This window comes from Pholis gunnellus, assembly GCF_910591455.1.
Source record: "Pholis gunnellus genome assembly, chromosome: 2".
NCBI classification, from domain to species: Eukaryota; Metazoa; Chordata; class Actinopteri; order Perciformes; family Pholidae; genus Pholis; species Pholis gunnellus.
Window position 1 is genome coordinate 17,949,396 of NC_136536.1, and position 72,089 is coordinate 18,021,484.

Sequence of the window (72,089 nt, forward strand, 5' to 3'; positions counted from 1 at the left end):
GACAGCTGTTCCCAAATGTTAGACTTCCATTTGAACTGATTAATAAAAAGCATATTGGCTCTAAATCTATTTTCATAGCAACACAGCTTTCATCAAATGCTTCCCAGCAATACTTAAACGTATCCATCGATGGAAGAAGATGACTTTAACTATTGCCATGAAAAACACATCTTAGCAGCCAAAATGTTTCCTCATCATTTTGTATCTCTACATTTTCAACAGCTTCACAGTGATGACAAAGTCTTGAATATGATTCATGTTTTGTGTAAAACCACAAAGCCCAGCACTCAACTGTTTTGCATTGTTGAGTCCTCTTGAGGCTTATCATTTACAATCACATGAACAAATCTGTGTTATAACATGGAGAGACAGCGTGCTCTTGTAATCAGACTCTTCCACCACTTTAAATAGTAAAGACTTCTAAATATATAAATATGCCAATACATTAAGATTTAATTAGAGTACATAATATACTTTATTAAAGATGAACATCGGTATCGAAACGTGCAATGTAATTTGGCAATATGTAATGCAAAAGCTTCAACGCTGAATGTATTTTCTTTATCAGCTATGGTGATGTGTGTATAAAAGGTAACACAATACTTGTTTTTGTTGTATGCTCAGACACCCATGCTAAAGAAAGTGCAACCTTGTGTTACAGGGCAAAAGTCAAATTAACTGGGACTGTTGCAATGAAAAGATGTCAAATCTGATCAGACTTTGTTTGCTCACATTCAGCGGGAATTTACTCAGAAATGGGAACAAGAAGAAGTTTTTTTTTCTAAACCCTGTTGTGGTTTTCTTTATTTAATCTGGTAATGCAAACCCCACAACAAGCATCCATCGACTGTAAGTCACCTACATACAATTACTCCAGTCTTTTAATCTTTTTCCCAAACTGTGTGGGCTGGCTCAAAGTCAAAATAGTATCATTCTTCTAGGATATAATCACTCGTTTTCCTTAGAAATCCTTTTCTTTCAGAGTTGTTGATGATTGCAGGTGTTTTTGTAAACGTTGAGCAACATGCGACTTTAAAACATAGTGGATGAACGCGTTATACCCTTCAGATATAAAACGCTTTAGAAGAGTAAACCAGTGTCATTTTCGCTTTTAGAACTTCATTGTAAGACACTGGGGGGGTTTTAACACATCGTATATAAAGTACCAGTGTCATTCAAAGTGCACTCCTCATCAAAGCATCCTTAATTTTACCAAAATTAAAGAACAAGCTTCAAACTAAACATGCTGACTCTACCTGTCGTATGCTGAACAGATTGTAAAGCCCCTTGCTGAAGATCTGTGGTATTGGGCTACATCAATAAAACTGACTTGACTCATCAATATTTTTATGTGTACCAAAACGAAACTGGTTCCTTTTTTAAAATGAAGAGTTTCATGCTTACTCCACTTAATCAAAGTTACTGTGAGGAACTTTTATCTGGTTATGAAACAGTCTAAATGTAACACTGGTGCCACTGTATGACATAGGCTACATCAGTAATAGATGCCAAGGACCCAGACTGATGTATTTACCTTCTCCCCCTGTGCCTGATCCTGACCATCATTTATACAGCGATGAGTCACCACAGGCGTCAGCCCGTTTTTGCTTGCGTCAGATGATCCACTGGCTGTTGTGCGTCGTCACCGTAAATAGGACGAGGCCTGTCATCAGGAACCGCAACTGGTGATGTTTGGGCCTAATCATTTCCTGGCATTAGCAAGATCCTTTACAACCAATACAAGAACATTATTTAAGTCGTGAGCAGATGTTTCTTGCAACGAAGAGGATAACATGTGTTTTCATGTTGTGTTGCTGAGAGAGTCATCCATTAGGTATTAGGAAGTGATGGCGAGAGAGACAAAGTGGTGCTGTTTTTACCCAGAGCGGAATAAACAACTGAGAGGAGCACGGACACCTGGTTATTCAAAGGTGGAAGTAAAGGATACAGCAACACACAATTACATGCTAAATGTTGAGTGCTGCTGGGAAGTCGGGTGGATAACTTGCATACCACAAGTTGTTTACCATTACACACACTTATGTTTCACTTCCTTTTCCTGTTTAGGAACAACTCTAAAGCTGGATTTAGTCCTTTCCCAGACTGCCTTTATTTTTTCAGAGGTAATGACCTGTGTGTGTGTGTGTGTGTGTGTGTGTGTGTTCGTGTTCAACTAATCAAATTAAAAGAGAAACAAGCTTTAAAGAACAAGTAGATGTTGAAACTTGTTTCATATGAGACCATATTTACCATATAAAGGTCACTATAAAGCAAGGAATTTCTGTCTGCATGTAAATGTGTTCTTCACATATCTTGAGAGCACACATTTCTTTTCCTATTATTGATCAATACGATTATTCACTAGTTTCACCAAAGCTGGCCCTAAAAAACATCTCCGGAACGCTTTTTGTTATTGCACCACAGTTGTTGTATGTAGATATGATGTGTGAGTGACCATGACAAATTTGATGCCGTTATGCCAAAGGATGGCAGCAGCAGCAGCATCGTCTCACTATAAAGCAAGGAACCGTTCATCCGATATACTTCACACACACGGCACTTTAGTTTGGGGAATATCAACAATTCATATTTATTTACAATATAAGACAATGTATTATACAATAATATGATAGGATATATAATACAATGAAATATAGTATAATATACCATAATGTAATATGGTACATGGCTGGCCCTCGCCGGGCGCATATCCTCAGTGGCGGTGCGCCGCGACCGGCTCTAGGCCGGCTTGGGGCGAAGGTGCTTTTCAGCGCTCACTGCCAGGACCTCGCCGCTTCCCGGGGCCGTGGACTAAGTGCTCGCTGTGCCCTTTCTCCCTGCGGGGAGGGACGGGGGCCCTTGCGCGACTGTCGACCGGGACAGACTGTCCTCAGTGCGCCCCAACCGCATCGCCAGGGCGGGGATAGGCTCAAGTAAAAGGCGTCAGGGATCTGCGGCGATGTCGGCAACCCACCTGACCCGTCTTGAAACACGGACCAAGGAGTCTAACGCACATGCGAGTCAAAGGGTGAAGCAAACCCTGTGGCGCAATCAAAGTGAGGGCCAGCGTGCCGGGTGAGGTAGGACTCCGGCCCTGTGGAGTCGGGCACACCACCGGCCCGTCTCGCCCGCACCATCGGAGAGGTGGTGCATGACTTTGTGCGATAGGACCCAAAAGATGGTGAACTATGCCTGGGCAGGGCGAAGCCAGAGGAAAGTCTGGTGAAAGCTCACACCATGATCCACCTTCACTTGTGTCCTCTTTTTGTCACACTGGTTGAGTCTCCATTGGTGTAAGTGGAGCATCTTGACTTGGGCTCCTCTTGGGGGCAGCCATCTTGTTTTGGGCCTCAGGTGGAATCATCAGTGGCTGCGGGATGGATCCACTTACACTAAGTCTGGACATGGCCTCTGTGATTGAAATCGGAATACAAGAACATGGAACCTTCAGAACAACCTGCTGACATCAGCTGTGTGACTCTCATTATATAAGTTGTACAACTTTGCACACTTATCTGATTCAGTTGGAACAAAACCACTAAAACAAACCAAAAAATCCACATACAACCTTCAAAGACACAAATGTATTACTGTTTCAACTGGATGCTAATGTTAGCTTAATAGATATGGCTAAATTATTATGCTGTAATTTTAAGCTATTGCTAGATTTCAGTCTTTACATGTGCTTTTGAGAGGAATATATGTGAGAAAATGTTTGGTTAATGCCCACATGTATAGTTTGATGTAATGTAATGAATGTTTATACTCGTAAGAGCTCATTTATGTTTTATCTGTTTCGTAGCTCTTACGGTGTTTTCTGGAGATTGGTTACCCTGGTGTTCTCATGTTTCCTTACCTCCTCATCCCTCACTCACTAACTGCAGAATCTCCGCCAAACATCTCCTCTTAAACGGGTCTTGGAGGAGCAGTGCTCGCGCTGGCGCTCATGCTCGCCTGTAGAGACTTCTCCTGACGAGAACGCGCAGCTTGGGGCCAAATCGTTTATGCCCCCCTCTGAATCTATTTGAGGACGCTGATTGGCTAAATTGTATGTCACTCATTTATATTTTTAATCAGCAATTGGCTAAACTGCTTCATAGACCCGCCTCGGTGGGGCCCACCAGTTGCGGGTTCTGAGACACGAAGCGGAGATGATGAGCAGACAGGCTGCAGACAAAATCTCCTTCAAAATAAAAGCACAGGATTTTTTTTTCTTGAATTTATTTTTATTTTATTTTGGAGAGCGACAGGGAAAGTCTCCTGTCGATCGCGATCGACGGGTTGGCGACCACTGCCTTAGATCTATATGAGATGGCATGAAACTCTCATATGAGTCATTTAACAGTCGCATGGACTGATTCGGGAGGCACTCACAAACGACCTACAGTATTTTGTCATTTAGGCATGAGGCATGAACTCCTCAACTCACCCTAACTTTTCAGTGTAAAGAGGAGATTGAATGAGGTGTGATTCAGGGACACAGCAGCCACTTCACTTGCACAGATGATTAAATAACCTGATTTTGCTCAGGGGACATCTCACTTTAGCAGAGCACGTATATTAGCAGTCCATACACCTTATATTAAACAGAGCTCAATAACAGTCTGATATTCAAACTGCCTGCTCTCTACTTGCACACAGTATGTGCCGACACCTGACATAACAGAGACAGGGAGGCGCTGGTAGTTCACGAACCAATGCATTACCCTCGTTGTCTTTGTAGTACAACGCTTAATAACCTCTAATGAAATGACTTGGCTGGTGGTAGGTGGTAATTGGAGATCATCCATGTATGTTTATGTATGAAAAGGATAAACTATCCAATACTGTTTTTTTTTCTTTTCTTATTTGCATCTGAGCTATTTGTTTTTCTATAGAAATTAGCTGGGGGAGTGTTTGGGTTTTCAAGCTGGTAGGGCTCCATCAGCTCAAATCAAGCTGTGGTCAAAAGTCTGTGTGTGTGTGGGTGTGTGTGTGTGTGTGTGTGTGAATGAGTGACCATGGTTAGTTAGTTAGGGAGCTCTGTCTCCTTTGTGTCAACAGGCTTTCTGGCTTGCTGAGGCTAATCACTGAGGTAATTACTGTTAATTAGGATCATCAATCATTAGACCTGTCGGCCTGTTTGACTGCCTGGTAGCTGGTATGTGTACATGTGTATTCTATTGGCAAAAGACAGGCAAGATAGGGTTGATCTATATTTTGCTTTATAAGAGTAAAGACTACGTAAATATATTTTTCATAGCTCAACTTAACATAATATTTCACTACCTCACTGTTACCAAGTCAGAAAAAAGAAACCAGACACAAGCATGTCAAGCAACCAAAAACATACGATTATCAACAATAGTATTCCAGTTTTGCATGATGCATTTTTACATGTATATAGATTTTTTTTATGTCTGCATTCGTACAGAAGCAGAGTGAATTCATATTAAAACAGTAACTGCTCTGAGAATGAAATAAAGTTTGCCCATTGTTTTACATATATTACACCAAATTAAAAAGCCTTCAATCCAATATTTTCACATAAGAGAGGAATATTCAGAATTGATCTACACATGCTACAACTCATCAATGAGTTCAATATAGTGCTGCAATATAATCAGTGGCATGGTAGCAGTCATGTATTTTAAATGGTTCATTGAAACTGTTTTACATTTACCATACAACGTGTTTATTGTACAAGACAGTGATGCAATCACAGGGATACACATTCTCCTGTTTCCCATTTACAACTCAACGTAAACAATCCAGCATGCAGTGGAGGACACAGTGTTTATTCATTCAGCAAATGCAGTTGAAACCTCTGTGCAGCTTTGACTCTAAACACTGGGTGATGTATGGTCACAGTTTGAATTTAAAATATTGGATATCATCTCTTTCTTTGTCTCTAGTCTTTTTGCCTCATTTACTCTGTCATCAGATTTTGAAGTAAACGTTTATTGGATGGGTTTTATTTTGAGACAAGAAGAACACAATTTGAATTGTGGTTATTTCATTGGTGGAGATCTATATAATTGTGTACCATGGTACTGTAGTTGATTTGACGACCAAGCTGTATACGAGTTTTCGGGGGCTTATGTCCAACAATGTCAAGGTGTCATTTCTAAAATGAATGGCTACTACAGAGGTTGGCCACTCCCTAAAGCAGTTAAAGAGTTAATAGTTTCACTAAACACTTATAATAGAGAGGCCTTTTCTCTAAAGAAGCCTTTTTTTGTGAAGGAAGCATATTTTACAGTCGCTGCTGAAAGGAAAACAAAGATGGGGCCAAAAGACTGTGTCGAGTTTTTAACTAGTAGCTCTATGGAACAACGCACATTTAACTTATACATTCCTGTAAGCACATTTGATACTCGTCAGTCTCAGTGCACTGAAGCTCCTACCACTTTCAAACTCAAATATTCTAACAGAAAACAGAGCTGTGTCTTATATTTATATGTCAAAATAATACCATTGTAATCTAAATAATTTCATGAGCTCACTGACAACTGTATTCGTCCGGCTCCATATATGTATATGTTTAACATTAAAATGAAAGGCATGGGAATGCCTTGAATAAGCCTTTTCTATTCTCATCTGGTGCGTCAAAATATATGTAAACATGCCAGTGTAAATAAAAGGCATTAGAGTGTGCGTGTGTTGAGGTCTCGGTGATATCATGTTTCATACAGATGCCACTGTGTGCCAAAGTTATGATACACTCAACTATATATGAAAATATGTTCGCTTTTCTGGGCAGGAGAGAGAGAGACACCTGCCACACACACACACACACAATCACACACACACACACGCACACATACACCTACCTGGATAAGGACACATACAGAGGAAGATTGAGTTACATATGAAATACTTACCTCCATACTTGTAAGGACCCTCTCTGACTATGAGACATACAGAGTCTCATGAATAAAATGTATTGTGGTGTGAGCAGTTCTGACTGTCATGTTGATGTGGAAACGCAAAAACTGCACAACTGATGTGGGACAAGGTGTCCTGATTACTACATTATGGAGAATGTGCTAAAAGTCACTGTGTGTGTGTGTGTGTGTGTGTGTGTGTGTGTGTGTGTGTGTGTGTGTGTGTGTGTGTGTGTGTGTGTGTGTGTGTGTCTGTGTTCCAGTACCATTGTCCTTCTGTCCCCTGTATCCTGTTGTGTTCTCTCTGGATATACAAATCTCAAAAACGTGCTCCGACTACAAGCATCATTTTAGTTTACCTTTTTCTAACTTTAACTCTAAAACAAGTCTTAACCATTAAACAGAATTTTGTACAAGAACACGAACACAGACATTAATGGCAAGTGGTAGTAAAATCAGAATACGGAAATGAGCCCTGAATTGGGACCCCACAGACCATTGCAGTACCATTTTAACACACACACTCTCTCTCTCACACTCACTCACTCACACACACACACACACACACACACACACACACACACACACACACTGTATATACAGAAAACTGAGGGCCACTAAAAACATTGGGGGACTAATGGGTTGCCACTTGCCAGTTTGAGTTATAAGGACCCAATTAAATTCTGTGTTTATGACTGGTGACCACATGCTGCATTAGAGAGTGTGTGTGTGTGTGTGTGTGTGTGTGTGTGTGTGTGTGTGTGTGTGTGTGTGTGTGTGTGTGTGTGTGTGTGTGTGTTTGTGAGTCACTGAATACTTAAACATATGTGAATGTTTTTCATGTGTAAAGGAATGTAAGTGGTCTCACTTGTGTGTGTGTGTGTGTGTGTGTTTGTGTCGCTCTGCATTGCCAGCATTGTTTTTTTACTGTCTTAAAGAACTTGTTTAGTTTCTTTAACAATGTTCTTTAACAACTCACCTCTGCATGACTTTGAGAAACCTTTGATCGAGAAAGTTCACCATGTAACAGGGAAGACAAATGTATTGAAGAAACAACTAGAAACATTTTGCTTTGTTTGTTAATGTGTTTTCTGTGAATGTTTTAGCGCGTCCTGTAGCAGGTGGTGTATTCCAGACATGACCGGTCAGTCACTGGCCTCTGTTGTCTGAGCTGTCTTGTTGAACTTTAAGGATTTTCCTGGCGTGTTTTTTTTTTTTTTAGATTAATAAAATCTACTTTTTTGCATAAACCTCCAACAATTTACATATAACATTATGTAGTGGAGAAAGTTCAATACATAAGTACTTCATCGAGATTTCATCGTCTATAATACATCACAACTCTCTCAATGAGAAGTCACACGAAGGCACCATAGTGCAACTGCCACCATGTGGTGAAAACACGTATGACATAATTCAGAATCCAGAGCTGGGAAAAGTAGAATAAACTTTAATCAGACTAAACTAAATTGAATTAAAGGATCTAAATCAATCAATCTCTGTCACAACACTCTGGTAATCGTCTATCCAGTTATTCATTTATTAATTCATGAAATTAAAACTGGCTTATGAAACTGGCAGAAATTAAAAACAGAAAATCATTACATCGTGACCATCTTTAACTTTTAATAAAAACCTTCAGAATATGACTATTATTGAGTTAATATGCTGATATGATTTTTTTTTCACGGCTCCCCTCCCCCACTATGTTACAAAACAGATCAGGAATTTCATTTTTAAGTAACTGCATATTTTTATTGTGTTAATCAAAAACAATCTGACATGACATTTCACAAAGACCTCTGGGAGTATTACAGTGCACCACATCAACTTTGGCCTTCGACCTTTCAACTTTCAACTTCAGACCTCTCTACACACATACACACACCACTGTTCCCTTTGCCATTATATACAGAGCTCTGCTTTCCCCCAAAACTCACACACATAAAAACCACTAGCACACATTTCTCTCTTGCTCACACACACACACACACACACACACACACGCTTCTCCTTGTGAGCTATCGTACAGGGGTGCGTCACATGACATGGGATACAACAGGAGTGTTGAGTAAAGGGCTGTGTGAACAACAAAGACTCTAATTGGACACTGTTCAGGATTTTTTTTTTTTTCTTTTTTCACCATTGGCTGTAATGTCCCAAGAAATGTTGAGGATGAGTCCTTTTCAGCAGACACAAACAACACATGTAAATCTATAGGAAAAATAAAAATCCACCACAACATATCAGCTTATCTTTGCACATATACAAAGGAATGATAATAATATTCAACATTGTGCTTTCTTTCTCTCGCTCTTTCTTGCCACCGCACCATTGTCAAACGCGTTAGCCACTAACATTGGTCATGCAATTTCAAAAGAGCACAAAACAGCTGGCTGAAAAGAGAGACTCAAGCAGATTTGACATCACAACCATTGTAAATAATCTCTCATTGAAGAAAAGGAAGTACACAACTAATAATCTAATTTTAGTGAATTAGTAGTATAACCTTAATTAGTTCTATGGTTTGAATGCTGAGAGGCAGCATCTTCCTAGATTTTTTTTTTTTTTCATGTCGTCATTTTGCAGTAAATCCTGGATGTGGTGTCAAAGTGCAGAGTGTCCCCTTTACAGGAGTCAGTCAGTTTAGTTCAGTTCAGTTTAAAGAGTTAATTACATCTCTATAAAAAAGGTACATAAATAACAACGACAATGATTCCATACATCTAAAATCCACTCACAGACCTAGTTTGTGATGCCTGCTGTTGTCAGGGACTGTGTGAATTAATGAACACAGCCAAGTTTAGCCAATTAGAGTATACTGAACACTTTAAACCACGATACTTCTGAGGAATTTGTGGCAAAAACACAAATTAGACCATAAATTCATCATAAAAATCATCTTGTGTCATTAATGCAAAAACACAAATTCATGTTTTATCTAACATGGCCAGTTGTTTTCTTTCATGTGGATAGACTATGATATAATAAAGTATGGTACCATAGGTGGGCTCCTCATCCGAGCCTGTACACACAATGAACACTAAGGAGGCAGGCTACACACAACATGTTAGCACAGACGAGCAACAAACAGCTTTCTTTACAGATAATACACAGAGAGAGATCGGACTAAAGACGGAGAGAAGGAAGACCTCATCGCACTAATTGTCCATAAGGAAGAGATGACATCATTAAGCAGCAAAAGGCAATGATATTAATGACTGTTAAACTATGTTGAGGAGTGACTCTAACAGTGTATGAAATCGGATGAAAGTTTTGTTTTTGGACAGTGAAATGCATTGTGGGTAGCGCAGAACAGCTTTCTGCGCATTTTGCGGTGTTGAATGAGGAGTTTGCGGGTGGCTCATCTCATATAATTTGCATATATCTATTTTTCACAAACGTATGCAAGAACAGTGTAAAAGAGCAAGGAGTACCGCTTAGAATACAAAACAAAATCATAGTTTCACTCATAAATATCATGCTAATATATTTATATATATTTACTGTACCGTAGCCCAGAAACATGGGTCGTCATACTAGAGTCCACTTCCCTCTATCTCCTCATTGTATCAATGTTTCCCCCCCCAAACCACCACGTTCATGATTTATCCTGTTTGTTAATGTACAAAACATTAAACACACCCAAAACAAAACCAATAAATAGCACATTTTAGAGTGAGGTGTTGATCATGTCAACACTCTTGTATATGTGAAAGATGTGACAAGGTGTATAGATGTAATCCAGGTATTGTTTGGTCTTTTATTTGCTTTTACAGATTGAATTCTGTTTGTGCTTCAACTTTGTCTGTTTCCTGTACACATCTCATCTTTCTCTCACATCGTGGAATGCCAGTAGTTTTTCCACCCCTCACTCGCTAGTGGTTTGGACCAGTAAAGCACTATAATTATATCTCGCCAGATTCGACTGCTCGCTAACCATAACTGCATTGTATTGTGGGATTTATTTTGCTGCAACATGCCTCAATGTGCCAAAGGAAACCATAAAAAAAAACTACTATATAATATAACCAGTTTTGCAACATGCTGATCTGTTCCACAGGCTGCCCCACACTGCTGACATCTCTACCTCTTCTGACTGCTTTATGCACACAAACATGTGAAACGTGAGGTTACTGGAAAAGTGGATCAATTTACATGTTTGTGTAGTAACAATTTGTTAAAGTGTTTATTTGTCTGAATGCTTTTGCATTTGCACATAAATAATTGCATTCAAATGTGTTTCCAGTTGGAGACCATTACTTTCCAGTTAATTCCAGTTTCTCCTCTCCCTCCCATTATGCGCAGCACTGACGTCCACCATTTCTCTACATTGTTGTGAAATCTTCAGGTAAGAAAAGCCGTGAGCAGAGGTCATCCAAAACTTTGGGGGCTGTTTTTCTGAGTGGTGCAGTCCAGAGTTTAGAGCTACTATCCACATATAACATTGTGTTGTTGGCATGAAGGAGGCAACAAAAGATGTGGGATTTCTTTGTCGTCAACACCACCTTCCATATACAGTCAGTGGCAACAGGAATGACAGGAGAGTGTAAGTTTTTTTGCCCACAGGTAAAGGTGGGTTCACTCCCGTGTGTCTGCATGTAACCTCGACTACGCTAGTGGAACAGTGTAAAGGGATCGTGCAGAATCAATTTGGGCTGTAAGGCAGCACATGCAGGGGCTGACCAGCGGGACGAGGACTCGGAGATTGGGGTACCGTATAGTGGGGGCATCCATGGATAAATATACACAATAGAGGAGGTGCTGTGTGTGTGTGTGTGTGTCTGCATGTGTTTTTATGTACGTGGTTGTGTCTGTATTTGTGAACACCTCCAGGAGTTCTTGGTCTCTCAATCTCTTTCTATCATTTTCCTCCTTCCTTTCTTGTATTAGTCATTCTTTTCACCCTCCATGTCTTTCTCGACGTTGTTACTCCCCTGCACTGCGAGGCGCCCGAGGATTCGGCTTCCCGTCGTGGGTCCGGCGGTTTCTCCCCTTCCTTATCTCCTGAAGATGCTTCCACTTCTTGTTAGCTGGGCGGACAGCGGGGCCCGGAGGAGGGGCGTCCTTCCCCGGAGCAGGAAAGGTCTTATCCCCTTGGTCACTGCCGGCATTCTTTCGTGCCCAAACTTGCTCACAAATCTGGTCAACAGTGCTCAGGTTAGGGTGGTCCACCAGCTGCATGAAGTCCCGATACCAAAGCTTTTGATTGGTCTGTGGGGGCCCACCTCCGCTGCGGGGTTCTAATCGGACAGGGGCATCGGAGGGTAGATTGGAGACTGAGGAGGATGTTGAAGGTACAACTTCCAAAGTGATGCCTAGTAAGGTTTGGGTGAAGCCGTGTTCCATGGCATGACACTGGTAGATGCCGACGTCTCTCTTCAGGACACGGCGAATCAGAAGGCCTCTGTCTGTCTGGAGAATGCGGTCATCTAGACGCACCTGGAAAACAGAAATACCTTCAGCAAAATGTTGGAGCTCAACTTTGTGCCATTTTGTCTTTTTGTACAAGTGTGTATCTTAGCACCAATGTCATCCAGCAAAGTCTCATGCACATGTGTAAAGATGATTCTGACCCTGATTAATAGAAGAGCTAAGAGAACAGAAATGTTGTGGATCTGGCAGTGGCTCTAAACAGCCCTGCACATATAGTAGTGAATAAACAAGTACAGAATAAAGCCAACAACTGCAAGAGCAGCTTTCATTTAAAACCTGATCTGTGAAGGTTGGCAGCTTTGCACCCAGTATACTGTAGGTGGAATGCTCTTTAATCTGACTTTGGCGATAATAATCGTCACCAAGGACTCAGGAAAAAAGCTAAAATGATGTTCAGTACCAATTGCAGTTCATTGTCAGAATATACTAACTTGAGTGACACTGCTTAACAACAATGTCATGTGGGAAAACATTTTTTTTAAACCTGGATAAAGATTTTGAGCAAGAATCATAGTAAATGTTAACACTAACTGCACATTGCACTATAAGATAGATTGGCTTACAGTCATGTAAAACCTCTTTTGAGTTTGGTCAATGTTCCCCTTAGCTCTTTTAGTTAAAGCCTCTCTCCACCATCCCTCTCACCTCTTCACGTGGGTTCTGTGGATGTTTCTGGAAGGTCCAGGTGACTCTGGCCTGAAGGGATTTTGGGATACACTCCAAGAAAGTGCTGCTTCCCTCAACTCCATACAGCTTCCTCTCTGCAACACGGTGCTTATGGTGGTCTGCAGGGGGCAGCAGAGACAAGGACATTATGGGATCTACTGTAACCAAGGGATCCTCTCACTAACAACAATCCAGGACCAGTGAAGAATTGAAAAGCCAAAAGAGGGCAGGACAGGACCAAGAAAGGGGCTGAAAAAATGGACAAGACAGGGAAGGAAAGACCTGCGCAGGTCACACTAAGGAAAGACAGGATGATATGGGACAGAAACAACTTGAGCTAATAATGTGAAACCAAAGCTCTCAAAGAGTATCTCTGTTCTATAAAAAACACATTTTAGAAATAGTTATAGGGTCTTTTAGTCTTGTGAGCAACAGTATTTATGTATTGGTGGCACACAAGGAAAATATGTAAATCATAGTAGTCCTTAGGTGTTATAACAATAATCTTAACACTGATTAATGAAAGCCTCAGTTGGCTGTTGATGGGAAAGTTCACTACAATCATGACATGACTGCATCCTGCAGAATAATGGTGAATATTTGAACACTTTGTTACATGTTTGATGTGTGACACCAAACAAGGACTCTTCTGGTCCTGGCAGTGCTTATTCATACATGTTGTCAATATGAATGATGAGGTTTAGCAATGACAAAGGATCAGTGTCTGTGCCCCAAATCTTAACCTTAGCCATAAGTCAGAGTATATGTGCTCAAATTTCTAAGACAATTTCTAGGATTTACAAAAATGTATCCGAACATTAAGACCGTGATTTGGTCAGAATAAGAACAATTTTGTTTCTAACCACCTGCACAACACAAATTGTTGGGAAAACAATGTGGGTGCTGCTAAACTGACCTCTGACCAGCGCTTTGGGGCAATTACTCTGACCTTCATTAGTTTTTCACGACCCGGCTTGCATGCTGCATGATGTAATCGTATTACCCAGGAGCTCCTAAAGTTTGAGCGATTAGCCCGATTACGTTATGTGGCAGAAAGACAGATAGCAGCAGAATGCTGATATTGTGGTCTGGGAGGACAGAGGTCACTCGGGGCAAAGGGTGGAAGGATTTGGGATTTTTTGGCACACGGACAGTGAGATGTCAGATTCCAGAAGAGTCTCTGAGTCACACCAGGATCAGAGTAAAGCTTTATTTTCTGAATACCCTCAGTAAGCTTAAAAGACTGGTCACAGCTGCAGAGCTTTCATTTATGTTTTCATTTTAACAACCAGAAAAAACAATAGTTTTTGAAGAATACCTCCAGAGCACAGGGTGTTGGGGTCTCCGTTCCTTACATCCTGGCGACGGAAACGTCTGTAAAAAAGAGTTAATTACAATTTACTACAACATTAGGAATTTATACTTTTGAGATTACAACAGTTTGTATTGTTTTTCCTGCTCAATTTAATGAATGGTCATCTGGTGTGTGTGTGTCGTTAGTGCTTGTGTCACAGACCTCTTGGTGTTTGGCAGGTAGCGAGTACAGGATGTTCCATCCCAGGCGCAGTACGGGTCTCTGGCCAGGCAGCACTCAGCGCAGGCCTTCCCATACACACTGCAGCGGTGAAGGGGAACCTGGGCAATGCCTGTGTCTGAGCCCAGATACAGCTGTTGCTGTGGAGGACACAGAGTGGAGGGACACGTTTGAATAGAGAGTTTCAGGACTTAAAAGTACACACTGATTTTAACTCCTTTTTAAGGCACGATCACAAATGCACAAAATTAAAGCTTGCCTCCCGTTCTTGTGGCATTGGTATTGTTGATAATTAAGTATAAATCTACTGGGCCCCATTACAGGCAACACCATTCTCTAGTCCTGACTTAACTTAACTTTAAGCGGTCTTTTAGCTTCTACTCTCTCCAAAGCAAAGGACAGAAGCTTACTCAGTGGCTGCTGCTAAACACTTCAGCCCTTGCTTAAATCTCCAAGTGTATCGGCTTTGAGACAGGTTTGTTTTACACCCTGATAGAATATGCTGAAGGGAAGCTGTTCCTGAGTATCTTTTTCCACACCTTCCCAACTCATCCACTCAACCCGCTTTGCCTACAAGACCGCTCTTGCACATCTATCAGCTTCTTCTTGCTTCTGAATCTCCTCTACAACCAGCTTTCTCCTGCTAACTGCTGAAGGCTGTGCTATGCTATGCTATGCTTAGCCCATTCCGTACGGGCTCTACAACATCCCTACTTCTAAGTGCTGCCTGAGATGGTAAAACTGCCTTACTTGGTTTCCACCTTTAGTGATACACAGACCAATATTCTTTCAGGCAAAAGGAGCCACAATGTCCCATATTTTTGTCAATGATTTTAAGTTGAAAGCAAACATACCCGTTTTGAGGAGATCTGCATGTCGATGATAGCTGAGGCATCCTTTAGAGCAGACAACACATCAAATAAATTAAACTTTTGCATTATTAAAAAAAGGCATTTAAGATGCATCAGCATTGTTTCTCAATATACAACCATAAGTGTTTGTATCTACAATAAATTAGCTTTATCATAGTTTTCTCACTTTGAAGACCTCCAGCTCTTCCAGTAGGAGCTCTTCCATGTTGTTCCAGCTCTCCTTGGGGACATTGATCACCTTTAGTACTGTCCCTTTGTCTGAAATGAGAGATGCCGTCCATCAGGTCACACATCATAACACATCATGTCTTTATTTTCATGTTCAAATATAAAGCTAAGTTAGAACTGAAAACAAGAAATTCACCTGTGCCAATAAACATGACATCATATTGTCCATCGGCAGCGTTGACTCTGTCCACAGCAATCTGTGTGAAGCTGTAGTCCACGTTAGTTCTGACGAAGACGGGCCGTCTGCTCATAGGGTAGACCGGATTGTACATCAGAGGGTGGTGACGCGCAAACTGGATCACATCATCTGGGAAACCCTTTGTGGACTCAAAACTGCCGAATGTCTTGCTGGGACACTATTGGAGGGCAATAAAAGAAAGTTGGAATAATTGCAGACAAACACAAATGAGATACAGCACAAACATATGTAAAATTATTTTTTTCAGTTATTTTGCAAGTGTATTTTTGGTTCCATTGTGGTACACCGTTTTCTGAACTTCAAAAGGAATGCAAAATGGTGCAAGTACATTTGAAATATTAAAAAACTAACTGTAAATACTGAAAATCATCAAAACTGACCATTTTGCTTTCAAATATTATCCAGGGAATGTATGAACATGCACATTTTGTATTCATAAATGGATTATACTCAAATTCAAAGTATTCCAATAATACAGCCAATCCACTTCTACTGTAAGGGATTTATTATAGCTCTGCAGAATAGGACTTACTGTGGGTGCTCAGAAACGTTTTGCCTTATTTGGATTCAAACGTTCCACACTGACTCATACAATGTTTGATCTGTTTTGTGATTGTTCTGCATTTAAACTGGTATAAATGTCTGACTTCTCAAAGTTACCGTCGACCAGGTCACAGTGAGGTGTGAGAGATGTTCTCCAGCTCAGAGTCCAGCCTCCCTCTCTCATTAAAATTCCTGTCTTAGAGTTTAATTCCAGATACCTAAGCTTTACGACCCTATACTGTAGCATCATGCAGGAGATGCAATTGGTGAATAAAGTGGAAAATGCTTTGATCTAATTCATAAACTCTGAATCTACTTTCTATGCAGTTTTGATTAATTTTCTTGAAAGGTGGCCTGTTTCTTTTAATTTGATTCTTTCTGCTAATTGTACAACCCAGTGAGGTTGATGATGGCGTGATGGAGGGTTTAATGAAGGCCCAATACAATTACTATTCTGCAGCCATACAATGGGGATTGTTCTGCTGTGGCATTAACAGCTGAGGCATTGCATAACAAATCCTGCTGACGCTATGTTGGCGTGCTTAGATGAATGTAAGAGCCCTAATAAGCACATATTAATTGAGAGGACTCTGAAGAGCTTTTGGATGAAATTAGGTCTTCATTTAGGAAGTGCCGCTAGGACTTACATCACATGAGATTAATGAATTCATATAGATACGACTTTGTATCTTTACAGTTCAGTGCCCTAAATGGAAATATTAGAAACCAGGGAGAAGTTATTGGCATACCATTCCTGGGCGTGGATAGGGGACTTTTCCCTGGAAGGGGACCCACTGGTAGTTGGGCCCCTCTTTGTGAGCGAAGGGCCCCAGGAAGGCCCTCCGGATGTCATTCATGGAGTAGAGACACACAGCTGAGCCTTTAAATACACTGCTACTGGGGAACAGGGGGAGCTGGGTTAGAAACATCCAAACACACACAAGGGTTTTCATGATTTTTGGGGACATTACATTGAATTCATTCAATAACTGGAGACTTACCCTAACCGCTACCAGCCTAATCCTAACCATTAATCTTGCTTTAACCTAAACCTAACCTTGCCTTGCCTTAACCTACCCTTAAACCAATTCTTCACCCTAAAATTCAATGATTCACGTTACTCGGACATAGATTTTGTCCCCATGGCGAGTCCCCACAATGTGACTGTGTAAACAGACTTATGTCCCCACAAATCTTGCAAACACACACACACACATTTGTCTTCTTCTCCTTTTTCTCTCTTTTGCACAAACACACCCAATATGAATGGACTCTGACCTGGAAGTAGAGAAGACTGTGTAGACCAGAGGGTTCTTTCTGTCCCTTGTCTGCAGCAGGAACACGTCACCTGAGGACACACACACACACACACACACACTCAGGTCAGGTGGTGGTAGTCTAGAGGTCAAAGGTTGAGAGAAAGATAAGCAAAGCCCTATGGCAATTACTTTAAAGAGACGTTTCACCAATATCTCAGTCATAACATGGACCGAAATTCACTACAGCCTCGAGCAGTGTTTTTAACATTATTTTATCAAGATTGAGTCTGATTAAAACATTATTTTACAGGTTGAGTCATGAAATACTGCTGTTAAAAAAAAGGTCTACTGCTCCAACTAGTATTGTGCCATTACAATTTCAACAGGTTCAGCTATTTCTACAGGGAGGTCCTTTCTTAATATTTGGCCTCAGGTATGGTCAAAACACTCTTGGTCAAGAGATAAGGGACTCATTGTTCACATGAGGGAATGTGATGGACGGACTTAGACTTAAGGGTTAGGAGAAATTCTTCCACTTATTTCACCTTTCACTGCGTCACGAGATAAGCACAAAGACGTATCATATTATGGCCCACAGATATGTTCAGAGAGAAAACTCTAAAACACCTTGAGAGCTGAAACTGCTGCAGCTGCTTTGGAAACCACATGACTGGAGGTTTGGTGTTTGTCTTTATGAGATGTTTTACATCATTCTCTAGCTTCCCATCGGCGTTCCTTATATATTCAAATACAAACTTTCACATTTTAGTCAAAGTATGTTTTGTTTTGGTGTCAAAATGCTATTTTAACCAAGCCCTGCAGAAAAAAACGACCTGATTTAAGTTTCAAATATGACTTCACTACATATATTCTTATCCATTGTGTGTATTACCTACAGTAATGATGGCAATGGCACGCTCCCAGTTTGAAAATATTTTAAATATAGCTTCCACTTAAACTGAGAATTTTTTAGATTGGCCTTCTTTTAGGTGGTTAATATTTCCGATGGGGAACTGAAGCAGTTATATTGCTCCCTTCAAAGCCTCAAAACAAACACAAAGGTCGACAAATCCAGAGTTTGATGAGCCTGACCGGCCGATTACAGTTGCTAAGCTATGATTGGACAATTGCTTGTCGGGTTTAGCGAAGGGACAACTGTTGCAGATAAACCAACATCATTTCAACTTCATCTTGATGTCCAGGGATTACTCTTAGATTTAACCACTTTTATTTTGTCATATTTTAAAAAATTATAAATGAAGCTTAAAGCTGTTTTATTTATTAGATTGTTACACAAATGTCTGGTTCCATTTGTACTCAACATTGTACTCATAAGTACACAAGTGAATGAGTTTAGAGTGAAACAATCTATGTTTCAGAAATACAGCCTGGCTTCTGGATCTTGTCTAATGAAAACATATTATTTGCCGTTCGTCACACGAAGACTCAACAGAGATGAGCCTGCGACTCTCTCTGAACTCAGAGCAAAAACATTGGCTTTGGGTCAGGCCAGCATCTATTACCAATGAATCTCGAACTCATGCTTTCTCCAAGTCTGCAGGAATGTGGGGCAGAATGATAATCCACAATTGAGGTCAGAAATCCTGTTTAATTTATTATGCTTTCTTCGACTTTCCCTCCCTTTGCACACACAGAATATGCCTCTGGGTAAAAACTCAACAGAGAGCAAGGTTGGAAAATCAGCCCAAATTTCAACTCTTTGTTTGGCTTTTTCTAACTTATGAAAACTACATCTTTATCTTAATGGATAATGTTTTGGGTGGATAATGGGGACACAAAATAGAAACGCAGATAGGTTCAACCACTTTGTTACTGGAGTTGATGTGAGTTCATACTAAAAGGTGTACTTTCTTCAATCCCCAAAAAGACACTTATGATGACTTTTACTTGAGCATGCAGGACCTTCACTTCAAACATCAATTACCATGACACCATGCTTTGTTCAACGTCATTGCAGTCGTAAACAAGTTGATACGGTAGAAAGTCCGTCTGTGTGAACTTACGCAGCTCATCAAAGTATGTGTCGCTGCCGTCGGCTCCTGGCACCGAGCAGATCAGACGGGTCTTGAGGAATGTCGTCCACTTGTTCACCAGACTTCGCTGACCGCCCATGTCATTCTGATTTCAAGACAAAACAATCAAAATGTCTTTAACAGGATATGGTAATAATTTTTTTCTATCACACCCGCTTTAATTAGAATACTGGACTTGGTTGATGAAACAATCTCTCACCCTGCAGAGCTGTCCGATGCGGGAGTAGGTGGACTTTCCCAACCCCTGGGCCTCAACCGCCGTCTCGCGGAATAAGAAAAATACCTTGTCATCATCAGGGTTTTCACTTTCTGGGACCCAAAAGGATCCAATAAACTTTGGTTCTGGTAGAGCGAAAAACAGAGATAAACAATGTCAGTTTCTCAAACACGTTGTACCCAGACTGAAGTTAGTTATGATGTAAAATGAACTAAACTGAAAAAAAGAAGTGATGTCTAAGCTGACACAGACCATTGAGCCAGCGTGAGTCATGCTGTTCAGTGCGGATGGAGGGGCGTTTCCCCAGGCTTCTAAAGATGGTGAAGTCCCGGCCCATTAAGTCTGTGGCCACGCCTGCATAGAGCTCATCACCTAGGAGACGGGATGAATCATAAATCAAAATCAGCAAAAAGTATGGCATGAAAATGTTAGAAAATGATCACAACTATTACACATTTCAAACCAATTCAAGTAAAAACGTGTTCTAGTAAATGGATAATCGGCTCATATTAACGTGCATGGGTTTAGTTACCGACGAGAACGGATGCAGCATTGTGCCGAGGATCATACGGACTCTTCCCTTTCCCGTCCTCCACCTTGGAGGGGTCAATCCTGAACACGTGGTCCTGATGGAGAGAGAGGACAGGGAGGATTGGCTTTAAAGTGTGATCACGCATACATTTTACTTCCATTTGTCAGAATCGTTTTGGGGTTGAGATATCAGGTTTGAGATTTTGGCAGTTTGAGGGACTCGAAACAAATTTGAAACCGGGAACATGAGTTATAAACTTGATGGATTCGTCCGCACTCTTCGCCATGATTCACCTTTTCTATACCGTCAGTCCAGATTGCAGCTCGCTAGAGTAAATGTTGCTATGCTATGCTTTCCAAGCATGAGCAACTCCCAGATATCGGATGTCAACATTCATCTCTTTACACAGTTGAATTTGGATTATGTTCTCACTCATAGTAAAGGTTGGCTGAGGCGATTTAGGCAAAGCAAAGGATGTTTGAGATATTGTCTCTGTTGACTCGATCTTATGATGTACAAAGAACAATAAGAACTGGAATACTGTTCAGCAGTTTGGTTCTGTTGGTTTTGTTTTGTGTATTCCTCACCTCCATCCTGTGTCCCACCTCCACAAAGGCGCAGGTGGGGTGGAAGGCCCCCGTGCCACAGGCGTACAGGTGGGTGCGGTTAAAGTGGTGCACAATCTTCACATAGTTCACACAGTCGGACTGAAACACACACAGAAACACAGTTTTAGTTTAAGCTGCTTTGGGGCTTTAAACACTTGCAGGAATTAAATTCTGGGAAGGAAATACTGGATCTTGTTGACATAAATGTATTCATGCGCAATGTCACATTAGGTCCCTAAAAGAAAACAAAAAAAGACATTTCCGGGAAAATACCAAGAAAGTGTAACTTCGTTATCTGCAGCTCAATTTAAAAGTCTAAAAACAAGTCACCACGACAACACAAGAAAAGCAAAAACACTGAAAATGCAAAATCAACTAACAAACCTCGGGACTCTCTTTTATTAGGTTTAGTGATGTACATTCCTCACATAGCTCCTCTCACCCTGTCTGCCTGTGACAACACTCTCCAGTCCCCAGCTCCGCCTCCAACACACTGTTGTGACAGCCTTTGTGTCCGAGCTGTACACACACACACACACATGCCTACAATGTGTGTGTGTGTGTCTACTCATACGAACCTCCATATGAACACACACACAAAGTATAATACGTGCCTGAAACTGTGAGCTACTCAATATATATGTTGCTGGTTAACTTACACAGTATGGATTTCATGAAACACATGGACATTTTGTGCATCACAGTGGGTGTGAAACACTGAGCAGAAGATTGCTTTCATGACCACCAGATGGGACAAGAAGACAAACCGAAAGAGGAAAGCTTCCTGTTTAGCTCCAGTGGCTTGTAGAATAGATTCTACTATTATAGTCTATATAGGCGAATGAATCAAACACCTTTATGACGTAAAAATCCAAATCTTGTTAGTTATGATTTCAAATGTGTATATCAGTGGATAATCTAGGATGTGACCAGCATTTGATGAAATTCTTGATAGGTTGGTTAAAATAGCATGGAAAGTGGCCTGTTGTAAAAAGCGGATAATAAATCAAAAGATACTCTTGTACTTTACCATATATATATATATATATATATATATATATATACTGTGTATATGTTTTATTTTGTTTTATTCCTCAGAAAGTGAAGACGAATAATCAAAGAAAAACGTTCAGCTGGTATGTTGTAATGAAAGAACTAGTGTTAGATTTGTGGGTGATGCACTTTCTAGTCAGGAGTTAGATGTGAGGATCCAAAATACTCTTACAGCTGCATACTACATGCTACAGCCACCAGCTGATTAGCTTAGCTCAAAATGTGTGAAATAAATGTCAAGCATGATACACAACTCAAGGTTTTCCTGTAAACTGAAATGGAAAACTTAATATTTGACTTTGAATACATCCTGTTGTTGCATAGTTTTATTTCCTCCTCTATTCCTCTTCTTATCTAGCCAGCAGGTTATTGACCCACAGTCACATCTGTCCATCTGGGAGTCAGGTTACAGTAAGCTGGATCTCAGGAGACAGCTGGAGAAATAGATTTACTGTACACTAACATACTGGATGGTAACATTCCTTTTCTGGCCATAGCACTGATCCTTACACAAGGGAAAGAGGAGATCGGCCTGTTTTTCAACTGCCCTTTACGAGAAGAGAAGATGCATATACTATGATTATCAGTGGTCTTCAGTCCCAGGGCTCGGTAACACATGATGAGCTAATATGATGCTTTCAAACAGCTGCGTTGGAATTGCAAAACAAGTTCATTTCCTTAGTCTACTAAATAATATTTTGCTGTAAACACTTGCTGGCTTTCACGTCTAATCCCTCCTTTTCTCTTCTGTCCACTATTCTCCAGACAGGCCATTGTAACATCTGTCTGCAGATCAAGTTACAGACACTGTTGGACCCCGGGGACCCACTGGAGAAGAGGTTTATAAAGACATGAATCTGACCGTCAACAATCGCCCTGTGTACAAAGTCTGCAGATTCTTCCATTGTTTGTTGATCTTCATGTTTATTTATTTTTAATCCAAGTACATTTGGGAGATGCAAGATTGGAGAACTGTTTTGGCTTCTCTACATTTTTTCTTAATATTTGCATTTGTATAATATATAGCGATTTTGCATTATAGAAGTTTTTGTCATCATTGGTGTGTGTTTGTGATCTGTGTATTTAATGCCTATAGTTGTAAAACCAAATTTCCCTCAAGATAACATTTACTATGAATGAATGGAGGTTGATTGAGTGTTTCTCCATCTCTCTGTTATCTACACATTTACTCTCCTCTTTAATCAAACGTCTTTCTTTAGCCGTCTGTTCAGTCTCTAATGTCACCCGAGGGTGACAGACAGACAGGCCAGGTTGTGAAAGCAGGGGCAAGCGGAACTGTGGCTCATTAGGCCTGGAAAAAAAAAAAAACACACACACACACACACACTCACCTCAGTGGTTTAGAACAAAGGCCTGCTTTTCAGCCTTTGAAAACCAGTAGGGGGTGAGAGTCTGAGTGGTGGTGTGTGATTGCATGCATGCTTCCGTGTGTGTGCACATGTGAAGGTGTTCAACCAATCGAAAGGCCGATTAAGCTGTTGACAAACACAGGAGACCTCTGTTTCCTATGAAAGAAAGAGGCGCGCACACACACACTCAACTTTTGCCTCTGCCCTTAGGCTGACATGGATATCAACACAATGGATGAACATACACACACCTCCTCCTTGCTTAATCTAACTCCCGTTGTATTTCAAGCCCTTAGCGAGTTTGTGTGTGTGTGTGTGTGTGTGTGTGTGTGTGTGTGTGTGTGTGTCAGAGGGCCGAGGAAGGTGAAGGAGTCAGCGGAGCAGTATGTTTGACAAAGTCGATTCTTTGATGTGACAAAAGAGAAGGAGAGCAGGAGGCGGAAAAAAGGTAAGAATAGAGAAGACGCTTGAAAGACCTTGAAAAGATCAGAAAGGAAGGAGGAGGACAAGGGAGGTGAATTATGCCAGCCATCACATTTCCTCAGTGTGTGTGTGGGTGTGAAAGGGTTCACTAGCTAACCTTTGACCCATCACTGACTCATTAGTTAAAACTGTGAGCAAAATGCAGGCTGTGACCTCACTGTGGCCAGAGCTTTATGTCTTTGCCTTCATGTATTGTAAAGCTGTATTGTTCCTCACTGGATGTCTTTTTTTCCTTTTCTCTCTTTACCCTCTCCATTCTAGAAATGATTAACCCGATCTATCTCTTTATTATTTCGGCCGTTATCTGCTTCCTCTCTTCACCTCTGTCTGTCTCACACTAACTAGGTTTTCATTCAAGCATTACGTAGCCTATTGATTTATAAAGTCAAAAGAAAACTACAGTTTATTTCAATATTGCAATGATTTTTCTTGACCCTTAAAATTGGATGTCGGAGGCATTTTTTTTCCACCACACTAATATCACAAGTGTTGTTTCTTTAATATATTAGCATCTAATTAGTTATATTGTTAGATATTATTCGTCATAATCTTTACACAGCTAATTTGGGTAAAATCTGCGGATATTTAAAAACAACGTCCCTCATATTTTCCCGGCACTGATCTTTTTTCAACCCATCCAACGCTTATTTTCAGCTGTTTCAGTGCATTATTATGAAATATTTGATAGAAACAAAGCTACAGGTTTCTTCCTCTGTTTTGATAGTGTCTGAGAGCAAAGAGTGCCAGTGGTGGAGCAAACTTTAATAAAGTTAATGGCTCAGAGCCTTTGACTGAACACACGGACCGATGGCGCACAGTAGACAGCCATTAGATACACAACACAGCACTGTGTAATATCCCAGGAATGCCTTTGATTGCGTCTGCTGAACAGGACAATGTACAACAGCGTTGTTTGTCTGACGTATTTCTCCTTCGGCAGAATGATTTCTGCACTCTGACCTTCAACAATCTGTTCAGCTGTAATAATATCACTAAGGAACACATCGAGGCGGGGCAGGATTTCCTTTTTTTTCTCGATTAGTTGGATGGAAATGCTCAAATGTATCAGTGTGTAAAGTGAATCCCCACACAGTGATGATCTGCAGTGATCAACTCAATAATTCTACACAGTGAAAGTCAAATAGTCAGTGGTTTTCAGGAGAAGGCTGCTTCACATTCACACATTGGTGGCCACTAAGCTGCTTCACCCAATAGTTAGGGGTTAACGCCCTTGCTTAAGGGCACTTCAGGTCCTAATACCTAAATGACTAAATATAGGTCTTTTGTTCGTGCTTTGAGTATTTTGCAGACGCGATGCCAGCGGCGTGACTCTGTGGATGACAATGTTGGTTGGTTCTTTGGCTGCGTTAGTCGAGACAGACACATCTCAGCAACTATTGGGTGGATAGCTGTACAGACAGCTGTGGTCCCCTTAGGAAAAATCGTGATGACTTTTTATTCCTCTGACTTTTCTGCACTACCATAAGTTTGACATTTATGGTTTTGAATGAAGTGTGTAAAAAACTGTTAGAGGGATTACCATGAAATTTGGTAAGACATTCATGTCCTCCTCAGTTTGTTTGGCCCCTTAACATGTCATTTAGCGCAATAATCAGGTCCATTTTATTTTGTCTTTAGTGCCAATAAGGAACTCTTAGCATGTTAACACACTAAACGAAGTTGGTGAACATGGTAAAGATTATACCCGCTAAATATCAGCATGTTAATGTGAGCAAGTTGACATTTTTTATTTAGCTGAAAGCACCGCTGTGCCTACGTTCAGCCATCAATGGAGCCACTGGCATGACTGCAGATTCTTGGTCCTGTTTTCAAGGTAGGCAACAGAACGTATTCAGTTAAGAATCACCTGCATAATTACAGAAAAAGAAACCAACTCTGTTGACTGTTTGTAAAGGACAGGAAACTCCAGCTATATGCTCCAGTGTCAAACCCTGCTGACCGTGTCATTATATGAAAGTCCTTCTGCTTTCAAGAAAAGACTACTTGCATGAAAAGAAAACGTGTAATGACTCGTTATTTCATCCCTTAAAACAAACGACCAATGCTGTTATCTTTGTGGTGAGGATAGTTTGAGGTTGCAAGTATACGCCATCGCTCAACCTCAACATTAACCTCCTTTTCCACAATTTCCCAGTGGGTCAATGGATTTTAACTGGTGATCCTCTTTTAATTGGCGCTAACATGACAGCGTAAACACAATCCATCACTTTCTTTGGTTTAAATATGGCTCCAACTCTACAGTCAGAGTGGTGAGTCAGACTAAGTGTCTCGGTGAACCGTCAACTGTTTACTGCTACTGTCTGACTGTGTTTATGTGCATGTGTCTATGTTTGTGTTAGTGTGTCTGTATGCATGTTAGGTGGCTTTTTTCTGTGGTTTAGGGGTGTGTGTGTGTGTGTGTGTGTGTGTGTGTGTGTGTGTGTGTGTGTGTGTGTGTGTGTGTGTGTGTGAGTGAAGAAGTGTTGTTGTCTTTATGTGGGTCAATTCTTAAGCCCATCACATGCCTTGTGTGTATTTTGTTGAGCTACCGTGATAGTGTGTACTCTTTTTGAGGTAGCTAGAAATTGTAGTTAATTAGTTGGAATGTATGTATTGCAAAATAAACACACACATACACATATACCGCACTGTATATGAACACAACAAACCTTTCCGACTTTTAAAGTAACAGATTCACATTTTGGGAAATACGCTTTTTCGCTTTCGTGCAAATATCCGTTATAAATAACGTTAAAACCAGGAGACACTAATCTTCACATAAACATAGCATAAAGACTGAAAACAGCTAGGGGTAAAAAATAGAGCATAAAAAAGTTAAAATGACAAGCTGTAGTTCTACGGGGAGGAAAAGAGCTGAATTATTTCTTTGTCAGGTGCAGTGACTTCTTGTTATCACTGTGAGGTTGCCAAGCAACTAGTTGGTGAAAAAACCTTGGTTTCTTAAACACAAGTTTGCATAACGTTGGTTTTCAAAACGGTGAATTGTTTGCATTGCAGTCTAAACCAAATGGCAGCAATTAAGCTGAGTAAGTTGGTAAAATAAGTGTTCTGAGACGAAAGGGAGGGCACAGAGCACAGGAAGCTATCCGCCACCATACTGCCACCATACTGCCACCATACTGCCACCATACTGCCACCATACTGTTACTACGGTTCCAGACCTCGGAATCGTCGTCCACATCTCAGATTTGTTCAATGAAGGAATGATGTGAAACAAAATGGCAATTCAGTGTGAATATTAGGCTCAGTACAAATCACTACCGTGGTGACAAGGATCTGATCTATCACTGGCTTCCCACCTGAGAACCCTGAGGACGGCATGGCCGAAAACGAAAAATCCCTGCCAGAGATTGATTGAATGTGTGGTTCTTAAGCATCCCGCAATACTTTTTGTTTGTGTACTTGTGCAGCAAATGTGCTAATTAGCAGCGTTACAGTGTAAAAAGTGTAAAAAAGTCTGATCCAGCAGTGAAACGGCTAATATGAGGGTAACTGGCTGTGAAGAAAAAAGATTTCTCGAACAAGTGCATGGAGACGATGGGAGGACTAAGGGGGTCGTAAACAACATGAGAAACTTCTGGTTCCCACCACTAATATGAAATACAGAGAGAGCATGGGAAGAGAGGAGGACTAAGAGAGAAGGGTGAAGTGGGAGAGAAGAGATCCAGTGGGGGGGGGGGGGGGAGAGAGAGAGAGAGAGAGAGAGAGAGAGAGAGAGAGAGAGAGAGAGAGAGAGAGAGAGAGAGACCACAGAGAAACACTTCCCTGTAATTAGGGTCAACGGTGTGAGGTCAGGTCAGCTCTCAGTGTGTGGGTGAATGTTCACAAAGATACCAAAAGTCAAAAGGAATACACGGGGAGCATGTTAAACAAGGGATAAAAATAACATTTCAAAGGCCAAAAAAAGCAGGAATAACAACTGACCAGGGGAAAGCTCCTTTCAATGCAACAGTTGTCTTCAAAATCCCCCCTTATTTTTTTTTTATTTTTTTTATCTCTTTCTCCCTCCTTCCCTTCTTCCTCTGGAGCAATTTTACTAATTCTCTCCATCACTCTCCTCCCGTCTCCTCCGTTGCTCTCTTTCAAACACACACAGGACACACACACACACACACACACACACAGAAACCTGAACACGCATGCACACTCAGACAGACTCCTGGTCAGGTGAAACTGGAGCCTCGAGTTTTGAATGAATGGAGCTCGTTGTCTGTCTGCTACAGCTGTGTAATCACACTGATGAAGGGTTTGTTCTACACACACATAGAAAGACACACACACACACACATCGGATACTTTAACATACATGAACAAACGCATACACACTCTGTTAAACATAAGAATACTGGATATATATATATATATAGGCAGATTTGTGGCATTTCAGGAAGCATTGATGCCAAGTTACTGTTTTACACACACCTACGCACGCACACAAACTATACCAGTTAGCTAATTGTGTGTGATGTAATCCTGGGTGGTCTATGGCCTCTTGGTGGCCTCTACATGTCGGTCAGTGAAGCCGAGCCTGCTCTGCCCAGACCTCCATCCACACACATCACATTTAGACACATAATCATCATATACAGTATTTACTCAACATATTCTTGGAAACTAGATGTTTGTCTTCTCTAGATCAAAATAGAAAATCTTGATTTTTCCTTTTTTTTGGCGCCAATAAAAGATTGAAGTAGCAGGGTGGCCTATGTTCGGTCAAGCAGTTTTGGGAGCATCACATTAGGTCATGAGTTCAATCCTGGCAATAAGTGTCGTACATGCTGTCAGTCAGGTCCCTCCATGGACACTCACTTGCAAGCACACAGAAAACCATGTGACTTTTTATACATACTTTGATGTTTAGCATTTTTCAAAATTCTGACCTTGTGATACATTTTGAACTGTACGATTCCTTAAATGCCGTTTTTCCTGAAAAACGAGTGTTTCAACCTCAATCATGCCTTCAGTGTAAAATAACCGTTAAAGCCACACTGTAACCTAATGTAACCTAACACGTGTTTACATGCAGTGAGTCAATTAACAGATTTGTCCCATGCCTCCTGCCTTATTTTGGAACCATGTCTTAATTACTGTGCTTTATTGCTTTAAGATGCTCCTCTTTTTAACTGTTCAACTGACTGAGAGGAGACATACCGTAGACCTCTAGAAGCCAGTGCCAATGTCAGTTTAACTCTGAATTTTAAGTAGATTTTTCACAAAAGCATCGCTTCCAATTGTTCCTTATGTCTCTTTATATTGCTGTCACAGCAATACTTACGCTTTGTGATGTATGCTCTCATGTTAAAACTCTGATTGAAACTCTAACATATATTTATAAATGACTAAGAAATCAGGTTTCACAAAAATCTAGCCTGAGCTAACTGAGTTTATCTAATTCTTTAACTAAAAAATGTCACGCCCATGTCCATGGCCTTGTCTCTCACTTGTCTTTCCCACTTCTCCCGTGTCTTCCTGGTCCCCAGTTTGCCTTTGTGTGCTTGTGTGTGTGCGTGTGTGATTCCCGTCTTGCTGCTCACCTGGACCCTACCTACCAGCACACCTGCCTGCAATCTGCTCATCACCTCTCCTGCATATCAACCCCAGCTTTTCTCCCACTCGCCACCAGATTGTTGTCTCAACGTCTGCGGAAGCTGCATTTAAGTCTCTAGCTTAGAAATCTTTGTGAATAGTTTTACCCATCTTCTGGTAACCAGACTTAATGCTCATTTGTTTCCCGTGCTCCAGGATTCCTGTTGGCCTGTTTGCTAGTTTGGCTGCTTGCCGTCCTCCAGCCTTCTCCCCTCTCCGTCTGCACTAACATTACAATAAACCTGTTATCTCAGTGTCAGTGTCCTCTGATTGGGTCCTCCTTACTCACAACTACATTTAAGAAATATATTTCCTGCATGAAGCCACAGGACGCACGCTAAAGTGTATATTGCAGTGGAAACCACAAATGTCTTTGAGCTATGCCGAGTGTGACGCTAAGCCAGTCAGAAAGGGTTTAAAACAAACATGTTGAGGGTGTGATCTCACCACAGGGCAGGTCCGAAAGAAGGAGTGTTGCACCTATTATAACATGTTATCAGTTTAAACGGTGTGTTTCTGTCTTGTGATGACTCCCATGACGCCAATGGATTAAAAGATAGCATTGTGTTGTGCCCGGGAAGGAGCGCACAGTCCTCCACGAGGAGATCCTCAGCCCTCTTATGTATCTCTGTGTGCAATGAATGTCTGCAGGCTGGTGAGTGATCTTTTTTAAAAAGGATGTTATGTAATGGATTATGATTCAGTCAGTTTGGTCAATAAGCGTGGTCTTATTATTTCCCGGTATAGGATATCTATTGCACCAATACACAGTTTAGGTGGTGTGAAGAGACTCACAGTGATATCCTTGCCAGCCCAGTTACACTCCTCCCTCCAGTCGACGGGAGCGGGCCAGTAGATCTGAAACACAACAGCCAAAGATCAGATGATTCTGTACCTGACATATTTATTAATTATCTGGATGGTTGATGTACGTTCTGATAAGATATATAAAACTTTTACACTAAAAACAACACATGTTTGTTCCCTCTTAGAATAATATGCCCCTGAGCATAGCACAGTTCAAATGAGACACCTCCCCATCCTCCCTTCTCATTGTAAAGAAGGATGACCCCACCACATTGGAAAACAGCTTCAGCTACGGTTACTCTTCACACCCAGGTCATAAATCAAACTCACCCATAAACCCCAAACCAACAGAGAGTTCACATCTAACGCAGCAAGTACGTACATGTAATTTACTCCAAACAGCTGTGAACAGATGTTTGTAGTGGGCTGTATTTATATCAATGGTTCTTTATGCATTTAAGTGCACTCATTGTTTTTCTTGAGTGCACATTTTGGTATAAATGTGTCTGCGCCAATGTGTAATCAAGTGTGCCTTGGCTATGACTACAAACCCCAAAGGAAAAGGTTTCAATCAACGCAGGTCATTTCAGATATCAATCACAATGTCTTTTTGGTACAAATTCTCTCTTTTCATCTCTGTCCACCGCTTTGATTTTCTACCTTTCTCTATCAATCCCACATTTATCTTTATTCTATTGTTAGACATGAAGCCGCTCACTTGAGTGGTCACACATGTGCAAGAATATGATTCCGTCATTTACAGAGGAGCATATTGGTAAAAAAAGTGTCCACAGTTAAATATCTCTCTTTCTTCCATGCCTTTAGAAAACAAACCCAGAACGCATGTGTGGCTTGATAACAGTAGCAAATGACTCTCAGGATTCAGACATTATGGCAGTGGTTGTAAATAAAAAAACACTTCCTGATTTCCATCCAATGTCAATATAATCCCCTCTATCTAGTTTGTCGTTAACGCAAACTGTAAGTAATAAAGTCATTTCATGATAAGAGGCAGATATGGTGAGAGCACGCAGCAGAAGTAAAGTAATAACTGCCATGTTTTAGAGATATAACAAGCTAAGCTCATGAGAATTGTAAACACATTGTAGTCCATTAACACAATGTTGAATAAATCAAAAAGTTAAAACCTCAGCAAAGTAATGGCTATACCATTAATCACCAAACCTTCCATCCTTTCACATGTTTTATGGTTTTATTCTGCTTTGGACCATTAACAATTTTATATATTTAGATTTGACATGTCATCTGTCCAGCAAAAATAGTTCCTGAATTACTGTCGTTTCTAACTGATTTTTGCTCTGACCAACCTTGTGTTCCTGCTTGGCGATGTTGTCTAACGATAGCGACAGCAGGAAGTTCTTGGCCCCAACGAAGAGGCGGCCGCGTTCTTCATCCAACAGCAGAGCGCTGAAGCAGCACGAACGCTCCAGCTCGAACCTCCGCACTCCATGGAACTGCTGCAACTCTAGAATTGCACAGATATACAAGAAAACCGCTTCCAGTTTAGCATCTGTTTATTGGTCCTCTGTTACTTCCATACGCACAGAGATAGACACCGTCAATCAAAACTGAGACACTATGCAAGAGTCCAGTCAGAGTTCTGAAATGTATGAAGCATCATCAGACTGTTGTGAGTTAAGTATATTGCGCTATCAATAGTGCAAATAAATGTTTTTATGGCCATTATCCGTGTGCTCATTTTTTGGGGAGTAAGTCTTCAAGTCTTCCAAGTAAAAGTTCACAATGTCCTAAGACTAAAGACGTCCAAAACAACCTCAAATCTCTTTCAGATCAGTTGATTGTCCACGGGGCTGCAACAAGTCATCTGGTTGATGAAGAAGATTACCTCCTAAGCTTTTAACTGGGATGTCTCCTGGGTCCAGTGACTTGTGAACAGGCAGGACAAACTCCTTTGACAGTAATGACACTATTGGTTTCAATGGAAAAAGTGAGTGTCCCTGCTGTTTGCAAACTGGCAAGAACAAACTCTGGGGGAACAGTGCCCAGGAAAATTCAGCTTATATTTGTAAACTTAAGCTATAATAGTTACCCCAAGTCGTGGAAAAAAAACTGTGTTCTTGGCCTGAGAAGCTGAAGAAATAAAGGGACTGCATCCTCCCCTGCTGGACTGCGCTTAAACCAGAAGCTAAAGAAAACAAGCCCTCTTTGCTCAGACTTTAAAGGGGCTTTATTAGTCTGCCATTGTTCTAATTTATAACTTTTATTAAGACTCTGACGCCACCCAACAGCTGCCTGCATGACATCAGGGACTCTAGGTCTACTGCTCTTGTTTTATCTTGTGCCACTCTTAGAAAATGTGTTTATTATTCAGTTCCAACATGTTGTGATGATAATAACATGGGGCCCAAAGAAGACACCTACTGCACCTCACCTTTTTGCCAGCTTATCACAAAAGGCATCACAGCTAAACCGTTCACCAGTCAGACATTGCTGGATACTCTACTGGATAAACAAACAGAGGGCTGCTGTTGACTATGTTCTTCTTACCTGCAGGCTAAATTAAATCAGAAGTCATCAAGATCTCGTTCAGTCCTTCTTGTGTCCACTAAAACTAAAATAGTCTGCTGTCTCTCCATCCTGTGTGCTACATGTTACTGTCAGCCTAAATTAAAGGGAGCACATATCTCAGCTGGGCAGACAGCCTTCAGCGAGCCTCATGTCCTTGGTGAGTTCCTTCAGGCTGTAAGTGCCAGTTTTCAATGATGGAAAACATCCCTGGTTTATGTGGTTGTTTTGGGCATTGAGCGGCCTTCTTCTAACTTACAATGCTCGAGATAAAACACAAAACCCCGCCACTGTGTGTTTAAGCTGTGTGTGTGTGTGTGTGTGTATTTGTTTGTGTGTGGCTGTTAATCACACTCACCACAAATTACAGCTGGCTGCTGTTTAGGGCTGTTTACTTTGAAAAGGATATTGCGGAAGCTCACATGATGCATAAGAAAGTGTGTGTGTGTGTGTGCGTGTGTGTGTCCACGTACTGCACACAAAATAACGTATACATTATGTGCAGTAGGCAAGACAAAAACTCTAGAGTACACAAGATAAATTTCCCTTCATTCCTCCTCAAAGCTTTGGATCTTACCTTTGTATGAGAGCTTCATGCGTGGTGAGGAAGAGGGAGAGGAGGAGGAGGATGAAGATGTAGTGGAAGTGCGGGTTATGGTGGCGGAGGAAGCATGGGCGGCGGCCAGACCCAGCAGGAAAAGAGAGCTGCAGGTGACCATCATGGCCACCGTCATCATCATCATGGTCATCATCTTGGCTCGCTCAGAGCAAACTCTGTCCTTTCAAAGTCAACTTCAAAGTTCGAGAATGCGAAGTGACTTTATCGTGGTATTCAGCCTAGATTCCTGTTAACATTAATGCCCAGTGTTCGTTTTATTATCTTATTTCGTTAGTCTGGTTCAGATTTAGAGCAAAATCAAATCCTTTTATGTCCGTATATGAAATGCTGTTCACCTGCCTTGGTTTGGGCTTAGGTCCTGTTTGGCGAGGATTTCAGTATCAGCTCAGCTCTCTAAGCCCAAAACAGATTCTCTGTCTTGGTGTTTGCTTTAGCAGAGCTTTATCTCTCCCTGGCTTCCTCTCAAGATCTTAATATTCAGCGTAATCTCTATAACGTCCTCCTTGTTTCTGAAGAGTCTCTCTTGGCAGATTCGACGCTCCTCTTGTGAAGGACGATCAAGTTCACCTCTCACCTCCAAGACGGGACAGAAACGTCACACATGGGCATAGAGACCTAAAAATAGAGACAGAAAGGGAGAGGATTTAGAAATGGACACGACCAGCATTCGTTTGCATGTGCCAGGGATGCCCCTGCATACACACACACACACACACACACACACACACACACACTAGCACATGAGCATTGGCGTCTGAGGTATATTTAGTCGGACTCAGATTGATGCCCCTGCCAGGCTGTGTTAGTGCCAGCCTCCATTATGGCAACAACACTATAATCTCTTCACATTACAAAGAGACCCAGGGACAGTATCCAAAACACACACACTGACCATGATGATGAAGACTGTGTGTGTGTGTGTGTGTGTGTGTGTGATAGAGATATGCCTTGTCCACTGCCAAGCCAAGCGCAATCTCCTCCTGTCTGTGGCACTGCCAACTCAAAGTGGCTTCCCCCTCTTTCTCTTTCTCCCTCGCTCTCTCTCTCTGCCTCCACACTGGTGTCACCAGATGAGATCTCCTTACTGCTGAGGACATGATGAGCCAACAGTGACGTTGGATGGATGTACAGTATGAATGCATGAGAGCGTTGGTGCTCAACACAAAGTTGCTTGTGAGGGAGTCCAGCAACACAAAGCAAACAAACTAAACCGTTTGCTTTTGTAATGAGATTTCGTGTCAATATTGAGTTAAACAGTACGAGATAAATTACTTTACAACTTATTTAAAGCTTCAAAATGTTGGCTTTTATAACCTTCTTTACACACGGCTTCTATAACGTGCAGTTTCTCTGTTGCGGAGTGTGTGGGTACTTTGTCAATTGAGCATTGTCACGGAGTACAGGAAAATAATCTCTATGAAGTAATTTGAGAACTCTGAGTAAGATTTAGAGTGACAGATTTGTTATTGTTGCGGAAAAATCCCCAATAACTTTGTGCCTCGCTTCTGAGTGTGTCAAACCGCAACTTTACCACAGCAGGAGCCGGAATGAGGTCACCGGTTTGCAAGCCTAGATGTATATGAATGTTGTGTAGTCAAAAGTGTGCACTGGACAGACACACACTCACACACGCCTCTCTTTCAGTACTTTGGACTCTGCGGTCGGCCGTAACAATAAAGCCTTTCAGTAGAAACAGTCTCCTTTATTATATTACACCTCACAGTTGGCACTCTGTCAGTAACAGGCAGACAGTCTGCTTTCCCCCCTTTTCACTTTCAATCTTTGTTTCTTCTCCCCCTCCCGACAACTGGATCTGATTGCAATGACTGGGGCAATATCTGGAATAGAATAACAGTTATTAACTTTCTTTATATGGCTTATAAGAAGCTTCAAAATTACCTAAGGAAGCCTGTGTGGACAAAACAGGCCCACTGTGCGAGTGCGCCAACTACCAGCTGCTCGTATCCCGACTCAGTTGGCGATGTGGTGGACCTCTAGGTTAAGGTAACACGAGAAGTCTTTGTAGTCTTACAAGAATCACTGCAAAGTACAAAGTGGGTCCTTCAAGACTCTGCAGATTATCATTAAAGCAAAATATATATGAAATATATCTATGTATGAATTGGTGACCAGAGTTGAAGTTTGATGGACATCCTGGTCAGTGAGGCTGAAGATGGGTGAAGTGTGGCTTTGACGCACGTCATCGTCTCAACCGACTTTAAAGCATGCTGAATTTAAAAAAAATTCACCTCATTCGTTTTAGGCTTTTTAAAGATTTTTTTAAAATTCTGGCGCAAGTACTGCTGAAAGCTGTGGCGATCACTTTTAAGCACACATGTGCTTACTGAAATACAGAAAGATGCAGTATACACACAAATTGCACTCACACGCACACACACAGACAGACTCGTCAAGGCTATTGGCACCGAGTTTTATGAATAATGGAGCTATTGAGGCGTGAAGACAGGAGAGCTCTCATAAGCTCACGGCTCCAAGGCCACAACACAACACAACAAGACAGAGCTGAGCAGGAACATAAACTCCCACATAACCTGCAGTATGTGAACACACACACACACACATATGAATGGACAAATGCACACACAACCTTCTGTTTCAGAACTGCACAGAAAGGCTATGTGCAGGTGTGAATTGTCTGGGATACTTTTAAAGTTCGGATCTGCTGAATTTAGGTGTGTAGCAGAATATTTGTGTCTGTGTTTGTGTGTGTGTGTGTGTGTCTCAAGGCTCTGTACTTCACTGCATAGACGCTGCAGTATTTCAAGGAGAGGGACGTCAGCGCTTTCGTCAGCTGCAGCTCCGTGACACACAAACAGAAACACACACGCACAGACACTTTACTTCACAGTTCCTGGGAGTGACAGGGGCAGCAGTGAAGCCCTTACACTCCCGTCGGCTGCTATAAAAGGAACGGCCGGTCCCATTGTTCCTCTGAGTCTCCCCGAGCTGTGTGTGTGCGTTTGTGTGTGTGTGTGTGTGTGTGTGTGTGTGTGTCTCATCATGTGTGTGTGTGTCTTCCAAATCTGCCATTATGTGTTTAAGAGAGAATTATTGTCTCGCACATCCTGGTCTCATCCCAGAACCCTTAGCGGACACACACACAATTATGTGCGGTAACATAGATACTCATATACAAACTCCTGCTTCTCAGCACTTTAGATCTGCAAACACAAACACACACATACACACACACACACACAAATACACAAACTCCTTGCATGCTACATAATGCATCTTAATAAAAAAAAGCCATTGGGTCCACTGACACTTGCATTCAGTTCAGCTTCAATAGACATGGAACAGCGGCATGCCAAGAGGGAGTGGATTAAAAGTAAAGAGAAAAAGAGAGAGAGAGAGATTCTTAAGAGAGAGAAAGGAGGGGGGACAAGCCATCCTGTCAAAAACAGCCTAAACAGACACAGGCAGACAAAGCAGCCCGCCTCCAGGGTGAGACAGTCTTTTCAGAGTGAGGTTAGAGTGCAGGCCTACAGTACAGCACAAGGTAATGAATGAATGTTTATCAGCAGTTTAACCTGTAGCCCTTCACTACCACAGGATAGAGAAGAAGAGATGAAGAGAGTAAGAGACACCAAGGGGCTAATAGAGAGGAACCGACAGAGGGAGATACAAAAGGCCTTATTGGAGGTCAAGAAGCAATATGAAGAGCACTTGGTAGAAATAGGAGGAAGCAAGAAAGGTAAAGTGAGAGAGAAGGGGTAATAGGAGTGATGTGAGACAGTAGGAACAACACAAAAGGGGGGACAGCAAAGAATGACGAGGCATTGGAGAGAAAAAGGTGGGAAGGAAGAGACAAGTGGAGAAAGAAAAGTGTGACATGGGAAAGTTGGACGATGAATTGTGGATGAAGTAGGAAATAAAGGTAAATGGAGGAGAGAGTAAATTAGGAATATTAGGAATTTGAAAAAGGAAGTGCTGAAGGGGAGTGGAGAAGAAAGCAAGGTAGAAGGATCGAGGGCGAATAAGAGATGGTGGAAGCAAGAGGTCGACAATGTAAGTAGAAGGGACAGAGCAATATGCAGACGTTACACCACTTCAGCTCTGTCCCACGGAAAAAGAGAATACGATGGAGGGAGGGAGGAGAAAATGAGCGAGGCGAGAGGTGGTGTAGAGAAAGGAGCCAATTGTTTCGCCTGCAGGGAGAAAAGAGTTTCCCTGGCCTGTTACCAACAAGTCTAAGCCTCCCTGCGACGGAGAAATGAAAGGAAGGAGGGATGGATGGAGGGAGGAAGAGGAAGAATGAGGTGGTGAGGGTGAGGGTGGGGAGGAGGGAGGGCTCTCTGCTTTACAGAAGAAGAAAATGACTGAAACAGCAGGTTACTGGTGGCTTTTGCACCAGTTTGTCTGATGGAGGGGGGGGGGGGGGGAGATTAAGCAAATTATGGAGACTGAGAAATGCAAGAACACAAAAATCCAACCTCAGGAAAATAAATGTCCCCACTGATCTTGTGTCTTAGGGGTCTATAGATGTGTTTCAGAATGTTTGCGTGAAGCAATGAGACAAATAAAATACTTTAAAAAAAGAACAAATGTGAAAACAGCACATGTCGTGGCTTCGATTCTTATTTATTCTTCCAGCCAGTTGTTAAATCACTGAAATAACAGACGTCTGTTTCATTTCCACGTGTATACTGCCTGCCTCAATGGAGCATTTGTCCCTGCTAATAAAGGGACTTTTAAAAGGTGAGTTGAAGTACAATGGGGGAAAGGACAGCAGACTAAGAGGAAGTGATGAAGAGGAGCAGGAGAAAGAGGAGGGAAGAGGCAGGGTGGATGCACAAGTTGGTCACTGAAAGCGTTAACATTTCCTCTAAATGGTGAAAAGTGACACTTCTTTTTTTTAACCCACCCACCACATAACAAACAGTTAAATTTAAATTGAATCATGACTTTCTTATAATTTTGTCATGATAAAACACATCTGACATGCATTGGAATTGTATGCACATGTTCCATGCCACGTTTTCATTCTGGCATTTTACTGCTATTTGAACCATACATTTGCCAAGTGCTCATGATATACAGCATATCAGAGCCCAGAGGAGTAATGGTGTGTGTGCGTGCATGCTTTGTATTCATCACATTGTCAAGACTAACCTCCCATCTGGGGACAATTTGTGATTTGAACCAGACAAGGTTAACCATTTATCCTAGTGCTAAAAGTTTGCGTTCAAGGCTGATTTTGGGGGGGAAAAAACATAAGTTTACTGTTAAAGATAGGGTTGGTGGTGATCAGCATGTAAGTATGTGATAGTTAAGGTTGGAAAAGTCCTCTAGAGACTGAATGCGGGTCAGTTTCTTCACAAGTACAAAAGTTGGACCTCTAAACTCACTACATTCCGTCCTCGGCTGTTAAAGAAAATCCTTGAGAAATGAAAAAACGACAACACATGAAAGCAGGATGCCTCAAATGTGCAGAGAGAAGCAAGAGAGGAAGAGCAGGTGATGCAGGGCGGCTTGCCTGCATGTCAACACGCTGCAGACTATGACAAACGAGTTCTAGAGGAAGCAGAACGCAGCGAGCGCGTGAAAAAGTACGACTTTTACAATGACTGCAGCTAGGACCACGTTATTGTTTCGAACCATGAGATAAGTTTGTTTCAGAGCAGAGAGCTGAGCTGAGCATCAAAGGTTGATGAAGGCAGATCTATTGCGAACTAAATGGAAAGTACAGTGTAATACAGTTCGGTGTTATGATCCATTGATCCGTAAATGAATTCATTTTGAAAGTCAGACCCACAGTAAGAGTGAAGGTGAAAGTTAGGGTGGAACAAGCCTTTACAGTGATCTGCAGGAACGCAAAGCGTAAAAAGCTCAGTCACATGAATGTGTAGGAAAAGGGTACCGTGTACTATGGATTAGAAGTACAGTGTTGTTTTCAGTGGAGGGTCTCGGGACCAAACTGGTTACATGAGTAAATGGAAGTTTCATAGACACACACACACACACAACCGTCAAAGTAAAGCAGCTATAAGCCAAAAGTGATTAGGAGTCTTTATGGGACTTAAACTGTAGAAAAAAACAAAGTGAGAAAGGCAAAGCGAGACGATCTGGGGCTCGAGAGCTCAGTAGCTCTAAAAGACACAAAGTAAATTGAAGAGCCAGGGAGGTTACATCGCTCTGCCGGTCGCTGGGGCCGAGCCACCTGGCCCGGCATCATTAATGGAAAGTTTCCCAGCCTGTGAACCCGTATAGTATTTGTGTCCAAAATGCAAGTGCACCCTCCTAAGCCCTTATTATTGATATCTTTTAAGAATGTTTTAGTTTTTATCAGTCAGGCTTGCACAGCCTGATACATTGCAACGTAGAACTGCCTCACTATGGTCACAAAAATGCTTAAACCTCTCATCTGGTATAACAAGCTCTGAAAAAAAGAGACAATGAAGGAGCCGCTAAGGCGATGGCAGCCTGCTGGTAGCTGGTAGTCGGCCATTTGGCCGTGTTAAACCCAGGAGCAGCAGTGAGTCGGGACCTTACAGAGAGCTGCCTCTGGTCTCCTGACTGGAGCTACTCCAAACAGCTCTCTGGGAGAAGACAACTCACTTTCAACCTGGTTCTCTGAGGAAGAAGCCCACGTGTCATCAGCGTGACTGGTAAAAAGATATTTGGGTTTGAAATGGCTCAGTAGGAGCATTGCTGCACAAGATCAGGTCACAAGCACAGCAGGCTGAGTAGTAACTGTTTCATCAGGATTTCCACTCCGTCTGTGCTGAAGTTGTTTTTTGATTGAATGTTTTTTGAAAATGAAATGAAACAAGTATGTAGTTAAAAGTCAATACCACTACATTTAATATGGTATTGTCAGATATCCCCGAATCCTTTTTGTGGTGCATCATTATCTGAATAATGATAATTGAATGATAATGAAAACATGCGAGGGAGGAAAGCAGTGACCCTAAATATTCCTGATTGGACCAATAAATATCAACTCACCTGTCCATCCGTTTCCAGGTGAACCAAATTCCAAAAAAAGTTCAGAACATTCCAAGTCAAGATCAGTGTCCACTTGAGCTCAACGTGCTTCGAACAGCACTGACGGTTTTCAGAGTTACTGCACTGCTTTTTCCTGTTTGACCTAATAATCTTTCCATTGCAATACAAAATAAAACAAACATGTCCATATGAGACAAACCCTCTCGATTATATACTGTCAGAATAGAAAGTGCTGTATACACACCTACGAGCTCTCACGTGTCTAAATTCAATGAGAATTCACAGAAACGTGGAGGTGAATCTTAAAATGTGAGAGTCCATGAAATGAGAGGATGAAGGAATTCAGAAATAATCAATAGATTGAAGTCATTTTCAGACAGCAGTGGCAACAAAAAAACTTCAGTAATTCCAGTGATGGGAATGGTGCCTGGAGGGCAGAAAGAGAGCAGCGGCAGAGTCCCACTCTGGTGCGAAAAGTCCAGCGAGTCTTAAAAAAAGTCCAAAAAGCAGCCGGTGTGTGAGTTGAAAAGGGGTGCAGTGAGGTCTGAGTATCCCCCTGTCTGCAGTCAGCTCCACTGATGAACGGCTGCACTCCAGCTCCACTTAGAAAAGCACACAACCCCTATGCACACACATAAAACTCTTCTTAACACACACACACACACACACGAGAGGAGTTCACACACACACACAGTTTTCACAGAAGCTGAGCAGAGGAGAAGTGCTCAGAGGGAGAGCAGGCAGTAATAATGGACTTAATTCAAGAGGGGAGAGAGAAAGAGAGTGAGGGAGGGGTTGAAGAGAGGAGAAGGTGGGAGGTGAGAGGAGGGGAGTGGAAAGGGGCAGGGACATGCACTATGTTTTTCTCAATGTGTGTGTGTGTGTGTGTGTGCTACTGTATATTTGCATTGGTACCTGTCTAAAACGTCACTGTCCATCAGTGTGATCAGTGACTTTGATTAACGTCTAATGAGACTTTAAAACCTCAAGACGGCAGCAGAGACTCCCTCTGGTAATTTGGACTTGGGTCCGTCTTAAAGGCTTCTATTCACATTGTGATTTTGGGCTGTCCCAGTTGAAAGTGAACAATAATAAGAGAAACGCAGTCAAACACAGGACTTTCACTCAGGAGACCGTTGTTAGTGTCCTGCGTGAAACCAAAAAAAATCGATTTATACTTGGCCACTTGACACATGACGCACCGTCCGTGTCTTACTGTACGTTACATTCAAAGCGTACTTATTTGAAGCCAAATCATGATGTTTTTTTCTAAACCCAAGTGATCTTTGTTGCCTAAACCTAACCGGCACCGTTTTACAAAGTTAACCAAGTGTCACATCACTCACCACGTGCAAGCCTTCAGCGTTGAAATACTGCGCAAAAGGCTGCCCCCAGCGTGATCTTATCACTGCTCGACATATTGCGAGCAAGGCTTTCTTGGACCGTTCTGGAACAGTGTGACGTGGGATGAACCCAGATCACTGTTGTTGCACAGCGTGTACAGGCCTCAAGTCACAAACAATGAGTCTTGGGTGTAACTGCTGTGAGATGTGACTTGACTGGAGGCCTGACTTGAACCTTACGCTGACAGACACATGACTCTCCCCAAAAGACTGAAAAACAGCTCCGACATACACAGCGCACACAAACAGAAAGACAGATGTGCTGACACAATCAAATGACGACATGCTGGTGTGGACAGCGTGTAGGCTGATAAGCCACTGTAAATACAGTAAGAGGGTAATTTGCACACATTTATAACATATGAGGGTTGACATCATCGTGTACACAAATCAGAGTTGAAGTGTGGGTCGTGACAAGCAGCCCCTGAACACGTGAATGTGTGAAAAGCTTCAAATGTAAGGAGAAAAGTTTCACCGATATGAAGTTTTAAAAACTTTAAAAAGGGTCTCTTCTCACATTCCATGCCACAGTTTGAGTCATTAACTTTTTTTTGTGTTTCTTATTTTACAAGCATTTGCGTTGGTTAGCTTCAACACAGTCAGTTACAATGTGTTCCTTTGATGACACGTTTTCACGAGGGGGAAAAAAAAAAAAAAAGTATCAAAGCATCCATTCAACTTGTCAAACAACTACTGCAGCATAATCCTCTCCTCTGCTGTCCACTGATATGCTCAGTATTTAGGTCTGGATGGAGTTTACCATTAAAAGTTATGAGTTTATAGACAAAATGACCTATGGAGTTTAATGATCATGCATCAACATGTTCACATTTTAAGCCAATCCTCAATTGGTGCTTGTTACCATTGTGTCCATCTTTTCTCAACCCAGTCCTTTAATCTTCATTCCAACGGCAGGTGCAGTGATGTGCTTGGCAACCCTGACACACACTCACACACACACACACACACCTACAAACCCACTCTCACCAGGGTTAGGGTCCCCATACAGAGAGGTCATGGGTCTCACATTAGGGGGTTCACTGCGGTATGTGTGTGTGCTGTGTTCACATCTGCCTGCATTTCTACACACAATGCACACTTGCCTTCAGTGCTTTAAACACTTTCATGCACTTGGGGCACAATTAAAGCTACTGGTGCATGTGTATGTTTGTGTGTGTGCTTGTGCTTGTGCAGTGTGTTTTCAGCCCACTGCCTGCCCCCTGCTGACCTGTCTGTCATAAACCAGTCTGATGTCTCTACAGACTGCAGAGTGAGCGCTGTGATCCTGACAAAGGCTTTTGTCTCAGCCAAAGCCGCTGTGCTTTTGAAACAGATGAGGGCTCAGTTTCCTAATAGCGTGTTAGTGAATCTTTGTTTTATGGCAAATCAATGAACCGAAATGATCTTTGGATTGCCGTGAGACCACAATCAGGCGGGTGTCTCCCACGTTGGCGTCTCCCCCTGTGGTCTTATTCAATTAAGGTATTTCATGAAAATATATAGAACGGAAAAGAAGAAAGAAAGCGTTAAAAGTGGAAATCTGGAGCTTATCATATGTACCAACATGAGTCGTCTTCACATTGTAGACTACAGCAGGCCCACAATAGAATGAGTTAACTAATTCAACAGCTCTGCATCAAGAATATTTAGATTTCCTACAAAAATACAAAAATATTTTTCATAGTGTTCTGCAATGATTTGTATAATAGTGATGAAGAGGGAACCATCGGTTTATAGCTCTAGTTGAAGAATTCTGCAGATTAGCTTGACACATATTGTATATGTTTCTATTTACCTCTCATTGTTGAAAACATTAAGTAATACATAATATTACCTCTACACAATACCCAACCCTACATATTACATGTTAAGTAACAGTGGGTTGGTTTGATACGGTGGTTTGTCGAATGTTTTATGTCATTTAATCAGACGAGCAGGAATGCTCACATGACAACACTAATTACTGTACTTTAATTTAATGGAGTCTATTCTATTATTTTTAGACAAATACACAAATCCCCCAAAATACTAACACCGTCAGACTTGATTAAAATCAAAATTATAATCTATAATTATAGATGTCAGCCGAGCTCTTTGCATATTTCATTTCACAAAATTGTCACTTTCTTTCTACATATGACAGAAGTAGATCCCAAGACAAAGATGATTAACTTAACCATGTGTGTTATGTAATACTCATTATGTTTCATGCAAAACGTCATATACCAGCACCACAAAACTCACACCTGCTTCTATAGCGCCTCCATATTCCATACACAAGCATTAGGAAATACATTAGAATGTACTCCGCAGCAATAGTAACACTAACTTCAGCATATAGCTGCTCAAATGGCAGCCGCCGAGAAGCTCAGCTACCGTCCACGTCTGGTGCATAATAGAAATATACAGTCAGCGCCAGACCTAGAATAGGTCTATCAGGTATTTAGAAATAGGAAGTCCATATTATATGAATGTTAACTTATCAATTAATCATTTTTGAAGGCAACCTTAAACTTAACACATAACATGTGCCTTAGTGTTTGAATGTCATGCTTCATTGAAGTTAATGATACCACGTTGTCATTAAAAACTGCACCCAATAACAGTGCTGTGGAAGCGGAGTGATATTTTTGGCAGATAGTCTATGACTGAATATTGGCTTCCAGGAGTCATTTCAACATCTCAAGATGTAGCTGTGGGAGTTCAGCAGCCGTTGCGTTCTCTTCTCTGGAGTAGGAGAACACATTGTCGCTGTGTTCGGTTTTGACGGATGTGTCCAGAGAATGCGTGGCTTTTGTTGGAAGGAAGATTTGGCTGAAGCCTCATACAGTCAAGTAGCCAACATGCGATGAATATTGCGATCGGCATTTGAAGTTTTTTGATGCACGGTCACTGCCACACCACTTCATGGATGAGTATGTTGTTAAGGAGCCCATTCAGGAGGCAAAATAAAGCACTTTTTGGCTTCATCATGCCGGTGATGCCACTCTTTCTGGACCAAACTGGCTTTGTAATCGACATGCTTCCATTCTATTAAGTTATGATTAGTTCAGTTTGACCTCCTGTTTACGAATGCTGTCCTCTTATCTCACATCTCTTTCGATTTAGCTGAGATAAATCTACAGAGGCTCTTTGCATTGTTGCTCCACCTCAATGAGGAATCCTGCCGGACAGATGCAGATTCTTCAAAAGCAAAGGAGGGACAATAGATTCAACCGGCATGTTATTTACGGCAGGCCGGCCATAGTGTGACACCTGCCAACATTACAAGCGTTGCATTAGAAACATTTGCTCAGCAGATGCAGTAATATCCAGGCCCGCTGACCAGACATAAAACAAATTCCAGTACTAAGTGGATCAATAGCAACATTGCAACTATGGAGGCTGTGCTGCCAGCTGTAACCACATGCCGATCTCATCTATGTGAGTGTAAAAATATGTGTTTTTGTGCGTGTGTGGGGTGAATTTATTCTATTAATAGCACAGTCCTGACCCACAGGAGTTGAATTCAGACGGGGAAGAACAAAAAGCCATTTTGGTGTTATTTGGGGCTTTGTGCGTAAGTAGCGTTTGTGTATCGTCAATGAAGTGGGGCTGCAAGGCCAGAAATCTAACAAAAATGAAAAAGTTTAAAAAGCAAGATGAAGGACGGAACAAAACAATAAAATACGTTAAAGAAAAATAGGAAAAATGAGGGTAGTTGGGCTATTCAGGCTCAGCTAGCTGGCTCTGCATATCCAGCTGTACTATATGTGTCCTGACAGGTCGTCCATGACACGGTGCCCTGGCCTCCTGACACCAGGGATTATTTGGTTCCCAGTGGAGAGTGGCAGGAACGGAAAAGAAAGAGAGAGAGTGTTACAGTTAGAGGGGGAGAGGTCTTGCTTGGGAACCCTAGAGGCACAGAAACCTGTAATCCTCCCTGTTTCACTTTGATGTGATCACACCCAACTGAAAGGATGGAGGATAAAGGGGGGGGGGGGGCTTGTTTGGGCAGTATGGGTTGGTTGGTGGGGGGATTGACTGTGGTGCCAGGAGGCTCATAGGTGGGACACACACTCTCACAGGCACGCAGTCACACACCATCTGGCTCTGAGGGTCACCGGGTGGATAAGACCACCTTCAAGCATAAGCTTTAGTGACACATTTCCACACACACACACACACACACACACACACACCTCCGAGCAGGTTCTGAAGGTCACTGAGTGGATTACAGCATCTTCCATTAACACAGCTTTGTTTCTTTCTCACACACACACGAACGCGCGCACACACACACACTCGCAATAAGCAGTATTTTTCGCTGGAATGCACATTGCTCCACTAGTTCCCACCACTATTATATCTAGCTGGCTGATCACTAGATAATGAAAGCCTGCATCTCCTGGATGGGGGCATTTCTTTAGGCCTGTGAATCACAAAAGATTGTATCAACTAAATCCGCCATCACATATGTATTAAGACATTATAATGTATTTTAAAACTATATTAAACAAAAATATACACTGCCAGACCTAAGAAATCACTCTCTATGCATCATTATTTTCAGCAAATACATAATGGAGGACAAGAGTTAGAGAATGCAAGCAAGCAGAGGCTGGTTTTGAGCGAGAAGTACAGAAAGGAGCCTGTAATTCAGAGCTTCACTTTAATCAAACATGGGCTGTTACATTGTTGCTATTTCTGAGAGAATTCAGCACAGATCACAGTGAGGAAGGATGAAAGACAACACTGGGGAAATCACCTACTAAAAAACGGAAGCGTTAAAGTTCAGCCCGCACACACTCAAATTTACAGTTTATTAAATCCAACACAAGCATCAGTTCCTACCATTAAATCCGCCAAATTCTTGTTTTTATTTATGCAGAAGGTTTGATTGCATTCCCTTAATATTGTTTTACTTTTTTAAAGTTGCACATGTAGCAACACTAAATAAACATGTTCAATTATCAAGCATCACAAGCATCTCTGGAAAAACTAAGAATGTTTTTTGATTTGGGCAGTTTTGCGGCTACTTAGCTGCTAGCTCTGCTGCCGAGGCTCGCCATATCAGACCTACATTTTACTGGGCTACTACGGCGAACACAGTCAACGCTCATTTCAGCACCCATTTCCAGTGTTGAAAATGTTGCCATTTGGTTTATGTATGGACAATGTATATTTTCTGACTCCGAGTAATACAGTCAAACAGGAAGAGTGGGTGTTGTGGATTAAAACATCTGAAATGTGTAATATAAAAACGGACAGATTTCTTATTCTCATGATTTTAAGGACAAAACCAAACTGTCGTTACAATGTTAGGATTTGGAAACATTTGGATCTGAAAGACATTTTTGGCCGAAAAGCGGGCAGATTAGACACAGAGTGAATGTAATGCAACACACTCGCATCCAGCAGTGCTGCTGTGCTGCATCCTTAAGGCCTGAGATGTGATAGCAGAGAGCAGACCCAACCAAATGATTCCTGATCCTGATGGGCACTGATCCAAATAGACAGGCTGCTCTCAGCACCATGGCAGATTAACTGCACACACACGTTCGCGTATAGAAACACACACACACACACACTTCCCAAGGAGTTGTTGAGACATTATTAGTGTGTGAGCGTGCACATGCTGTAGACCCCCAGGGGAAATCTGAGCCCATCTCAGCAATGAGCAGTTTTCATGAGAACATTAGTGGTTGTGACACATAGGTGATTCTGCTTGTCGCAATATGTAACATGCATACACGCACACACTACCTACTGCAGTGTAAGCACAGTGGGTAGAGTTATGAATCCAATTGTATGAAAATATATCATTTTTCAAGCCCAGTCTAAAAATATATATATATTTTTAATTGTTCATTTTAAAAACTAAAACTAAAACCGGTCATGCAAAGTGTAACCATTGTAGAAATGTGTGGATTCGTTTTCTCAGATAGTAAGTGTCTCTGTAGGCAGAATTAATCCTCACATAAGGAGTTGTTGAATGAAACTCAACGAAGAAGAGAAGGAGGTGGTACAGGAGCTAATTTAATGAGGCGCTCTGCTTTTGCTAACTGAAAAAAAAATTCAAATCTATATCTAGTTTTACTTTGAACACGTGTTTTATTTAGCTTCACACAAACGGTTGCGAAACCCTTATATCCAATCAGTGTGAGAGCTGAAAACTAATCGACAGGTCGGTTAACTTCTGTTGAAACGCGTCAAACCAATTGTTGAGATGCTTCTAATGATGCTCTTAAAGAAGACATATTCATACTTGTACTTTGAGTTTCTACAAGAAGTTGTTTACATGTTTTAATGTTTAACAAAACTCTTTATTTTTCTCATACTGTCTCCATACACCTGCATACAACACTCTGTTTTAGCCAGTTTTAACAGAATTGCATTGTTAGGCAACATCTTGGGCCTATGTTTACTTCCTTATGTACTGCAACTGGAAAAAAATACTGCATCAAATTTAAAATGTCAACATCCGTGTGCTTGCTGGGAAATGGTCTGTGTTTTGTCGTTGTGAGCTCACAACTGTACAGAAATCTTGACGGCTCGTTTAAAGGCACAGCTTCTGAATATGCGCTGTGTGCTATGTGAAAGAAAAAGACAGCAAAATCTCATTGTTTACAACATTGGACCTTTAAAGACATTAACTGACTTCACAATTCAATTTTTCGATTAGTTTTTATTTTGGATTGCTTAAACACAACACGCTAGCAGCAGAACCGATAAAAAAACATTCACAGACAATGTTAACCTTCACTTACAATCACTTTCCCAAAGTGAGGAATGCAAAAAATGCAGCTGCTCACTTCGCTCTGTCAGACAAGCAGAACTACACACACACACACACACACACACACACACACACACACACACACACACACACACACACACACACACACACACACACACACACACACACACACATCCATCAAACACACAGCCTGTGATCATAACTGCTACAGCAGATTACACAAGTGGGTTAAAGTACTTTCAGCTTTGCCATAATTGCGATTTCACTTTTAAATTTCGGCTGTCAAAACAGCTGCTCGCACAAAAACACTTAACACCCGCACACACACACACACACACACACACACACAGACATGCACATATCTCTCAGGTGTCCTGAGTGCCGTCTGTGTCTGGCGGGCCCGAAATCCCCTCCATCAACCAGTAATTGAAGACGGTTAGAGGGGGGATATTATAAAGAGGGATGAATGAATAGAAGGTGAGATGCATGTAGCTGTTGTAGGACCACTATATTTGAGGGTTCATCCCCATATGAATCTCCAGCTAAAACAAGTTAAAGACACTGCCAAGATAAAAGTTTGATTTCCCACATGAGGCCACCCACAAAGGCACATGATAAGTTATTTATTACAGCTAAAAGTGGAGGCAAAGAACAGGGAAGATGATAAAGGAAACAGGAAACCTCATAAACTCGAAATGATGAGGAGGAGAGGGCAGGAGAGAACAGGATATAAAGAAAACTACAGAGCCTTTACACATCACTTCCACCATCTTTTCAGAATGTTTCTTTTGCCTTGTTGCAGACCTTTGTCCCTTTTTGTTGTTGCCATTATAAATCTGCATTTCCTTCTGGACTGCAGCTCTTGTCACTGATGACGTTGCCATTGTCCAAGGGAAGGCTACAGAGATGTGCTCCATAGCACGTGGACTGTCGTTCACCTTCACGATCCATCTCCAACATAGTCTGACGGTATTCATGAAATAATTAAACCAATAGATTTCTTTAAACGACACTAATCGTCCATTTCTTTTGTATTGACACAACACTAAACAAATGGACAGTTCATCTTCCTGTACACAAATGTCATGGATTGCATTTTGTGACCCAACTTCAAATGTGCAGGTGCTCGAATGAACCCGAAGGTAATGCAGTCACAAGAACATGTTCCCTCACCGGCTTCCCACCGACAAACTCAGACAGTCGTGACTGTTGGACACAAACTTTACTTCTACCGCTTCCTGTGGTTTATTTCAGGTTATTTACTCGTTGTCAGGGGACCATGCTAAGGTGGCAAATTACCGTATAATATTCATCGTTTGTACAGCATCGGGCAGGTGTTTGACTCAACAAAAACAGCATTCTTCCTGCAAGTCAAAGCAGTTTCAGGAAACTGATTTAATGAGCTTTGTTGTTTTATTGTGCCCAGGACTCCCTAAAGTGAGTACATTTAACCATTTCCTGTCAAATTCTTCTAAATGTTCAAAGTGCAATGTCACATCTACTAATTACACAGGGACAAGGAGGAAAATTACTGCAAGTAATAATTCAAATGTTTCCCCCAACTTTAACATGTTTAGGATTGTAATGCCTCTAAAGATGAAAACAAAGCCGTTTTAACGCTAACTCAGCTAAATGACAAAGCTAGTGAAGAACATATCAGTCACATTCATTCCAGACACAAAGAAGGGCGAAAAGGAGTCTCTCAGCCAGCCTCAAACACGTACACACACACACACACACACACACACACACACACACACACACCAACTGTAGATGACACAGGGTATGATTTTGGGTTGCCAGGGCAACATGGGAAATCACCTCGTTATCATAGAGGCAACAGCTGTCATTAACATAGCCCCAAAATCACAGAGAGCAGACACACGCAGATGCACTAAAAAAGTCAAAATGCATTACAATAATAAAATCTGGGATATTTATTTTCATAAAGAAATATGCAGGGGCTTTTATTTTCATCCGATGCCAGCCTCAGCTAAAGATAGAAAAACCTGTTCTGCTTTAGACGAGCACATCAACTCAATATGTGCAGTCACAGCTGGCGGAGAGGAGGCATTATTAGGACGTTACACAGCAAGCTTCACATAACATGTTGAACTTCTATTGGTGCTTCTGCATTAGTGTGTGATTCTTGTCTTCCCCAGATTGTATTTATATATATATATTATATATCAGTAGCTGTGTGTCACCTATTCCTTAGATTCATGGAAATATTGTGCTGTGCACAATATTTTCAAGCAGAACCTGGTAGTTTATTCTATTTATGGTGCTAAATTGGGTCAAATATACAAGTTAGTCCACAAATGTACTTAAATAATTCCTGCAGCACACAGCTCCCTCCATCCATTTTGTTTGAGGTCACAGGTAGTCGGCCAAGTGGAGGAAGATTAGAGTGTTCTAAGTAATAGGCTGCCCTGACCAAACAAACTGTCATTTCCCTGTTTTGGCTCGGCTCTTCTTCTCCTTCCACTCCTACTTTCCTTCCCTCCTTCCACTCCCACTTCTTCTTGGAGCCAACGTGTCAAGGGGAAAAAAACAAAGCTGTTTAAACTCTGAGCAGCATGAAAAGCCAGAGGGAGGAAGGGAGAAAGTAACACAGCGAGGGATGAAGGAGGGACAAAAGTTAGAGGAAAAATGAGAAAGATACAGGCATATTAATTGCATCTTCGCTATCTTCATATGAAAGAAGTGTTCGAGCCAGTTTGAGCAAGAACCTTCGAGACCACATTCATGTGAGCTACAAAATCACTTACTGAGCATGAAAACAGTGCATTTTTAGCAGCGACATCATGCTGCAAAATAGGGAACCTAAACGATTTAGTAAGGTACTTTTAAAACAATCCTGCTTTCATGCTTGTGTCAACAAACCAAACTAGCTTTTTCTTAATAACGTATAGTTTTAAGTGAAATCCCTCATTGTCTAATGCCCATAACTAACGTCCACGTTTCCACAGGAAATACATCACATTAGGAACGTAATGGCACCAAACAACAAGCCTTTAAGAGAATGTACTTTTCTTTTTACAAATGTGAAAAGTGGATTTTACATGAGACGACTTGGAGGTGTCAGCTTGAGGAATATGAAGAAGCACTGGTGCTACGCCACAGTAATAGACACTTTTATCATCATGGGATCTATTCTGTTCGACAGTTGTATAGAAAATAGTAGTGAAGCATGACATTTAAAAGAACTTTATCGCTTCATAACTTTCCACAAACTTGACATAGCGGCAAAAACAAATCCTGCCGAACCAACTAAATCACCTTGCTTTGAATATGTCCACGTCTCTCTTGAATCTCTCAGCAAGTGGGTTTGGTTATTATTACACATGATGTATGCCACATAAAAGCATTTCCTATGGCATTGTACAATATGAGCAGTAATCCAAATCACAAAGCAACATCTTGGACTTTAACTTGAATGTATATGACTGAGGAAAAAGAAAGGGGAATGAAAGATGGAGATAAAAAAGACAAGCAGAAACATTGAAGTACTAAGACACTGATCAGAAGGCAGTACTGATCAGTACATCCACCATGGGACAGGACAGCGCACACACTCACCGTCACTGACAGGATGGATCAAGCTAATGCTCTATGAACATTAGCCAAGTCACACACACACACACACACACAAATACAGGTTTTTCTCTTTGCTTTTAGCTCTTAAAAAAGATTGATTAGACTTGTCCTCAGGACTTAAAGTTTGTGTCCCAGATTGCTCTCTACAGTGTAAACATGTGGACCATCTAGGCAACTGTTCTGTATTATTTGTACCATCTCTCGGAACTGTACAGAGACTTTTCATCCTTGAGCAGCTGCAGTAAAACTGTTACCAGAAAATATTACATCTATCTTTGTGCCGCCCTTTGAGTATGTTGGGGTCAAAAGACAAGATCAAGGAAGTTCCTAACTATATCAGAGATGAGTTTGGCACACAGCATTTCATGGGACCAATTTCTTTTGTGGAAAATGAAAACCTGTTTATGGGTTGTTTCCTTTTATAGCCAATTCCCCTTTATTCTAAATGTCCCCCTAATGTGTGCAGCAATACAAGGATTCATCAGCCATCACTCCCCAAAATGGACACCTGGTTTCAACCACAGACTGTGATTAATCAAGAGGCCTTCCAGCAGCTCTAATATGCCTCATATGGCAGATAAATAGGCACACCGCCCCTCTTTCTGTGCAAACGAAACCACAACGTGACTACTCCCGAACACATTAGATACACACCCTGCAGCCTCCCTCCTGCGACCGCAGCACACCCGCTCCGTTACAAGAAGACAACGGCATAGTGCTTCTCCACACGTGTTATTACTTAATATGAATTGCCATGTTGGCTTATATATCAACTCCAAAACGAGGCAAACCATTTGTCTTAAATAATATCAGAGATAAAAAAGATGATGAGAGATGTCTATGTGTGTGTGTGTGTGTGTGTGTGTGTACTTGATTTATGATGTTGTGGGGACTCATTCCCCATCAGAGGATATTGGTGTCCACATATTGGGAAACATGCACTGCTTTGAAACCCGACAATGTACTTCTGAAAAATGTAATGCCTGCCTATCAAGTAGCTGTTAAGGATGCAGGAATGATTTTCTTTTCAAATCCGGTTGCCGACCACCACCAACACCCTCGTCTTCATTCTACACACAGTACATAGAAAGCTCTCCTTAAAGGCCTAACTTCTTTTAAAGATGCAGGGCTTTGTTCTATTTCAGTTCAGATCAATGTACCCTTCTGTGCAATAAGATAATAACATTATTTCAAACCATCTGAGGGATTGGCTCTGTAACTCTAGCTTTTAACTGATTCAAATCGTATTTGTGTAATTGGACTTTCTCAGTACTGCTTGGCAGCTCACATCCCTTGTGGAGAGCCACATGGTTCTATTCTTGGTCCATTCCTCTTCTCACTTCACATGCTTTCATTTGGTCACATAATGCAAAAAGAAACTGTTTCATCACCACTATGAAGATGACACCCTGCTGTATTACCCATCATTCCCAATAACCACAATAGCATTATTCCCCTGCATAATTGCCTAAATGAAATCAAAGAGTGGATGTGTGAAAACGACTTACTACTAGACAATAACAAAACAGAAGTTTCACTCATTGGTCCACGCTGGGTTACTTAGCTCCCTATGCCGCACACTCTGCCCAAAACTTCTCAATTCCATTTGACTCAAAGAGTCGGGCAAGAGAGTTGTTCAAGCGTGTTTTCTACAATTCAGATACATCTCCAAAACCATCATCATCCGTCAGTGATATGGAGAAGGTCGTACATGCTTTCATTTTTTCTAGAATTAACAACTCCTTGTATTCCTGCCTCAGTCAGAAGCAACTGTCACGGCTACAACTGTTTCAGAATTCTGCCGCCAGGCTTTCAATGGGCATTTACAAAAGGGAGCACATTACACGTGTCCCAGCATCATTACACTGACATTACAACAAGTTAATAGCAAAGGGAAGTAACACTTCCACGTTAAATGAGTTTCCCCTGTATTTTTGTGTATGTCTAACTGTCCTCAGTACAAAACTGAACTGTGTGATGTCTCATACATCTGTTGGTCATTAGTGGGATTCTCCCTCTGATACTTTCTCTCTTTGTCCTGCATGCTTGCTGTTTGCTTCTGCGCTCTTTATCCTCTCTTTCCCGTTTGGCAACTGTGCTTTCTCATTCATCAAAATCTAAATCACATTAATAGGTAATCAGTCATACTTAAATAAGACACATCTGTACTCTTACCAAAACATTAATCTGTTAATTAAACTGCACCAAAGAAAATGTTTAATGCAGGTTTCTAAGAATTGTTGGCGGGATACCATCTCAAAGCACAAAGAAATGTGATGCACAAGAAAATGTCCCATTAAAGGCTTTTTCACTTGATAAATAACTGGCCTAAGCCTGAACCTGGTAATTCCCTCTGAGGGGCATTATGTCATACAAGTCGCAGCTTTGCGCTCACAAATATTGGTCTACCATATGATGTATGTTTCAGCAGCTCTTATTATCAGATACACGACCAATCTGGAGTTGCCGCCAGTGACCAGCGGTGTGTGTGCATACTGTGTGTGTGTGTGCTTGTGAGCATGTGTGTGTTGCATTCAACCTCATACAACCCTAGCTGGGCTGAACTAAGCGTATATTAGGGTATTGAAAGAACATTGCCTGTGGTTTACCAAAGTTGGCCAGAGCACTCAAAAGAATAATTGTGATTTTGAATACATAAATAATGAACCAACATGATGTAGTTCTTCCTTTCACCGCAAAATATTCATGTGATGCAAAGTTGTGCTGCATGCTTATTTTCCTTGCTCAGGTCTTTGTTTTTCTTTTTTTTGTCATCAAGTTCTTACGTGATTTGAATCTTTATTTCCAATTTATTGATGCATAAGGGTTTAAATTTGGTATGGCAGCAGACAAACAAGTGGTTTGGCGGGTAGAGCGCCCTATAAACACTGAAAAAAGTATGTTAGCGTGTTAATTATTTGTTCCCCTCCCTTCTCATGGGTGTATCTGTAGCAAGAACAACACACAATGGGTTGATTCCTAATGTAAGACAGATGCATGTCAAGGCACCACGTTGAACCCGACAGCATGTCTGTTAGCGGAGCCACACAGCAGCAAACTCCTTCCCTTGCCATGTGTTTGAGGAAGGATTGTAAAGTAGGTGGTGCCTTTCAACATTGTAAATATGTGGCCAGGACTTCACTGGTTAGAGGAAAGAATGAGGGAGCAAAGCTGTGAATAAGTTGTTCACCGGTCAGGGAAGCCATACACACACACACACACACACACACACACACACTCAGTTTGGCAGCAGTCCACAACCACAGGAGCATGATGCCATTTGGAGAAGCTCTGAAAGGGATTGCCTCCCTTCCTCTTCTTGGTCAATTTTTTCCTATTACAACTCCTCATTAATTTAATCATCCTTCATCACCTCTTCTTCGTGAATTATCCCATTCCTTCCCTCCATGCATTTCTTTCCTCTCACTTTCCTCTTCACCTCCATGATTTTCCTCTGTCCTGATCGATGAACTTCCCATCCTCCATGACCTTTATCTCCCCCTTTCCATTTCTTTTCCACTAAAACAGATAATAAAATAATATGAAATAAAATATGTCTAAATTAAACTAACTGCGAAGGCAGCTTGTACCCATTGCGGTCAATTATTTTTTTTCTTCTCTTTGCTACGGATTTCCCCTACTGTAGCTTCCTGCCAGCACATCCAGTCAATCCGTCAGATGGGAAACACATCAGACACCATACGTTCGGCTCACAGCCGGTATTATCTGCACTCCGTCTAAAGCTGGATAAACAAACCGCACCTACAACAGAGATCTGTCTGGGAAATCAACATGAGATGGAAAGATTTCACCGCAATTCATCTCAAATAAGTCTCTGATTTTGTGACTTCTTCTCTGGTTTTAATTAGACTGTGTTGTGTTTTAAAGGCAACACGTGAGGCAGATCATACAAAGACAATAACTCATATGAGGCATGGAGCATATGCTCAGCTGATTGTGCTTCATATGTGAAGGCTAATCTGAATCCAATTAGTTGGATATTCAGAGAGAGCAAACAAGCTTTTTTATCTTTCTTGTGGTCTTATATGTCAGTCTACTGATATATTCATCAAAGTCTTTGTGTACCACAATTGTGGCAAAAATGATGACTACCATGAGAATAAAGTAAAGCACCTTTGAATCATAGTTTGTAATTGTAATGTAATTATTTTTGAATTGGTGCAATCAATCATTTCTAAAGAGTGAGCGTCACTTCTCTCAGTTGAAGGCTACTGAATACTATGATTATTTCCAGATCCATGCTTTTCTCTGTAATTTGATTACTCATGCCAGTGTTGTAGTGGCTGATGGGTAATTTAATGGAGCTACTAATACTCGCCGGAGAGTGTGTTTCAACAAGAAGCTGAGCTGTAGGCCAGACACAGTTAACACAGTGTGCACCGTAGACAGAGGCGGGAGACAACAAAGATGTGGAAGACGAGACAGAGAGAAGAGGATAATAAAACCAGGAGGGAAAGAAGCGAAGAAAAGAAAAGAGCGAGGCAGGCCCCAGAGGAATAACTGAGGAAAGAATAATACTCATACTCATAAACCATTTCATTTCTTCTTTTTCTTCCCTCCTGACGACACTTCTCATTCCTCTGCCATCCTGCTGCCAAATGCCAGAATCCCCCTTGGAACATCACATAATTCCATCAGTTACAGTAACGATCTGTGACATTTTACTGTATATTGTAAATGTCTGGATTCCTACTTTCTTTCACCAACTGGTATAAACTGTATAACAGAAACTATAATGTTCATGACAGCTTTTACCTGTCAAGACTTTACCTGTGAGACTCACACTTTATTGTTTTTACTGGCAAATCTCACACATTGGCACACTATTAAAGTAAACACAATTGGAAATTGTAGCATCATGATAAGCAGTGTGTACAGTGCAGTGGCTTACCGGTTACTAGTACTGGTAGTTTTTTCAGTGAAGAGGTACGACAGCATCGTCTACACAGGTGTCTGACAAATGATTTGTGGAAAGTGTTAAAACACCACAGCACTGAGCGCCTGTAAAAAGACGTTGCCAACATACCAGAGTTTATCTTTAAAAAAAAGAAAAGTCAGCACAAAGGTTTCTCAAAAATGCATATAGATTCACACAAGCATATTTCTCTCGCTTATTATCCAGATCTTTTTTGTTCCTGGATGACCATAAGACCAATGAAGCATTTATCCTAAACACTCGGTGCCAAGCACAGGGAGGAAAAACCACAACATGACCTGGTATGGCTGAACTGCTCTGGTGACCACCTCATCTCTAAACTAGCGGACCACGGTTTGCACGCTTATTTCTCTCAGGTCTACACATGAGCAGTTCACAAAGAGACCTGCACCTCTGTCTGGTCATGATAAAATTGTACAAAAACATATTTCCTTTACTGCATATAAAGTAAATACTAATGTTATGCCACTGTTGTTCTTCAAATAGCTGTCGGCTCAGATTACAGAAGATAAAATATCCTACTTTGTGTCGAGTCTCTCTAACATCAATACAGTGTTAGAGCAGATCATGAAGCATCAGTAGCTCATGAGACTCACACTCAATGCACAAAGATATTTTATAATGCACCCCATGCTGTATTTATACACAAATCTGAACCCTACATTTTGCATTATTATTTATAGAAATACAAGAACACAGAGGCCTCAGTATGTAAATCTGAGGCAGACAGAGCAGTGGGAGTGGTACTGCCATTCACCCTGCCTAATTAATTAACACACTTAACGAGTTCACACTTAACGAGTTCATACTTAACGAGTTCAGCCTGAACACTGCTGCTAATTGGCCATGTCAAATGCATGTGTCCCATGCTAACTGGCTCTTTGATTGGGGCTTCATAGACTTAATTGGCCAATTAGCCACCACAGTCTGCCAGTTCGGTCTCACTGTGGCTTATGTCCCTGATTTGGGGCGTATCAGGCGCTGGTGAGGATAGATTAGAAAAGATACCACTGTGTCTTTGCCAAAGGCAAGCTCTCAAGAAAAGACAAAAAAGACTGATATGTGTTTCCATCATGTTGCCAGACATTTAAGGAAAACATAAAAAGGCCAGGAACAGAGAAGCAGCTACATTTTCTGTAATTTTCCATTCGCATGATGTGGTAAATGAGAGAGTTGACTTAATAATATTTAGCAGAGAGAGAAAGTGTTATTGGGAGGTAAAGGAATGGGTCAAAAGGTTAGAGAGGCAGTCCCCGTTCTGTGGCAGCAAACTTCTGTGACGGAAACATCAAAAATATTTCCACTTGTTCTCTTGTTTCGTGTAAAGATTATCAAGATTCCTCATTGAAACCAAATGGGACAGCTAGAGGCTAACGTAGCCCAACTATCCCTTTGGTCCCCATGAGGAATGCGAACAATGAGAGCACGCCTTTGTAGGCAAACTGCCGGTCAACTGTGGCCACAAGTGCCACAGTGTAGAAACACATTGTGAAATGCGTGTGTGAGAACGCACCCCTCTTGAGAATGCTCCTGATATTTCCACTCCATGAGTCTTTCATGTTTCTCTGCCCAAATTATCAGCACAATATTTCAAAATTAATTAAAATGTAAAAAAAAACAACATGTAGTCCAGAATGGTTGTATGAATAATATATATATATAACGCAATCAAATAGCACATACTGGTTGGTATTAAACACACAAACAAACCCTTGCTGCAACAATTTCTCTTTGATATTTGCAATTGAGCTTTTCACTAATTGTGAAAAACGGTGCTCCCTCGTCATTCTAACGTGAAATAATAGTTTATCATAGTCCGTAACCCTTTCATAATGACGTACGGTAGTCTATGCACTGCCTGCACAGTCAGGCAGTACTTCACTGTCTGTTCACCTTTCAATAGATTCTACGAAAGTGTATTTGTTAGTAAATTGTTTCTTTTAGGGTTGGAGACAAAAAGGTGGAGCAGTTGAACATGATTTACTGTCCTCAACTGCAAAAACTACATCGACAGCAAAATCATGGTCCTTCATTCACTACAGCATTCAAATGTAATTGCTTCAGCAGGGATCAACCCATTTGGATTTGAAGGTGCGTACGAAGATGACAACTGGGATTGACTACAAATCCAAGGCAGCTTTGGCTCACTTCATTTCCTTAACTTAAGTGACAACATGTTTGACGTATCGTCGTCCTCTGAGAAGTTACACCACATGAGATCTGACCCAGGAATTAGCATCAAATATTCAACTGTCTGTGCTTAAACTGAGTTTGAAGCAACACTGCGACAGGCAAATGTGCAACATTCAGCTTGTGGCTAAATAACATGTTCTGAGTATATCTTTGATTAAACTCGAGTAAATTGTGTTCATTAGCTGGAGCAGCCAACAATGCTGGCCATGTTAAACGGTCTGTATGTATTTATTCTGCATATGACCTGCAGTTTCCCCATGAGCAGCAGCTGCACTTTAAAGCTAATCTACAGTATGCAAAACAACTAACTCATAAAACGAACTCTTTCTCCAAACAATTCATTTTGGCTGTGGAGCCCGATGTGGAGTGAATCCCGTACCTGTAAATGGCTTCGGCCCCACTGTAGCTCATCATCCTCTCAGAGGAACTAGCATATAATCCAACAGCGCAAACCAGGATTTGAGACCACTTAGGAAGATGACAGATGGGATTGGTAACAAATCCCCTTATCCTCGGCTCAATTCATTTCCAAAAGTGTCAACATGCCTGAAGTCTTGCAGCGAGACACGAAAGTTGTCAGCCAAGAGAGATTTGACGCAGGAGTTTTGTGAATTTAGACAAAAAAACATGGAAGCCTCCACGCCTCTGAAATGAGCAGTCAGTGTTGGGTATACCGGAATATTCACACTGCAACCAATGTTGCAATGCAGCCGTTTAGGAATGTGGCGGGCATATTGTGCATGTGTTTGAAAGATAAAGTCACCACAGTCATTTAATGTGAAGGGATCTGAGAAATCCCCAGCTTGTTGCAGCGCGCACACACACACACACACACACACACATACACACAACCGCTAAAGAAAGATGCATATGAGCAACAGTCACTTAAGAATGCAACACACACTCAGAGAGGTAAGCAGCAAGAAGGTAATAAGCTTCACTGTGTGTGGCGCTGTCACAGGGAGAGGATTCACACACACACACACACACACACACACACACAGGGGAACGGATTAGAGGATATTGAGTGTCACGTCTACTCTTGCCCCCCCCCCCCCCCTCTCTCTCTCTCTCTCTCTCTCTCTCTCTCTCTCTCTCTCTCTGTCAAAAAGTAAAGAACTAGAGACTTAAACAAGCTAAATACAGAGAGTGTGAGACAGAGAACCAGATCATGAGACAGACTGATGAGTCTAATTGGCCCAGAGAAGAGAGGAGTGCATGTGAACGTGTGAATGAGTGCGCGGGGGGGGGTAACCATGCAGAGAGAGAGGGGACCAGAACAACATTGGTGTGTATGAGAGTTTTTCATGAAAGAAAGAATGCAGTCAGGAATTCTTTTAATTGCCTCGATGCCCAGCCTACTCAACCGTCCTAGAACAAACACACACACACACACACACACACACACACACACACACACACACACACAGACACTGTAGATACATACACATACCAGTCATTCTGTTTGCACAGTGCTCCACTGTGAACTGCATAGGACTCCATCTCTTGGTGCTTTTCGTGGCCAACCTGCACCCTCAGCTCAGGACACCAAAAAAATGACTTGATGAAATATTTGTTGTTGTATTTCCAGGTCTAGTCCAACTAATTCATGCAACTCTCCGAACACAGCAAGGTCATCTAAAGGCACAGGGAAGATAGGTAGTATGCTTCTTCTTTTTTTCTGCTACTCTGCCTCATGTTGCTTTGTGTGTGTTGGAGTCTAACAACAGTGTTTTCCTTGTGTGACGTGGCTGTCAGTAGTGTTTTCTTTATGATAATGTCTCAAAGGTCATGCAATAAAGATCCACTGATTTTAAGAAAAGTGTCTGCATCTTCAATCAACAGTATGATGTACTCGTGCTACACCCAGAGGACAGCTGGCTCTGATCAACCGTCGCACAGTAGCGCTGCAGTGTGATAGCTGCTTAGTGTCTCTATAACATTTAGCTCTTCCTCTAGTTTATCTAGGCCTCCTTCTCTGCTGACAGCTGTCCTCCTAAAAGCTGCCCTTGGGGTTCACTTTGCCCAGGTGTGTGCGTGTATACGCGTGTGTGCGATGTATAGAGTTACCGACGGGCCACAGAGTACAGCTGTCTCAGATCTGGGTGAATCAATGCAACACTGGCAGAAAGCTGACACATTCTGTTGACACGCTGTCATTATACACTCAGTTTATTGCGGAGCAAAAATGACGTACACTCTTTTATTTAGATACAGCTTGAATACAACTTTTAAAAATGAAGTGAAAGTCTAGTGAAAGCCTGCACAGATTCATGTGACTGTAAGTCATGCATTAAAAGATACTGATCCGTTACACACACACACACACACACACACACACACACACACACACACACACACAATACAGACAGAGAGGCGACAGTCACAGAAACCTGACTTCAGATGTCACCTTGTGATGTCTTTCTCTCTTTTGTGTCTGTCTCCACACCACCCCTCCTCTATATCGCTCTCGCTTTGTTGCAGGAGTTCGTGTTTCAAAAGTGGGAAATTACCTTATTCATACACAAGACACACAATAGCAACAAACCACCAGTCATGCCCCACAGCGCTGCTTTTCGCTCCCCGCCTCCAAACCGCTGCTCCATTCCATAATGAGAAGCGCTCTCCTGCTTGGCACTGCTCTGCAACAGCAGCTGAGAGGAGAGTGTAATATAACCTAAACAAAGGAAGGACATTCTGAGGAGAAAGTGATGTTTAGAGTTCCAGAGTTGAACAAACTGCACTTTCCGCTTCATCGGATCTTTCCTCGTCTTTCCTGCGTTTCTTCATCCCACTTGTTTTCCTTCCTTCCTTTTCTTGCCTCTCCTTGTGTCTTCTTCATGTGCTGCTGTCCTGTCTTTTCCTTCTCCTCTTACTTGTTCTCTGTGCTTTCATTATTTAGCACCTGTCGACCGTAGAACAGAAAACCTTGTCAGGCGAACCATCTGACGTAGATGTACACACACACACACACACACACACACGCAGACACACAAGCTGTAGTCCTGACAGAACCACACACTTCTGAATGCTGACGCACGCAGGCCCGCATACACGGGGTTCCAGATACTGTGTTCATGCAACACCACACACACGCACACACACCAGACGTTTCTGATTCACATTAGCTAATGTGGAAAGACGGCTGGGCGGAATTACCACTACACCTAATGACTATTTCATGTCACGATGGGGGCAAGAGCGGAGAGGAGGACGAGAAGCCAGAAACAGGACAGGGTTGGATTCAGCAGGTTCTCTCCCTACTTCCTTTCCTTTTCACACTCCATAATTGATCTCACATTCTATAGATGGAGTTCAGTTTTTGACTGACAGGCTCAATGGCACATTGCTGCTTTTTCATTTTTGCCAGGGGCAAACAGGGATTAAGTCTTAACTCAAGGTTTACAGTTTAAATCACATCAGAATTTCAACTCATATTGTTTTCTTTACTTTTCAGTTTTTTTAGATTTATACATTATAAAACCGACTTTACAACTTGAGCCCCTTTGATCCGCTCTTTGGAGGGCGGTGTATTGGAGTCAAGTTGTAAAATAATGAATATTTTTGTTGCCACACAGATTGAGATAGAAGATAATCACGCAGCTCTCCAAAAATGCATTTTGGGGGTATTTTGTGTTAAGAAAGTGGTTTCAAATTCCCAATCATAGTTCTTTAATTGTGTTGTATTCCTAAAGAAAAGCCACATCAGTACCAGAACTTTTTGGATTATTGCACACATCCACATGTTTTTGAAACCAGTCACGTCAGTAATGCCTTTGTTTACATTTTGACTATAACCACCACATCCCAGACAGACACTGATCATTTTGCTGATTGTAGTTGGTTGGTAGAAGTCAAAGGGTTGCTCCATCATTATGCCCATTTATTTATACATTTTGGCTTCAAAAAAGTTTGGTACCAGAGAGTTTGGCCACAAAGAAAAACATTTTTTTAAAGAACTGCTGTGTAATTTCAAGCCCAATGTATCTCGGTGACAGATTTGCAGACAGGAACTGACAACTTTACAGAGTCTTTACAGAGTCTCGGAGCTCATGGAGGACGGATGACAGGACCTCACATAATGCTCACTGAGAGATCATAACACACAGCATGGGATGGAAGTGGTTTTACTTTTACACCCTATGGTTCATTGGTTTTCAGAGAGGTCTCGCTTATTTGGCTAATAATTTTGCTTGACTTTTTTTTTTTTTCCCCCCTCTGTTCAGGAAGCGAGCATCAGCATGTCAGTGTGTAGCTACGTCCTGCTGTTAAACCTCCTCTGAAGCACAGCAGCCCTGAAGGACTGAAGGACTGATGACAGGGTCTGAGAAAATGGTGTGTGTGTGTGTGTGTGTGTTAATCTAGGAACACACAACTTGGTCCCTAAGTGAACGTATTTATTTAGTAATGTATTTATTTCTAACATTGAATATTGTTGGTTAAAAAGGTCTTGTGACCTAAACTCTCACTGATGTTTTGTGGCCATGTTTAGCCATGACAAATTACAATGTCATGATTCAACAATCATCTGACTGATGAACAAGCAGAGTTAGCTGTTGTTTGTTACTAATTTTAAACATTACTAAAAAGGATCTAAATTAGTGTGGAACAAAATCTATCCAATGAAACGAACAATGATAAAACAAATACTTAAAACAAATGCATACAAATACTTTTACATGATTTGACATGTTCATTGAGAGGTTTTCATAGACTTTAAATGTGTTTTATAGTGACACACAAGAGTTTATGTAAGGGATAATGCGACGAGCTGTCTATTATCATTAATGTCTACGTGTCAGACGGTGCTAGCCTCCCCGTCGTCCATTAATACAAATTAAAGTTTAAGCAGTTATAAAGGGGCTATACATCGTTTTTGTGTGTTGAGTGAAGGTGTGTCCAGGTATGTAGGTTAAAAACAACTGTTGCTCATGTCACAGCCTGCTCTTTTCTTTCCTCCACATTTCCAGCACACAGACTAAACTCCGTGCAGAATGCTGGTCACTCATTATGCCTCAGCCTTTCATCTATCATCATTACTGTCAAAAGATAGACAGAGCAATAGATGCACACAAAGCTTTTCAGGTATTAAGATGTTTTTTTTCTCTGCACAGCGCTTGCACAAAGGACAGATCCATGAACTCGAACTAGATTTTATTAACTACACATGTGTGCAAAAGATAAGGGAAAAAGTTCAAGCAGAAAATGAAGGAAAGATACAAATAAGTGACATGGATGTGTTTATGTTGTCCTCAGGTTGATACCCTTATCAGCTACTGACCTCTGACTCTGACCGTATCAGCAAAAAGGTACAAATGCAGATTTTCTGACACATTTATACCATAACCTCCTCTTTCCATCTTTCTGCTGTTGCCCCAGGCGTTCCTGAGAATCTTTCCATTCATCTTTCATTACAGAAAAAAAAGGTTGCAAATGAAATGATAAGTGAAAGAAAGTGAGAGACAAGAACAGGCAAACGAGAAGGGAATAATAAAAATAAGCAGAGAAAGGTTTAAACATGGAGTAAAGTGACTTGTTTTTTCTTAGATCAGTAGCTCTAATTACACTTGCCTGTCTACCGTCATTACCTCATAGAAACGACCTCTTGCTGCATATTTCACATTAATCCAAAGATAATTCCACCTCCCTCATTCTCTACCACCTCCTAATTTCTCTGCTCTCTCTTTCATCTCGTGCTCTTACAACAGTCAGCAGTCACAGCTAACATTTAAGTAATCAATCAAGTGTTTATTGTCCCACATTATGCATTAAAACGCATGCATAATATACATATATATATATATATATATATGTGCACAATCAAATGTATATATGCAGTGCAAGAACAGATTCTCCCTTTTTTAATCAACACAAGAATTCACATTCTTGGTGGTCATCAAAAGACACACACACACACACACACACACACACACACACATACAAAACCATGGCTAATGAGAGATGCAGTGAGCAGTATATAAGCATATGGGGTCTGAAGCATGAAAGACTGATCTGTTTGAAGCCCCCTCACCCAAACACAAGACACCAGCCAATTGTCCTCATAGTTGCAGTTCATAATCTCTGGTTACATCAAAGACTGTCACCTCTATATTTGAGGATGGTAACTTGAAACAATGAAAGCAGGTTTGAATTTCTATCCATCTTCAAAGTGTTGTTTTTTTTTCTTCTTCGCCGCTCATTTGAGATATGCATTTCCAGCCTTTATAGCAACATAAGGTATGAGAGGGAGAGAAAAGGCTTGTGACAGATGTCTCAGAGGGGACAGTCACATGCCACATCATTTACATACCTGGATAAGCTTTTGCTCTTGTAAACGTGTCGTATGACGTTTGTCACAAATACATTTTACTAATCAAAGTCCGCGGAAGTCTGTGTTGGATGGATGGGTAAAACAAACACAGGGCTTTCAGCGAGGACAGCCGTTTCTGTCCCATTTGAAACAAAAGACAAGTCTGAATTGTAATATTACGTTAACAATTAACAGATTGACCTAAAAAAGAGGTCAAGTGCAAATTTCCATTCACAACCTGGTGGTGAATAGAATAGAAACCTCAAGTTTAACTAACGTCCAAAACCTACTTTGTACCATAATGGTGGATCAAAAGGTAAAGCCATCTGGGGCCCATTTACTTTTGTGGTACATCTGTGAAAAATTGTATGTAAAAAATGTTCCTCATCTGTACATCTGTTGGAGTATAGTGGAAAGGGTCTCACTTGTTATTTGAAAATAGGAATGTGTTTTCCACTCTTCTACAAATACGAAGAACAGACCTGAAACCTTTCCACACACTGTACTGAAGGTTGCAACTCTCTATGTGTCAAATGTCTTTTCCACAAGACCAGTCGACCCCAAGCCTCCAGCTAAAATACCTTATCTGTCCATCTGAAAATACCATTTTACTAATGGCCGCAGCTACTACATACTAAACATGCTTCCTGCACAAAATCTGTCAGGATGCTTGACTCGTGCTGTGTTGCTGCGTGTATAACCACAGTGTGTGTGTGTGCGCGCATTTGTTGTTTGATTACTTAGCTACTGTATCGTGAAACTTGGGTCAATTCAGAGAACACAGACAAACACACACACACGCATATGCCATATGCCATAACCATATGCATTCAAACACACAGAACCTGAAAAGATGTAGTATAAATAACAGTGCAGTATCAACACTGTACACACCTTTATAGGTTCACAAACACATTGTTTATGCTGTTTGTTGTACACAACTGCAAAATCTAAAATTCCCAATCTGGGCACGTTTGAAGACATTTGATATTATTTCTTCTGATTCTGAAGAGTGATACAATCAATAACAAAATGTCTTTGTTCAGCGTCTGTCTGCTTGTTAGTGGGATGAGGCTCGGTATATAGACCCACATGTGCTCTCGCAGACACACACACACACACACACACACACGCACATTGAAACACGCCCATTGTAGTCCCCAGGTGCGGCTGGTGGAGATGGAGCTCTCTGAAGGTGAGCCCCATGGTGAGCCAAGGCGAGGTGCAGTGCTCTGTGAGTGTCTGCATATCCGTCCTTTCATGTATTCAGTTGTCTATTATGTCTGTATTTGGGGCTGGCAATCATTTGTAAAAAAAAAAAAAAGGTGTACAAAAGATGCATTAAATAATCATGTTTTTTTTTCACACTTGAAAATGTAAATGACTTATTCTAAACTGTAGAAAATGTAGAAAATGCAAAAAGACAAAAAATAGAAAAGGGCTAGGTTGAATGGAGACTGAGGGGTTGAAGCAAGGGGGGGTTGAAGGATAGAGAGATGTAGCTTTTATCTGGAGGAGGGGAAGCCAAATTAGAAATGTGGCATGATCCCCCCCTCCTGGGACTGAGTCAATTAGCCTGCCTGGAAGAGCTGCCAAGAGGCTAGGGCTGGGGGATGGTGTCAGTAAAGAGGGTGGTGGTGGAGGTGGGTGACTGGCTGAGACAGGATAGGCCTAGGGCGTAGGCAAGAGGGGTTTTTGTGGGAGGGTGGGTGGATGTGGAGGGAAACTGGCTAACAGGGGCTTGCTGGGTGTTGTGCAAGATGTTACATACACTGTAAGACCATAATGTAGAAGAGGTGTTCATTGAATTCGTTCATTCAATGTCATCGCAGACTGGGCACCGTATCCTTGCACAGACATGGACAGAGGGAACTTGAACTTTGGACCAGGTCTCTTAGACCATCACAAGTCAGATGCAAGCGTTCAAGACACAAGAAAGGAAGGATGAAAAACAATGGAGCCGAAAGGCTGCTGGTGTGTAGGTGCAGCTAACAGCAGCTATACTGCAGAATTTAACAGGAGTGGATGGAGAGAGGGTGGTTAGAGGCTGGAAGTTCTGGCAAAATGCCATTCTCTCACCAAACAGCTCATCTCGAACCAGATCAATCATTCATGCCCCGAATCACTACCGGCAATGCATGCTAGCCTCGGCCAAACGTTGGCATCAAACTATACATTGATAATGAAAATAATTTCGAGGTAACAACAGCGGTGCTGAAAAACAGACCGTTGCAATAAAATGCTCACTCAAAATGCTCTCCGTCTCTTGACTTTCAATAACTCTCTGTGATCCGGAGCAGCTGCCGAACAGCAGTAAGCAGGATTACAGGTGGTGAGAAGAGAAGAAGTTCGGAGGAAGGGGGGGGGTCAAAGACGGAGAAAAAGCAGGGGGAAAAGAAAAGTGGGTAGCCTTCATGAAGGAGAGGAAGATAAAGGAGGAGGTAGTCTAAGGAAAGGAGGAAGGGGGGGGGGGGGGGTCAATTCATAATTGGGGGTTGTTGAGGAAGGTGGAGGGACGAGGTGAAACAAATAAAAATGGAGCGAGAGTCAAAAGGGAAAAAAAAAATGGAACAAAGGAACGGCTGTGTATGTATGTTTACTAGTTCCCAAATGAAATACTAGACCGTCCCTGTGTATGTGTGTGGTATCAGTGGCAGCAGAGGGTGGCAGGTGACTTGAGTGACAGGTTAAAAAGGAAACGAGGAGAGGAGGCTGTACAGCACGCGCTTAGTAGCGTGTCACCAGGCAGGCCTGCGCCTCCTCCCTTATCTGACAGGCACACTGCAGAACAGCAAAATCCCCATAAGCCCCTCTAGCACTCCTCTGGGACATATATTTGTGCGTGTGTGTGTGTGTGTGTGTGTGTGTGTGTGTGTGTGTGTGTGTGTGTGTGTGTGTGTGTGTGTGTGTGTGTGTGTGTGTGTGTGTGTCTTGAGAGACAGAGACAGTTGCTTAAACTATAAGGGTGCTTGTGTGTATGTGTGCGTGTGTGTGTGTGTGTGAACGGCATGGAGAGAATCTCGTTATTTTCCTATCTTCCTGTGTAAAGCCCTTCTAATTCCACATCACCTTCAATACTGCATGACCGCTCAAGGTGATGGAACAGGACAGGCCCGGAGTCCAAATTGACGCTCACACACGCGCCCATATCTACACAAATTGAGAGTGCAATTTCAGGACAGTCTGGTAAAGGAGGGGTTGTTCTGCTACAGCGCTGGGCAGACCCGAGCATTCGAGGAGGGAAGAAGATATTAGGAAGGACAGAAAGGGTATGTGTGTGTGTGTGTGTGTGTGTGTGTGTGTGTGTAAGAAGGGGGAGTGGAGGGTATGGAAAGGTAAGAAGGGGAGCACAAAGGCAGTATTGGAGAAATCTTTAGAGAGAAGCAGAGCTTCTTCTAGGAACCTTTTGCTGGGAAAGAATCCCATATTTACCTTGTGGTATATTTACATTTTATCAATGACTGATGTTCAACATCTGACTATTAATATGTTTTTAGTGTTAGTTGAGTTGGATATCTCTGAGCGGGACACAGAATATAAAAAATCCCCGGGACCATTATAACCTCACGCTGAAAAGCATAGCATTGCAAAACTGTAAATGGAGTGGGTGTTTGCCAACCAATAGGCCCTTTTCAGAGCAACCATTTTGACATGCCATAGCAGGGTCAACACAGGTGTAATTGATCAAATGAATTATGGTCCTGTTGTGTCACAGCCATTCCAGTGATCCAGCATTATGACCCTGGCCCTCCTAAATGGAACAGGGACATAACTAATCTTATTAATTACACCTCCGTTTACCCTGCAATGGAATGTCAAAAGGGATGCTGTGAAAAAGGTATTTTACGGTCCAGCTCCTCTCTGGATCTGGTCTGGAAACGGTAAAATCTCCAGATTTATTAATGGATCTCAAAACGTTAATCTTCTCCTGCTTTTTTACTATCAATGAGCAATGTACGACACATGTTCTCCTGAGAACCAACTATGATCTAAATTTGAGTTGCACTTTTATTTTAAAACAAACCAAAATAGATTCAGTAAGGAATGTGCAAAAGATTAAGATATGATAAAATACTATTAAACCCCAACCCTGTTAACAGTAAAAGTACACTTTTATACATCTGCAGAAGAGGGCTGTGTGGTAATGGCAGTCGGTGTAAACACAAGGAAATAAGAGAAGCATGAGACTTGTCCACGTCAAGCAGACTGTGGTCTGCTAAAAGAAATCAGCCTGAGCCCCATCTACAAAATCATGTTCTTTCTCTTTCTCCTGCAAGACTTTTCCTGCTTCGTACTACAATTATATTATTTAAATGGTGACATTGCACAGTGGGAAGAATAGGAAGTCCAGGAGTTAAAATGTGAGGATACCTCCACATCTGGTGACCCTGATTCTATCCTATCCTTAGCTGCCAGTTTGAATGATGTTTATCTTTGTGGTTTTATCAAAGTTACACTGGCTAAAATGTATCATCAGCTCCCTTTGAAACACTTGGAAAGTATGGGTCAGTTTGTGCTGCTGTGGCATTGCTAGAAACTCCACATTGATCATGAACAGTTTGAGACAGTTTGTGCTCATTTTGTCAAATTTTAGTTTGAGTCAACTTGAGTTTTTGAGTATGTTTCCTCCCCTTGAACAGCCTTCAAACCATCCCAACAACCTTTTGAGACGAACACCCCCCACGGCCGAAGAACCAGCCAGACCTTCCGGAACAAACGCCACCAAACTGTCCCAGGGAGGAGAGCTGAGACGGAAGCTAAGCTAACCCAGCTAGGACCTAAGGCTAGTCCACTACCCAGCCTACTGCTGGCTGTCTGATGTCCGGTGGCAACAAAACAAAGATGGATGAAAGCAGCGGGAGGTCGATGACTGTTGTGTCCACGTCTTCACAGAGACCTGGCTCCACCCTTCATCCCGGATCAAGCTGCACTTGACGGGCGGACGGCAGGACAGAGCGCAGGATTCCGGAGGGACGAGAGGCGGTGGACTCTGTGTTTACATCAATGATGCTTGGAGCTCAAACACAGTCAAAGCTGATGGACAATGTTTTCCTGATGTCAAATTTTTTATGTGAAGATGTCGGCCATATTATCTGCCCAGAGAATTGTTTTTGTTGAAAATCAAAAGCAATTTTTGTTTTGTTTGTCATGTGTTGTTTTACAAATGGGCTACAACTGAATTTCGTTGTGCGTCCCGGTGTCGCATAATGACAATAAAATGATCCTTGAATCCCGAACGAGTCAACCCATTAGTTTAACATCACACGTCCATCCATTCATTGTGAACAGCCCGCCGATAGTGAACTGAGATCGACTGCCCTCTCTTCAGCTTCGGGCCATCAGCATGTTTAAGTGATCTGCTGATCTTATCTGATGACACGGAGTCACATTACCACTAACCATCCCAGTATCTACGACATCTGTACTGATACGTAACCCTAATCAACCTCATTGTCGTGTTTTGGGTCTCTGGTTTAATCTAATGACATCTTGCAACTAATCCATCAATGAATTCACTTCTTCCTCCCAGCTAGTCCGACACATCACTTAGCTTTTTCACTTATATGGAGCCTCAGGTGATCTGATACTGTGTGGAATGTGTTTGTTTTTCTTTAGTTTATCAGATATTTCATCTTGTTTACTTATTCTTGGATCAGGTATATCCTAATTTAAATCACAAGTGTATGCATTTCACACTGTGCCAACAAGGTAGTGATTAAGACCTTCATCTGAGGTCTGGAGATGGGTCAATAAAGTACCACATTTTCTTTTAACCAAAAACATTTTGAAATCAATGATTTTTGGTTTTATACTGATGAGACTGCTGCTTCTTAATATGTAACATCTGGGTACAATGTAAATATTTTCGACTCTCCTATTGCTTTCCTCATGACAATAGAAAATCTGTCTTTTCTATGTCTAGCGCATTAAGACGCATTGTCTTTTTACCAAGTGTGTAAAACATATCTTTAACAAAACGTTCTCTACTTGTATGCTAAGAAACTGTGACTATCAGGTTTGGACAAAAACGTCCAATTTCAACTCCTTTGTTCTCTCAACGAAATCTGCCATTTGTGCAGCTTCCTCTTTCTTTCTTTCTCGACCGCTTCACCAGTTGATGCTTAACATCAGTTACACCATGTTATCTACGCTAGAGTATCATCATTACCTGCCTTTTTAACACGGTGACGAATTTGAGAGACACTCTTCTCTGACCTCATGTTCAACCCTTTTGTTATCCATCCATCCATGTGTTGAGGTTATCTGCACCTATCAAATGACACCTTTAAAACAGGGGATCTATTAGCTGCTATCTTATCCTATAACTCCTGAATAGTGGAAATTATTGCTTGAACGTTATCATGCATAATTGTAACATTTGTGAATGTAAGAATTACAAACTGCAGCACAAATG

General features: G+C 41.6%; 1 protein-coding gene across 1 annotated transcript; it reads right to left on the minus strand.

Moving 5' to 3' along the window:
• Positions 1 to 8,660: 8,660 nt before the first annotated feature.
• On the minus strand, positions 8,661 to 33,633 carry sema3b (sema domain, immunoglobulin domain (Ig), short basic domain, secreted, (semaphorin) 3B; the record flags this gene model as incomplete). The annotated part of the gene is made up of 17 exons (XM_079178252.1): positions 8,661 to 12,308; positions 12,948 to 13,087; positions 14,287 to 14,342; positions 14,485 to 14,642; positions 15,357 to 15,398; positions 15,541 to 15,632; positions 15,739 to 15,958; positions 17,094 to 17,238; positions 17,623 to 17,692; positions 19,628 to 19,742; positions 19,857 to 19,999; positions 20,127 to 20,246; positions 20,407 to 20,500; positions 20,994 to 21,113; positions 30,323 to 30,385; positions 31,663 to 31,820; positions 33,459 to 33,633. 17 exons carry the CDS (start codon positions 33,631 to 33,633, stop codon positions 11,796 to 11,798), a joined length of 2,424 nt encoding a protein of 807 aa, XP_079034378.1. The 3' UTR covers positions 8,661 to 11,795.
• Positions 33,634 to 72,089: the final 38,456 nt, after the last annotated feature.